Raw genomic sequence first — 72,089 nt, forward strand, 5'->3', positions numbered from 1 at the left:
AGTCTTTCAATCTTTGCCGCATTGCCTGAAAAAATGTAACTATTCACATTGTTTTTATGTAGCTTAACACAAATAATGCCCTCTCTCATACACACCCAGATGACACCCATACATGATTACAAGGATAGTAATGCACTTAATTTTTTTTAAAATTTCCTCCATTGCAAGCAAGTTCAAGCTTTCTTTTTCCACTCAAAAAGAGCCATCGATTCTTCTTCTTCCCACCCTAATAGCTATAGGGGTTATTGTAATCTATCCCCAGTTAGCCTCACCATTAGTTTTCCAAGGAGTCCAAGTAACCGTATGTTCTATCACCATCTCAAACTCCATCAATATAGATAGTCAATGGAAATAGCAGAAAAATATCCGAAGGTTCTTGGGTTCTTATGCAGCCAAGAAGGAAGAAAAGATCCTCTACAAAAAATTTATATCGTTCAGCATGGAAAGCATGAGCGCTGGATTTCATTGTGGAGGTCAACAAGGAAACTATTGAGGAAGGTTTGGTTCAGCATGTCTATAATCACTCTGACGTGATTGCAAACGGCAAAGATGTCTCATTGGTTTATCATCCATGATGCAATTGTAAGTGCTTTCCTAGCCTTCCTTCTGTATTCTTCCTTTCGGACCTTGTTTCTCTCATATTTTCTTTTCTTTTTGAAGAGGTAGAATTATATTAAACAAGAATTAGGAGAAATATGGACCTTGCATGGGCCTTGTAAGGAATCCTAATTTTTAGGGATTAAGGCTAATGTTGTGTGGGGTTAAGGGGGCAAGGGCATTGAAGAAGGTAGTTTTGGGTAGGCTTTTCTAGCCTTTGTAGGATGTGGACCTAAGGGGTTCCTTTCCCTCTCTAGCTTTTTTAAAGTGAAGGAAGCATAAGGGTGTGACCACATCAACAAAAACGTTGGTCTCTAAGAGTCAAAATTTGACTTTTAAAAAAAATCATTTTTATTTATTTTTTACTTAAAATTCCCTTCCAACATATATACATGTCCAAAACTCATTTTTTGACCCATTTTTTAACCCACAAGCTTAGAAAGTCCATTTTTTCCAAAAATCTTTTCCTTTAAAAAGTAAAAAACACTTTTTTCTCTCCTCCTCCTCCCTCCTCCCTCCTCTCTCCCTCTCCTCTCCCTCCTTGCCCCTACCTTCCTCCTCCTCCCCAATCTCTCCCTCCCCCCCCTCCCTCCTTCTCTCCTCCCATCTTCCTCAATCTCCCTACCCCTCCCCCTCTATCTTTTCATCCTTTGCTTCTTCACGCAACAGCTCCATGGTGCTCACGGACATCACAAATGGTTTTCTTCCACCCCCACATACTCCGCACACCAAAAGCATACATATTCACTTACCCACGGTGTTTGCACCGAAGATCGTTGTTGAGGGTGATCAAAGGTCATCACAGGAACGTCGCGCCGCTCGTGAGACCAATGTTGACATTTGGGTGGACAGCCATTTGTACCCTTAACACTAGAATGGTAACAGGACACTTTTATGTCCTTGGACACTTTTGTGTCCTGTTAAGTGACCATTTTGCTTGAATTATTTGAAGAGTATGAAAATGAATTTCTAGGTTCTATATATCCAAAAAGTTGCCTTATGAGCTGAAAAAAACTTAGCTTTTTTTTTTGAGTATCGATCTCACCATTAACCTTACTCTTGCACAACATTTTTGAACCTAAACTATTTGAAAAAACGGGTCATGTTTTTGGCTTTTTTTCAATTTTTAGCAACTATACCACTCTAAACTTTATGTTTGTGAGGTTTAGATGGCTAGAGGTTAGGCCTTCATAGTTATCAACATGTTTTGATGCTTGTAGGGAGAGGTAAGTGTTAAAATTGAAAGTTATGACCAATTTACAAGAATTGCATAATCCTGTTTTTGGCCAAAATTAGCACTTTTATGATTTTTTTGGTGGCTTTCTTGATATTCAAATTCAATTTTGATTGTGTAAGTGTAATTTATAACTTAAAGCTAATCTTCCTTGAGTTTTTGGGGACCTAATATGCTATATAGCATAGTATATGATGATGGTTGAGTTTTTTGATTGCTGAAGAATACGATACATTTTAGAGTAGCAAGTATAACTTTCTCAATATTGCTAGTTTATTAGGCCAATTGTGTGTATTTTGTAGGTAGTGACCATATATAATCATAGACTACAAACTTGGCTAGATATTGAGTAGTTTCTATGGGTTTCTAGAGGTCATAATGCTAAACCCAGTTTTTTCATGTTTGCTGTATTTAGCACTTTATCATTGCCCCCAAGGTTCCAATTGTAAGAGATCCATTATCCTTTTGACATGCTCCATGGCTGCTTTTGAATCCAAAGGCCCAAAGGGAGCTAAGAAAACATGTATATAGTATTTGTATTGAGCGTGACTATAGAAACTTTGATGATAGGTCCGCAGAATTGCAAAAATGCAACTTTTTGTACCTATTTTTTTTGCCCAAAAAAAAAAAGTGAGGTAAAAGCAACCATATGTTTTGGTCACCAACCCATTGAAGTTTACGGGGCATTTTATCTCATGTCCTACAAAAATCTCCACTCTTATTTATATGCAATCAACCATAAGAAATTGCTATTTTGAGCAAAATGCACTGGTCCATCAACTTTGGAGGCTTGTAGTGACCAAGGGATGATAGAAATTACAAGTTTCTCATTTTTTCCATATGTAGTAGTTATTGAACTATAAGCTCATGAAAGGATTTTTCAAAATGAGTGGATCTACTATGGTTTTGGATTTTTTTCCAAAACCCTGAAAGGACACTTTTATGTCCTATTAGGTTACCATTCTAGTGTTAAGATCCTATTAGCCGCTTCCATCCATCCTTTAATAGCCTTTGACATTTCTTCAATTTCTTGGGAGGGGAGAAGCAGACTTGTTAAGCTATTGCAAGCGGTTATGTATGGGTGCAGGTGCTTCTTTGCATATGTGGATGCACGAATGTCAAACTCTTCACCTCAACACGACGGCATTACAACAGAGTGTTGCCTCTTTGGAGAGGGTGGTTGAAACTCTTCAACAATAAATGCAAGAAAATGAATCCCACACATCACATACTTGAAAGAAACACCCCTTGGTGCAAGGGAATTCAAGCGCACACATTCATCCATTGAAAGTCTTGCACATTTGGGAGGAGCATGCAAACGACGAGTGACAACCACAATGTGATTTGGTCTTTACTTGCATGATGCATTCTTACTTCACACTATTTTCTAACTTTTTTTTTTATTGGTTGCTAGAAACTTCATCCAGGAGGCATGCGGTGGAACAAGCCAAGATGATCGAGTCAACCTTCTCACTAGTTGTCTCAAAACCCAGGATTTGATTTCTATCTTAAAATCACTTAAAAGTAAGCACATTAAGGATGCAGTCACCAAGGACCTTATGCGTAAATTGCGAAATGTGGTTAGTGATGATGACGTGCAACAAGCTTGTGATGAGGCTGGAATCAGCACCAAAGTCTATCAAGCTATTTTCCAACTCCTAAAGGATGCCCTTAAAGAGCATGGCATTGTGGAAAACCTATTCCCCATTCCTCACAAGGTCAACCTCGCAAAGAAGGCCACAAATGAAGATGTGTTCTCCCGCATTGGGACATACATACACATGGAGGATACAATGCCAACGTCTCTTTATGCTTCGTGCGCAACAAAAACAAGGGGAAAAGGTAAGAAACAATCCATAAGACCTTCGGAGAAGGGCTTCCCTTACAAAATGTGGAGCAATATTTTTGTGGACCTTAGAAGACTTCAACAAGCCATGCTTAGATTTTACGAGTTACCTAAAGAAGGTGACACACTATACTTTTTTCTTTTGGTTGTATTATTATCATAGACAGTGAAGTTTAAGGTCCTGGCACTATTTATTTTATAGTGCTTGGCACAAAGGTCGCTTTTGTGTTGAAACTCGATGAGTGACAAATAGTGAGGTTGAAGTTAGAGAGGCTAAGTGTCACTCTAATGAACAAGCCTCTTTTGAAAACCAAGCGAAGGGATTCAGTCGAGCCATCTCCCACCCCATCTTTTAGCGTGCAATCAAAGAAAGACATTTGGTGGTTGGGTGCTATTGAGGTGCCCAAAGAGACCAATCAAGTACTTTCATGTATTTTTGAGAGAACTCCATGGATCATAGAAGTAATTAACTCCCAAATTGTAGATCAAAAGTTGGAGGTTGATGTTTTGGTAGCTATGATGTGGAGTGGCACTTAGGTGGGGACTTGAAGACCATAAAGTGTTTGCTTGGCTGCAAACAAGGGGATTTTTCTCTCATGCCTTGTCCATTTTGCACTCGTGGGTACAAACCTAATGGAAAAAAATCACACAAGAGCACTGCAAAGGTCGGTTCCATGCTTCCATGGCAAGGGCATGGAGAACAAGGGTTGGATTCTCATGATGTCGGAGATGAAGTTAGAGAATGGGAAGCGTCTATTCTGAGATGTCCCATGCTCAATGCCCCAGACCATGATCAAAATAACCGCGCTTGGAATCCAATCTTTCCATTTCGTCTGTCGAATGTACATTTTTGTACATTACATGCATTCATGTGCATTTTTGATAGGCTATTGAAGCTCTACATTGACTATGCTTTCACAATGAAACCATTGGAAAAATCCCAGGAAGCAATCGAAAGAGTGGAGGTACTCTTGAATTCCATTGGATGTCACGGTGAAAATGTGTCTATCACTGCTGCAAAGAACATAGGGAAGGGCCATGCAATTGCTCAACAAGTGTCAATAAGTGGAAAAAAAGCCAGACACTTTTTGAAGAAATTTTCCCAAGGAAAGCCAAGTTGATATGCTACTCAAACCAGCTCCAACCAACAGACAGGTAACCTTTGGGAGCTTTGGAAGGAGTTATGAAAAGCTACTACTAACAATGATTCAAATGGAAAGCTTGCAAACAAACACAAGCAAGTTTGGGCACATTTTGATAAAATGGTCAAGCTTATGGACCTTAACATCACAACAAAAGAACAACGCCAATCATTTCAAGAAGCCTTGGCGGATTTTACCAAGGTCTTCTCCCTTTCTTGCGGTGAAAATAACATCACACATTACATGGTAAGCTATGTTACGTGGTGAATTTATTACAAGAGATTGTTTTCATTAAATAATGTGGATCGTTTACTCATGTGAACAACATATCTTGTTTGCACTCGTGCATTTTTTATGCACAAGTATGGATCGCTTGAAATTTTTAGCACTCAAGGCATGGATAAGTCCCATTATTGAGCAAGGGGATTGTACTTCAAAAATACTTGACATGGTGGTGGAATGGTGCAATCCAATTATTTGGAGGAGATGTTCAACTAGTCTTTTCGCACAACATTTGCTCGTAAGCTCACAATGGAGCGTGCGCGACAATCCAGGATTGCTATTGAAGTGCGGAAATGCGGTCGTCAAGAGCATAGCAACAAGTGGCAAATGTCACAAGGTCCCGCCAAGCATGATGCATGGTGGCAATGTAGAGTGCGGCAAGGGTCAAAGTAGATTCTGTGTGAGTCACTCCACGTGAACTAAGGGTCCAACTCTTAACGACATGTTCATTTAAAAAAATAATAGTTTTTTTTCCAAAATTAGTGTGAACAGGACCCTTTTTAAATGGGCCCTTATAAACATTGCATGCTCTCATAAACCACTCAATTCTTAAGAACAGGTAAGCTGTTACCATACCAAATGGCGCGCACCAAACGAACCATGAAAGAGCATCCACCTACCAACAAAAACATCCTCCAAGGATGTGAGAAGCCGGCATGGCTTAAAGGCACAAGAAAATGGCCACAAACACCTGGCCATTCAAGGAACTCCTCTGGCGCAGTGGGCGTGGTAGTAGGGCACCAGAGTCATCGAGGACTGTAGAATCTTCACGTCCCCAAGAAAAAACACCTAGAAAAAGAATGAAGCAACGTGCCCAACGCTGGAGAGAAGAAGAGGCCCAGCAAACACCAGAGTCCGATAGGCAGGAGCCACCGTGCCACCAATCACAAGTAGGACCATCCAGGACTCAGGTGGTCCATACAGACACTGAATCCGAGATAGAGCCACCATGGCAGTGAGCTGATATACCGCGCACGCACTGGGTACTTGTTGGGGGGAAGATCTAAGGGAAGAGGATGAATCAGAAGAGGCTGCAGATCGAGCCCCTAAGCATGTAAACAGGTGCAAGTGAAAGTTTTTCAAGAAGCCTAATGTATTCTCAAAACATGTACTTACAATGTGTTAGAAATTGAGGTGGTTGCTGCAATTGCATGCTTGACATTGAGAACACATGTTGCGCAATGGCTACGGTCCCCTTGTCTTTGCAGTTCTTGAAGCCAAGGAGCTTTGCTTTCCAATGATAATCCGAGTTTGCACGATTCCGGACACGATGAGTGCCAATAGCAAATGGTTGCGTGTATACCTAAGCATCTTTGGTGAACTCTTGTGGTACCCACTCATCATCTATACCTTTAGTGTTGTGGCATGCAAGTGCTGTGACCTCATCCTTTGGCCGCCTTTGCGAAGTAGAGCTGGCCATGGTTGAACAAAGAAAATTAGAAGGAGGAGCAAGACCTTGCTTATTGCTACAATGTAGGTGGGATAAAGTGATAGGACAAGGTGGTTAACCTTTTCTTGGTGTGGTACTGGGAGGAGAAGGTGGATAACCCTTGCTTGGTGTGGAAATGGAAGGTGGTAAGGGAGAAGAGAGGAGCTTCCTTGCTACAACAATGGAGATGGTATCAAGAGAGAGTGTTGGAGTAGAGGATGAGTGTGATGGTTGCAACCAAGGAGGGGTTGGAATTAAAGGGGTCCTAGAGAGAGAAAATCACTTTTTGCCTAAGGACTACTTTTGGGGGGTTCTGGATAGTAAAAAAAGATTTTTTAAAAAGTTTTTTAAAAAAATGAATTTTAGGGTTTTTGTGTGCACATTTTGACTTTTTGAGGTCAAAAAATGTTTTTTTGACCATAAAATAGATTTAGGGGGGTTTTAAGAAGATGAGATTTGAGTTTTGAAAATTTTGAAAAATTTCAAAATTTTGAGATTTTTTCAGAACCGGATCAAACAAAAGGGAAGTTGGAGGTTCCATATGCCCCCCCCGCCCCCCCCTAAGAGCCCATTAAGAAGTATAATTCTTTGTCCCCCTACATTTTTGAGGGCATAGAGTGTGTCCACCACCCTCTTCTCATTGGCTGGCCTCTAATTAACCTTAATCCCAAAGGGCCCCTAGAGGGTTCATATTTTTCCTAATGGGTAGATTTAGTTCTCTAAAGCACTCCTAGATTCTATTCAGTTGTCAGACTAAGTGGTCACTTACTTTTGGCTATTGAAATTGCAGATGTCTATCCTTTATCATACAAGGAATGGGAGCCAGGAGAGTGCATTGTAGGTCTCATATTTATAATTCACACTAACATTGGTGTTTTATAGTATGTTGGAAGAACTAGCAAGAGCCTTGCAAATGAGGGCATTTTCTTCTACGAGCACTTCTACCGACTCAACCAGAGAAATAAAAAAGGTACTTTGGTTAAACTCCCTCTCTCCACCAATTAAAGCTATATTGATTGGCCAGTCCTGGACACCACAATGTGTGAAGCTCTCCAAAGTAAGTTGATTAGGGATTTGCAAAGGTCTTGTAACCACCAAATTGGTGAAGACTACAAATTTCTTTCCTAAAACATTATTTGTGGAACTATTCAATGGTGGTCCGTGCGGTCTATCAGTGACTTCTCATCTCCTTTTAGCACAAGCACTCTCAAATTGTTGCAAGCTGATCTTAGTTTGTGCCTATTGATCAAGAGTCGCCAAGCCTGGAGAACAATGTTGTCATAGATGTGGAGGTATTGGACAAAGATCTCAACCTTGTGAGACAGTGGTTCTATAATTTTATTTGTGGAACAATTCGGTGGTGGTCCGTGCGGTCTATCCAGTGACTTCTCATCTCCTTCTGGCACAAGCGCTCTCAAATTGTTGTAGGATGCTCTTAGTTTGTGCCTATTGATCAAGAGTTGGCAGGCCTAGAGAACAATGTTATCATAGATGTGGAGGTATTGGACAAAGAGCTCAACCTTGTGATAGTGGTAACAATAAGGGACCAATGCAACTTTTTGCAACTCTAGCACAACATAGTGGATGAGACAGCAGACAACAAGCCCTCAAAGTTCTATTTCTTACTAGGTGGACACAAAGTAATGCAACAAAGGGAAAAAGAGATTGTTTGTAGACAGCTAACTGATCGAGTTCAAATTGTGCCAATCTAACTTGGGTGAATTCCATTGGGCGTAACTTCTTTTGCAATTGAAATCAATATTCATAACTTGCATTGTAACATTTCTTTCAGTTAAAATCTTTTATTTCAACAGTGAGATGATATTGACCATTTTGGTTGTAAGATGAAATTGTCTATCTATCTCTCTCCCTTTGTGAAAGTATGTGCCATTTCCTTACATTTTGTACAACATATGGAGAGTTTGATGTCTAATATCTCTCTCTCTCTCTCTCTCTCTCTCTCTCTCTCTCTCTCTCTCTCTCTCTCTCTCTCTCTCTCACACACACACACACACACATTTACATCCATGGAACCACATTGACAAGTACAAAGAATCATATGAATGAACATAGTTAGCATTACGGAGAGTATTTAGAAGTACAAATTTTGAAACAGTCAATGGGATGCAATACAAATTTGCATATAAGGGATCAAAATGTCCTATAGGTAGAAGTCATGCTCGTGCCCTTCAAATGAGAGTGGGAAGAGAGTTGTGCCTGGTGGATTAAGTAATCATGTATGTGGTGTGTCTTCTATCAACAGAGTCTTGCCAACATCAAATGGAACATGGATTTGAGAAAAAGGTTTGTAATAAAGCTGTACATTTGGTTCTATAGGGTGGTAGTGGCCATCGATGATAGCACATTGTGATTGGCAATACGCAAAATTAAATTTCCAATGCTATTTTTAGCTATGTTACAAACTATGGCTACGAGGGGGTTGAGGTTTCTCAACTACTTAGAAGACCATATCGTGACACAAAACCTAGAAAAAAGAAATTGCAAAAATTCCTTCGTGCTTGGCCATAAAATGATTGTGTGTCCGGCTACACAAAAGTTGCGCAGGTTGAGAGATCCTTCATTTGAATGATATGGCTCTTGAAACAACAACAATCCGTTGATGTCAATAATAATTAGTCTCTGCAAATGTTTTGAAAAACAAATAAATAGGTAGACAATAGGATGAATTTCATATTCTTTTACATTGGTTATTACAGGAACAATCATGTCAATGTCTAGCAAAGGTCCATACTCGGTTTGGTTGTTGTGGAGGTTGTCCACTCCAGTGTTGACATCCCGGGACTTTTTCTCACCACTCTCTTGTTCTTATACCGTCTAAGACTCTTGTGTCTCTAGCGTAGAGTGGTCCATAGGTGAAGAATTAGCTTCTAATATGCTATGCTCTATTTGTGGGCTGGGCCTTATTGACTGTTGATGATTTTTAGGCTCTACCGATGGAATTGTGGGAGTGGTATGCTCTGCGTGAGGGTTGGCACGTTCTTCCTCATCCCCTCCCTTTGCATTATCTTCTTCCTTTAAAACCCTGCAATTGTAGAGGTAGTTTCAATCTTAATTTCTTCCTCATCCCTCCATGTGCATGATCTGGATCATCTGCGCCTGCTCACAGTGCCCTTCCCCTCATCCTATATCTCCACCGTGTCAAACTCTCCCATGGCATGATTTCTCTTCTCATTAGTCCGTTCCCCCTCTTCCTCTTGTCCCTTCTGAACTGTTTGCTAGTGTCCCTGAACAGTCATTGTTATCTCTACAATATGGTCATCAAGTTACCAAGGATTTCATTAACGTGATCACAAATATGTAAACATGTTAATAGCGTTGAGTGATTACTTTGTAAAACATGTGATCACGTTAAATTTTTAAGTGACCTTTCTATTAGCTTGTAAAACCACCCAAATTGATAGTCCATCGGGCTTTTCCATATTCTGGGAGGCCCGTTGATGGGTTTTTTCCATATCCCAATGGGCCCGCCACAAAAAAATAATATCTCGAAGGGCTTTTGGTGGGTTATCAAATCACCATTCATAGGATTTTATGAAATTATGTAAATTGTAATTATGTGAATATGATAATAACACATGGTAAACATGAAAAAATTCATGTGATCACATAATTATTAAATCCTTGGTCATCCAAAAAGGTGTCTTTCGCAACCATGCTTACAGGATGTGAAATAGAAAGAAGATGCTTGATTAGAGGGGCATGGTATCAATGCAAATACTCAAATATATACTTCTCCCACTTTGCAAAAGAAAAATCAAAACAAAATGGAATAGAGATATATACTTATTGCAAAATCACCATCTCCCAAGTAATGGTTTGCAAAATTCCTACCTTTGACATGAATGGCTACAGTGCAAAAAAGCTTTGCAGTATGTACTCGACATGAAGGAGGCGCCTCCATCCACACGAGTTGGCATCCGTGTATTTAGGGGCTATGAGTTCTTTAATTTCTAACTTCTACAACTCGTAACTTCCGCATATCTTGCCATATACAAGCAACAATCTTTTTATGCAGTTACAAGCAGACAAGTCTGGTATGAAACCAACACAATCAATGTATGCATTACTTATTCCACATCAATCCAAATTCTAATTTTGAATACTCATAGTCTTAATTCTGAATGTGTTCCTTGAATTGAGTTTAGAATCTAGACAACTGTCTTGTCAAGCTTGATGCAGACCATGATACAAACCAAGCTCCAGTGGTGGTTGCTCTCATATGGAAAAATGATGGTTGTGACTTCCAGCATTGGACAATGGGCAAGCCACTTCTCAAATGTACCCTAAGGGGTGTTTTTCATTCTGAGAAAGATAGACATTTGAGGATCCATGATATATATTTCTGGCCGATTTTGTGCAGGTAGCAGGCTCTTGATCAAACTACACGATAATTAATCGAAGCTATTCTCTAATCTAAAGACTTAATAAAAGTATGTTGAAGCTAGTGAAAGAATCTTACTTTAGGCACATATAGACAATTGAATCTGTTATTTGAGCATTTGTATCCTTTGATATATTAATGTCAACAAAATCTACTGTAAGTCTCCTTGAGCTATCTGCTAGTGCTACATCTGCTATTTATCCTTCCTTCCTAGATGATAAAATTTAATTGTTGGTGACATCGACTTCATGAATAATAGTGTGATAGCTCTTAATCTCCTCTCCTAAAGCATTTGCCACTTTTTCTTTCTCTTGCAGTCTTGCTATCTACTATGCATGTTGGTTTTCCTATTGAGCTCTAATCCTAGTATTCACATCATGGGTGACCTCGAGAATCTTCACCTTTGTCTGTGGCCTTGATGGAGTAAATAAGAAAAATTTCCTTCATTTTATTGTCTATAAAGAATTGTTGGGCTGAAGCAGTTTAACATATCTCCACCTTACTCTTTTCAAGGTTTCATTGTCCCCTTGTCCATAATGGATACATTGTGTGCATGTGCTGCAACAATCATTATATCATTGAAGTATTCAAGCAAAAAATCCTCAGCTACCTCTTGAAGTGCCAAGAGTGCAGCGGGTTTCCACCTCATCATGCTAAAACATGCCTCCTCACATATTGACCTAACTAGCCTCCAAAATATGGAAGCTTTGGTACAAGAAGCTCAATGCATTTATGATCCTTCCTAATTTCCTTAAACAACTTAATGTGTCTTTGTAGCCTCTACATCCTTGAAGCTTTCAAAATTTCATTGGATTTCCAGGTCACCTCTTCTTACTTGCAAAATTTTCCCCTACTTTACCAGCCAAACCACGACCTTTGCCTGCCATCGTAGTAGTCGCCTCAGTTCTTGCCAGTTCCCTGTAAGACTATAGACTCTCTCCCTCTCTCTCTCTCTCTCTCTTTGTCTCTCTCTCTCTCTCTCCCTCCTACACACACACATACACACACTCCATGTGACTCTCTCTCTCTCTCTCTCTCTCTCTCTCTCTCTCTCTCTCTCTCTCTCTCTCTCTCTCTCTCTCTCTCTCTCTCTCTCTCTCTCTCTCTCTCTCTCTCTCTCTCTCTCTCTCTCTCAGGATGTGGTAGTATGGTGTGTGGATGGACTTTTGTGTCTCTTTAAGACTTCCTTGCATGCCATTCCGACAATTGTATATTATGCAACGATAGTCTCTCTCTCTCTCTCTCTCTTTCTCTCTCTCTCTCTCTCTCTCTCTCTCTCTCTCTCTCTCTCTCTCTCTCTCTCTCTCTCTCTCTCTCTCTCTCTCTCTCTCTCTCTCTCTCTCTCTCTCTCAGGATGTGGTAGTATGGTGCATGGGTGGATTTTTGAGTCTCTTTTAGACTTCCTTGCATGCCATTCGGACAATTGTATATGATGCAGCTATAGCTTCTGTGTGTGTGTGTGTGTGTGTGTGTGTGTGTGTGTGTGTGTGTGTGTGTCTCCCCCCCCTCCCACATACCGTCTAAGAATCTTGTGTCTCTAGCGTAGAGTGGTCCATAGGTGAAGAATTAGCTTCTCATATGATATGCTCTATTTGTGGGTTGGGCATTGTTGGTTGTTGATGATTTTCAGGCTCTACTGATGAAATTGTGGGAGTGGTATGCTCTGCTTGAGGGTTGGCGTGTTCTTTCTCAGCCCCTCCCTTTGCATTATCTTCTTCCTTTCAAAACCCTTCAATTGTAGAGGGAGTTTCAATCTTAATTTCTTCCTCATCCCCTTGTGTCTCTAGCGTAGAGTGGTCCATAGGTGAAGAATTAGATTCTAATATGCTATGCTCTATTTCTGGGTTGCGCATTGTTGGTTGTTGATGATTTTTAGGCTCTACTGATGATATTGTGGAAGTGGTATGCTCTGCTTGAGGGTTGGCGTGTTCTTCCTCAACCCCTCCCTTTGCATTATCTTCTTCCTTTTGAAACCCTCCAATTATAGAGGGAGTTTCAATCTTAATTTCCTCCTCATCCCCTCCATGTGCATGATATGGCTCCTCTGCGCCTGCTCGCACTGCCCTTCCCCTCATCCTATATCTCCACCCTATCAAACTCTCCCATTGTATGATTTCTCTTCTCATTAGTCCGTTCCCCCTCTTCCTCCTGTACCTTCTCAACTGTTTGCTGGTGTCCCTAAACAGTCATTGTTATCTCTACAATATGGTCATCAAGTTAGTATTCATCCAAAAGGGTGTCTTCTCCAACCATGCTTACAAGATGTGAAATAGAAAGAAGATGCTTGATTAGAGTGGCATGGTATCGGTGCAAATACTCAAGTTTATACTTCTCCCACTTTGCAAAAGAAAAATTAAAACAAAACGGAATAGAGATATATACTTATTGCAAAAATCACCATCTCCCAAGTAGTGGTTTGCAAAATGCCTATCTTTGACATGAATGGCTATAGTGCAAAGAAGCTTTGCAGTATGTACTCGACATGTAGGAGGCACCTCCATCCACACAAGTTTGCATCCGTGTATTTAGGAACTGTGAGTTCTTTAATTTTTGACTTCTACAACTCGTAACTTTCGCATATCTTGCCATATACAAGCAACAATCTTTTTATGCAGTTGCGAGCAGACAAGTTTGGTATGAAACAAACACAGTCACTGTATGCATTACTTATTCCACATCAATCCAAATTATAATTCTGAACACTCACAGTCTTAATTCTAAATGTGCTCCTTGAATTGCATTTAGAATCTAGACAACTGGATTGTCAAGCTTAATGCAAACTAGGCTCCAGTGGTGGTTGCTTTCATATGGAAAAATGATGGTTGTGACTTCCAGCATTGGACAATGGGCAAGCCACTTCTTGAATGTGCCCTAAAGGGTGTTTTTCATTGTGAGAAACATAGACAGTTGAGGATCCATGATGTATATTTTTGGCCGATTTTGTGCAGGTAGTAGGCTCTTGATCAAACTACAAGATAATTAATCGAAGCTATTCTCTAATCTAAAGACTTAATAAAAGTATGTTGAAGCTAGTGAAAGCATCTTACTTTAGGCACATATAGACAACTGAATCTGTTATTTGAGCATTTGTATCCTTTGATATATTAATGTCAACAAAATCTAGTGTAAGTCTCCTTGAATTATCTGCTAGTGCTACATCTGCTATTAATCCTTCCTTCCTAGATGATAAAATTGTTGGTGACGTCGATTTCAAGAGTAATAGTGTGATAGCTCTTAATCTCCTCTTCTAACAAATTTGCCGCTTTTTCTTGCTCTTTCAGTCTTGCTGTCTACTCTGCATGCTGGTTTTCCTATTGTTCTGACCCTGGTACTCACATCATGGGTGACCTCGAGAATCTTCACCTCTGTCTATGGCCTTGATGGAGTAATAAGAAAAATTTCCTTCATTTTATTGTCTATAAAGTTGTTGGGTTGAAGCAGTTTATCATATCTCCACCTTACTCTTTTCAAGGTTTCATTGTCCCCTTGTCCATAATGGATACCATGTGTGCATGTGCTGCAACAATAGTTCTATCATTGAAGTATTCAAGAAAAAAATCCTTAGCTCCCTCTTGAAGTGCCAACAGTGCAACAGGTTTCCACCTCGTCATGCTAAAACATGCCTCCTCACATATTGACCTAAGTAGCCTTCAAAATGGAATTTCTGGTATAAGAATCTCAATGCATTTCGGATCCTTCCTAATTTCCTTAAACTACTTAATGTGTCCTCTACATCCTTGGAGCTTTCAAATCTTCATGGGATTTCCAGGTCTCCTCTTCTTACCCGCAGAATTTTCCCCTACTTTAGTAGCAGCCAAGTCTGTGTGTGTGTGTGTGTGTGTGTGTTTTAGTCTCTATATCTCTCTCCATGTGAGTCTCTCTCTCTCTCTCTCTCTCTCTCTCTCTCTCTCTCTCTCTCTCTCTCTCTCTCTCTCTCTCTCTCTCTCTCTCTCTCTCTCTCTCTCTCTCTCCACATACTTTCTTTATGAGGAAGTAGCACTATGGCATGTGGGTGGCATTTTGCAATCGATTGAATTTTCCCCGCGGGCCATAGTTCTACTTCCTCATAGACAATTGAGACTTTTATCTCTTTTCACACCTCCCCCCTACCCCCCAAGTTTGCTTCTCCTCCCCTAGATTATCCACCTCTCTCTCTCTTTCTATCTCCTTCTCTCTCTCAATGTATGTGTGTTTGTGTCTACATGTGTGTATTTCTCTCTCTCTCTCTCTCTCTCTCTCTCTCTCTCTCTCTCTCTCTCTCTCTCTCTCTCTCTCTCTCTCTCTCTCTCTCTCTCTCTCTCTCTCTCTCTCTCTCTCTCTCTCTCTCTCTCTCTCTCTCTCTCTCTCACACACACACACACACACACACACACACACACACACACCTTTAGCAAAAAACGCAGCCGTTTTTTGACATAGTAGACAACAATTCACTCTTTTCATCATAACTTTTTCATATGAACTCCGATTTGGGTGATCTATAGCCTCAATTGAAGAGCATGACACCCTCGATGCATTGACACAAAGACATGAATTTTTAGAGTTATGGGCGTTGTGAGCGGGAGGAAAACACACACAGCGCCTCTATAACGACCCAACACACACTCTTGGGAAGATACACACACACACACTATGGGGCACCACTCGGCTTACACAACACACCTGGCCGAGATAGGGAACACACTTTTGGAGTGAGAGGAGAGAGACTATCCACTTGCCCACTCCACATAGACACACACACACACACCCCCAAAAAACTCAGCTCAAAAGAGGAGAATTTTTGATGTTTAGATACAATTGAGATTGGGCCAACACCAATGGGGCAAACAGCTCACACAATATGAGTAAAATATGCCAAATACAATCACAAATTGGAGCAAAAGCTTCGCTCTTAGAAGAAACTTACACAGCCAAAACAATAGAAAAATAGTGAGTAATTTGACAAAATGGAAAATTCCATCGCGTCCGGAACGGCCCAAAACCCCAGTCTACAATGTCAAAGTGCTCAAATCCGACCTGGGATGAACAGTTTATAGCCAAAACAGGCTCCAAAAACCCCAAAAACACACCTGCGGCTGTTCCTCCTCTCTTCTCCACATTTTTTCTGGTCTTCTCTCAGTTTTTTCAGTTCCCACACTTAGCTTTATTAGTTGGGCACCCATGGCCTTTTAGATGACCTCAAACGGACCCCGAACATGCCAAAAACTGACCTAGCAGTGTATAGTTGTCACCTTTTTGCATCATCCGCACACCTAGAACTCTGTTTTTTCCAAATAAAGCATCCTGCAACCACATGAAGTGGCCCCAAAAAGTGATCCTGATGATGACCTTTCTGCATAAGTATCACAAGAAAACACCCACGTTGTGTCCGTACTCATCCACATGCAAGTCTTCACCCCGTTCGGCCTCCTTACGCCACTAGATGCCATCTGACGCACCTGCTTACCTCATGTCGTCGGCCCGCGGATAGCTTCCTCGAGAAGTTTTACGCGCTACCAACTCCTCCTTATTGTAGAAAAAACACAGTGGTACTGGTAATAGTGAAAATCGATGCACTATGTACACCCTGTTCTACCTGTACACATGTGGTCCCCACGTAACCACCTGTCTCTGAAAAATGGGCAATTCTTTATTTGATGCACCATGCATGTATATGTACATATGCGCAATCCCTTGCTCCAAAAAACTCCTGACATAATTTGCCCATCCCCTAGCCTACTAGATCATTCATGATTAGCAACAGCAAAGAGAGATATGAGACTCGCCGCATCACAGGTCTCCTCATCCCTCACCAACACTGCTTGATCCACAGACATCTCATCTTGCTCCACCATCATCAATCTAGCATGATACAATTTAAGACGCAATCTATTTACCCTTGACTTATGTAGAACACCATCCAGGTTAGCCAGCTGATATGTGTCATTTGGAAAACACTCCACTACCTTGAAAGGGCCTTCCCAGTTAATTTGAAACTTCTTTTGGAAGGTGTTGTCCAGCTTATTGTTGTAACGCAAAACTAAGTCATGCTTCCTGATACCCTTACTTTTGACCTTTTCATTTATCTTTGCCAAATCCTTATCCTGCATCTGCCCATAATGCTCCAATGCGCTCATCCTATCCAACTGAACCTCCTGTAACTGTAAGAGCCTCTCTTTGAATGCATTACTAGACGGCCCAAGTAGCTTCTCTAGCATCTTTATTGCAGGCAACTCTACTTCCACAGGCAATAGTGCTTCCTTTCCATATACCAAATGAAATGGAGTAAACCCTGTACCTGTCTTCACCGAAGTACGGTAAGCCCATAATGCACTAGGATATTCCAAATCCCAATTCTTTCCTTGGTGCTCTGTCACTTTCGAAAGAGTCTGTACCAACTCACCATTGAATATTTCATTTAAGCCATGACACTGTGGGTAATAAGGAGTGGTATGTTGGTGCCTAATCTTCATCTTTGCACATAGAAAATCTAGCAGTTTAGCTCTAAAGCCAGGCCCCTTATCTGAAAGTAGCTCCGGTGGCACCCCAAACTTGCAACATATTTCATCATACACAAATTTTGCCACATCCTTTGCAGTGATCTGTTTTACTGCTATAGCCTCTGCCCATCTAGAGAGATAGTCCACTTCCGTCAAGATATAGCTTTTGCCCCTGCTTGTGATAGGTAACGGGCCTATTGCATCAATCCCCCACTTTTCAAACACATCAAACGCCATAATGGTTTTTCGTAGCTCTGGCTTCAACACTCTCTTCCCAAATGCTTGACACCTATTGCAAGACCTACACCAATGGTGAACATCCTTGTGCAAACTAGGCCATACATACCCCTCTTGCAAAATCTTATGCAAGGTGATCTTTAGAGCAAAATGGCCACCACATGCGCCTTCATGATTCTCTTCCAACACTCTGTAAAGCTCCTCCCGCCAAGGTACACGTCTCAACACGATATCAACCCCTTTCATGTATAAGACATCACCAATCAATTTGTACATGTATGCTCTACGCACAAAGCCATACTTCTTAGACTTCTGAATCTCCTTTGGAATGATTCCTGTTAGCAAAAACTCCTCTTCTTGAGCCAAACTTTCCCGGCCATGATAAAGAGGTAAAGTGGTCCTCAACACAAATAGCTCCCCAATCATGCCTGGAGCTGCTTCATGTGCCTCTCCATTTAGAGCACGTTCAATGTGTCTGATGATCCATGCTTCAAACTTTTTTAACAGGCCTTTAATTCTGAAGCACCTTTCCTTCAATGAGGTGTTCCTGAAGCTTCAAACAAATGTGTAATCCGGCTTCCAGAGTAGCATATTCAGCCTCATTGTTACTATGAGCATCCAATTTGAACCCTCTCTTGCATACTAGCTTCCCCTCTAGATCATAAAGTGCTATACCCCCCTGAAGCTACATCATGGCTCTTTCTGTATGAACCATCAAAGAACAACACATGTGCATTGCTGATCTGTGGAACTTCTTCAACTACCTTTCTCACCACCTCTTCCTTAACAATAAGGGGATTCTCCTTGTAGGTCAACAAATCAGCTAGGGTAGCCCTTGTACTATCTTCCACTAGAAAAGAGAACTCAAACTCTTGCAGCTCAATTACCCATTTCTTCACCACATTTGACATATTAGTACCATTAATTAACTGTGGCAAAAAGGCATAACTCGTCAAAAAAACAAAAGGTCATGGTAGCAAGTAATGACGAAATCGTCGACAAGCAAATATTACACTGGCCATCACTAGCTCTACTTCCGAGAACTTTCTCTCCGCTACCAACTTCACTCGGCTTGCACAATACACTGGCCTCATATAATGGCTTCCCTTCCCCTGTTGCAATAGCATGGCTCCAATGGCATCATCCCCTACTGATGGATTTACATAAAACACTTTCTCCCAATCAGGAGCCTGCATGGCTGACAACCCCCCTAACACCTCTTTCACCTCTTGAAACAGTCTTTCACACTTGTCATCCCATTGCAATGGATCATGCTTTGCCACTTGTTGTAATGGATAAAGAATCTGAGAAGACAATGCAATAAACCTTGCCATATACTTCACTTTGTGTATAAAGGTTGCCAATTGCTTCGTACTCGTAGGTGATGGAAGAAGAATAATAGACATAACCTTGTCTGGATCAGCCTCAATGCCATTTTCTGACACCATGTGGCCCAACAACTTCACCCTTGGCTGTGCTAGATGACATTTCTTTGGATTCAGTTGTCCTCCACATTCATCATATCGAGCCAACACCATCTGCAACTTCTCATGGTGTTCAGCCCTACTGCTATAAATACAGAAGTCATCCATAAAAGCTTTAACACAACTACCAATGAATGGTTCCAACACCCAATTTGCTCTCTCTTGATAGAAGGAAGGTCCATTTGACAACCCAAATGGCAATACTGTGTAGCAATAGCAGCCCCATGGCGTAATAAAAGTGGTTTTTGTGCGGTCTTTAAGAGCAATCTTCAATTGAAAATAGCCTGAAAAACCATCACACACACTGTACCTCTCATAACCGGCCACTAAATCCAAGATCTGATCGATGAATGGAAGAGGATATGGGTTCTTCTTAGTGGTTGCGTTTAAGGGTTTAAAATCTACACAAATTCTCCACTTCCCATCCTTCTTTGGACTGACTACAACTGGACTCACCCATTCTGTGGTCTCCACATGGACTATGAACCCTATCTTCAATAACTTGTCCACCTCTTCTCGCAAGGCTTCCATTTTCTCTTGACCCATCCTTCTTAGCCTTTGCCACACTGGCTTAGCACATTATTTCAGCTCTATATGCATCTCTTCTCCCTTGAATCCTCTGATCTCTTCATATGAAGTAATGAACAAATCAGGAAAACTAGCCAGCATGTGCAAATATATATCCTTCTCCATAGCTGAGAGATCTCCACTGATCATTTGTGTCAACAATTCCTGCTTCTTTGACAACTCAACCTTGGTTTGCATCAGCCCTTCAATCACTTCATAAGGCCCTTCACTTTCATCTTCAACCTCATTCGCAAATGCAACTAAACCAAACTCCTGGATTTCTTTGCCCATCAAAAGAAATGCAACATCAGCATCCTCATCACCGCTGGTAGTGCTATCACTGTCCTCATCTGTCACCGTGGAAGAGTCTTCATCACTAGACTCATCCTCATCTTCATAAAGCTTCTCTAATCGTTTCCTTGTGTCCATATTATAAAGCTTCTTGGTACCTATCTTTCCATAGAGGCTAATTGTACCATGTCGCCAATCTTGAACAGCTCCCACTGCACGTAACCATGGTCTGCCCAGTATAATAGGATATGCTCCCAACCCTGCTGGCATCACATGAAAATCAACCACTGCCTTTGCATCATATGCCTCCACTTCTAAGCTCTTTACAACACCCAAGCATTTTACTTTTTGATGGTTTGCCAATCTAATCCAGAAACCTGACACCCCAGCCACTGTGAGACCCATCTTCTCAACGCATGAGTGTGTTATGACGCATATTTGGGCTCCGCCATCCACATAATCTTGTCCCAAATTTTTACTTTTATGCCACACATCTACTATTGGACAAATGTCTGGTAGCTCATCCATTGCCAACCCCTTTACGGAACCTCTCTCTGGCTCTTTCTCCATTGGGTTAACCATCGTCTTCCACTGTCGCTTTAGCTTAGGCACCATCTGTATAAGCTGCCCAAAAGTAACATCTGCCTTCCTGCTCGTCAGATCCTCCTTCAAGTCATAGCTTAATTGCCCATCCCCTAGTGGAAAATCTGAAACATGAAACTTTCGACGAGATCTCCTTTTCCTCTTGGCCTTGACATCCTCGCCTTCATGGCTCTTTCCTTTCTTCTTACTAGGACCTGGGGCACTTCTTCCTTCCTTATCCTCTATGGTCCTCTTCCCAATAGGCATCACTAATGTATCCTCTAGCTTTGATGCCTTCTCCAAGGTGACTACACTTAGAACTTTTGTCTTTCCCTTTTCCTCCTGGGTTAGTCCACTGGTTCCTTCGTCTCCCTTAATTTCGATGCCATAATCATTTGACCTAGTTAGCACCTGTCTTGGCAATGGATACATGTCTCCCCCCATCCTTGGTGGTTTATCACATTGCGGGCTGATGTGACCCAACTCTCCACAATTATAACATGTGGGCGTCTGCCTCCAAAACCTACCATTGCTTTGTCCAACACCATTCCTAGGCCTTTCTTCACCTCTTGGCTGATTTGCAAACCTCCCTCAACCTCGATTATTTCCCACTTGACCTAGCATGTTTAGGCTGAGATTCTTCATCAAATCTACCACTTGCCTCATGTCTTGCCTTAGCCCATCATCTTGCACCGATGTAGTGACCACTGCTGGCATAACCTGAGTAGTAACAGGAACCACTGGTTCATGATGAACCCCTGACATGCGACCTTGTAAAGACTCTATAGGTTGAAATTCAAACCTCATGGGCAAAGACTCCACCCCTAACTGGATCATTTTCCTCAACTTCCACTCTTTGTTCCTTGCTACCTCTAGTGCATCTTCATATGTCCTAGGCTTCTTTAGCTCCACTCTCCAACGTATATTCTCCCAAAGACCAGCCAAGAACCTGTCCTTCTTCATCATGTCAGGCTGGGGTACCTGTGGTGCTAAGGCCTTGCACATCCGCTCCCATGCTAATGAGAACTTACGTATGTACGCATCTACTGGCTCACCTTCCTTTTGCACCAAACCTTGTACTTCTTGCCACACTTTGTCAGGATCTTCTATCTTCACAAACTCCACTTCCAACCCATGCCATAGATTGTCCCAACTCAATCTTACAAGTGGATCCGCTGCACGCAACTCCTCTTCAAATGTTTTGGACCAGACTCGTGCATCACTCTTCAAACAAATTTGGAGAAGACGTAACATCTGCGCAGGGTCATGAATCTGGTTGCTAATGCAGGCAACCTCCATCTTTTCCAAAAAATCTTCCACATCTTCATCACTTCTTCCATGAAACTCCGGATAAGAGAAAGCCATGGCTACCCAAGTTACAATGCTTTGAGAACCCCTTTGAACACACGTGCAAGAACCCAAAACTTTTGACTACCCAATCCCCAGAAACTTCAATGGAGCTCAACTTTAGATAAGGACAAACACATGCATATCAAATGAGTTTTCATAGTTGATCATCGGAATTGCAACAGGCAAAGGACATTCCAAGATCTCTCGTAATCTTCTTGGCCCGAACATAAAGACTATGCGCTGCTGGAAAAAAATCTTCCTAGACACATGAACATTTATCTGGATTCTTTGAGTTAAATGAAATGGAGTGAATTGAGGGCCATTTTGATCATCCATTAAAGCCAACCATGAAGCTCCCAAGAAGGCACACATGACTTAACCTCTGATTTTGCCAAAATTTCAGTAGCATAACAGCATAAATGGCTCAAAAAACCAAAAAACCAGCCATCACAACTCGAAAAAATTTTGGCAGAGTTTCTCCAGAAGTAGAGCAGTGTGAACCCAAAATATAGACCATATATGTATGCATAAACTGTCACAATAGAACCCGAGCATCAAATAGGAATCACTAGTACATAGCCTATGGCGAGGTCACAAAAAGGGTACTCCAGCTACCTGTATCACCGAAAGGATCTCCACATTTGAGAATCCCCTAGCTCAATAAAAACCTCACGCTATCGACCCTCACATGAAGGCTAATGCAAATCGCGTATAGTCAAGTCTCAGAAATGACTATCTTCCAGACCAAGTCTCAGAAATGGCTGGGACTACTAAATACAACCAAGTATGGCTCCACAAATGCGTACAATGGAAGTTTCCACAAGTAACGTACAATCCAGCAAACAATGCGCTCAAATAGGCGCCAAGTGATGCATACCCACAATAACTGCAAGTGACATCACTGCTAGTATATCACTGTACTCTAGCTACCTGTACCTGTGTGAATCCCCTGTCCCTGTAACCTGTAACCTGTAGCCCTGAATCTCGAAGCTTGAAGCTCGAAGCAGAAGGTACTCGAAGAAGATCCTCAGTGGGGGCACCAAAAGAATGTGAGCGGGGGGAAAACACACACAACGCCTCTATAACGACCCGACACACACTCTTGGGAAGATACACACACACACTATGGGGCACCACTCGGCTTACACAACACACCTGGCCGAGATAGGGAACACACTTCTGGAGTGAGAGGAGAGAGACTATCCACTTGCCCACTCCACACAGACACACACACACACACACCCAAAAAACTCAGCTCAAAAGAGGAGAATTTCTGATGTTTAGATACAATTGAGCTTGAGCCAACACCAATGGGGCAAACAGCTCACACAATATGAGTAAAATATGTCAGATCCAATCACAAATTGGAGCAGAAGCTTCGCTCGTAGGAGAAACTTACACAGGCAAAACAATAGAAAAACAGTGAGGAATTTGACAAAATGCAAAATTCCATCGCGTCCGGAACGGCCCAAAACCCCAATCTACAATGTCAAAGTGCTCAAATCCGACCTCGGATGAGCAGTTTACAGCCAAAACAGGCTCCAAAAACCCCAAAAACACAGCTGCGGCTGTTCCTGCTCTCTTCTCCACGTTTTTTCTGGTCTTCTCTCAGTTTTTTCAGTTCCCACACTTAGATTTATTAGTTGGGCACCCGTGGCCTTTTAGATGACCTCAAACAGACCCCGAACAAGCCAAAAATTGACCTCGCAGTGCATAGTTGTCACCTTTCTGCATCATCCGCACACCTGGAACTCAGTTTTTTCCAAATAATGCATCCCGCAACCACGTGAAGTGGCCCCAAAAAGTAGTCCTGATGATGACCTTTCTGCATAAGTATCACAAGAAAACACCCACGTTGTGTCCGTACTCATCCACGTGCAAGTCTTGACCCCGTTCGGCCTCCTTACGCCACTAGATGCCATCTGACGCACTTGCTTACCTCATGTCGTCGGCCCGTGGATAGCTTCCTCGAGAATTTTTACATGCTACCAACTCCTCCTTATTGTAGAAAAAACACAGTGGTACTGGTAATAGTGAAAATCGATGCACTATGTACACCCTGTCCTACTTGTACACATGTGGGCCCCACGTAACCACCTGGATCTGAAAAATGGGCAATTCTTTATTTGATGCACCATGCATGTATATGTACATATGCGCAATCCCTTGCTCCAAAAAACTCCTGACAGCGTTTTTGTAGCAGAATATTTGAAGTGACAAGTTCGAGAAAGTTGACTCTCATCTCTTATTTTACATACAATGTCTTCCGGCACTTGCAAGGGTTCTTCTTCTTCAACAAGGTCCACAACCATTGTGGAAAATGATTCAAAATCTTCTAAGTGTGGAGATAGAAACACAACCACCCAACCAACGACATCGAAAACCATGATCATGGCATACTTGGTATTGTTGCAAGAGACCGTAAACAAACAAGGCAAAGACTTACGAGCACTTGCAATGGAGAATGGCACACTAAGGGTACTTGTGGTTGAGAATGAGAATCTCAAGAGGACACTTGAGATACAAACAACACGTTTGATGCAACTTGAAGAGGAAGTCAATGTATGTAAACGCTCTCTTGTGGACTTGAATGCTTTGAAGGAGCCCATGAGCAAAGTAGAGCATGACCATGTATTGAAAGAGGAGAAATTTGACACCAGGAATTGGGATGTATGTGAGATGAAAAATGTATGTACAAACAAGTCTTGAACTAATATATGTGGTAACAATGTAATTCCTAATTTCTCAATCATGCAAGCTATGGTTCAAACAAAGAATGTTGAGAATGTGGATGTGGAGGAGTTAAAGGAGCGGGAGCGACGTTCCAAGAACATTGTTATTCGTGGAATTCCCAAAGAGAATCTAGAGATTTCTTGCCATTTTTATCAAATATTTCTTCAAAACCGACTTTGGCATGTCTGGAGTTATGGTCTATGGAGCATATAGAGCGGGGAAGCAAGGAGCTCCTCGCTCAATTGTAAGCACCATGCCGGATGAGACCAAACAAAAGATTATCCTTGATAATACTTGGATCTATTTGAGAGATACAAAATGTTTTGTATGTGAAGACCGCATTATTAAGCATCAAAATATGCATTGGAAGACATATGAGAAAAAGAATAAGAAAAACAAGGAGATGTCTCACGAAGAAAATGTGCCCAAGGAGGAGGTAAGTCCCTCGAGTAAATAGGGATGTGTGACATATGAGATTGAGTTGCAATTGAAAATATGATTTTGGAATTGTAATGGATACCCATGGGATACGGGGGTTGGCATTGATGAACTAACAAGCAAAGCCAATGTTGTACTTCTTTCAAAAAACTTGGGAGCATGATACACAAAAGGATTAATGGCTTGGAGGATAACAATGTACATTCATTGATGTGGTCATATAATCTCAAGCAGCTAAGAGGGCAAGGAGGGGTAGCATGTATGGTTAAGAAAGTATTGAAAGATTTTGTATCAATTATGAAAGATGACAAGTAGAAACATTATGTATGGATGAAAATTATGACACCAAAAAGCGCACCCATTTTTGTAGCCGGTTGCTACATTCCTCATTATGATTGCCCCTTTTATGCTTGCATGGATAGAGATCATCCATTTATTGATTTAGAAGATGACATTGCTTATTTCAAAGGCAAAGGTGATGTTATTGTATTTGGGGATATGAATACTCGCATAAAAACATTGCAACATGATACTCAACAATTTGATATGCCATACATTTGAAGGGATTTCGAGGAAGTTCAGTTGTATGATCATACTTCAATGGATGAGAAAGAGCCGGTGAGAAAGAGCCGGATCACTATGAAAAGTTACTTTTACACATGTGTAATAGCACAAGTATGCTCATTGCCAATGGTGTATCTTTGTGGACTGGAACCAATGGATTTACATGTAGGAAACATAATGAGGACAGTGTGATTGTCTCTATGCTCCTCTCCAAAGCCATCATGTATCGCATATAAAGGGTTATATGTTTGGCCAATGGATCCCAGAATCCAACCATTAGACCTTATGTATTGACTTTTCATGTGGAGAATGTTGGACGAGAGCGACTCACACACCCATGAATTGCATGCAAACACTACCTAGATCAACATAATGTCAATCGAGGACATAGATGACACGATAGGATCACGGAGGAAATCTCTTTAGCTTGTCAGGCTGAGACCATCCTACACATACAACACTCTGGAAGGCCAACTAAACCACAATCAAGAACCTCACTGCTCTCAACTACACCACCTAACCACATACACACACACACGGAAGGTAACTCACCTAATCATGCCAGATTCATACGAAACTTAAGGAACACCATCCCCTCACTAGGATACACCTATCCCTAAGCTTCTACACTCAAAACCCTCACTCTAAACCCGTCTATGGAAAACGCGTAGGATGACAAAGCAAAATTTTCAAAGTACCCGAAACTGAAATTTATGAGTACCTATGCGTAGCTTATGTCGCCACGATTCTATAGACTACTAGCACGCAAAAAACAGACATCGTTTGATACACTTACGGCCACAAATAGCTCGTAGATGCGTCGATGTGTGCACTTCGTCTCGCGTGGAATGCTTGGCGTTGTCGCATAGCTCTCCTCGAGCCTGCAGCAATGGTGCGGTCGGATCTCCAATGTGTTGAGCGAGCCACGCGTAGCGAGAGGATGAAGCTCCCGCTCACTCTCTTTCTCTCTCACACACAGTAGACGACAGCGCTAAGTTTTTTGATTATGATAAAAGTCCCTTTACAAAATGACCTAGGTACCTTATATACTAAGGCTACCTTAGGTTTAATAAAAAATGGGGTTGAAAGGGTCAAATGGCTTTGTATTTACAATCTGGAAGTGCCATTGCACCCCGGCTTTTGAAACTAGAATAACTACTCATTACAAATGATGTTTATAGCCATAATCCACAGCATTTCATAACTCGCGAAAGATAAGACTTTGGTACAAAACTTGAGTTATGTTGTGTTGTTTACCCAGAGGTCAACATTCCCCCCTTCCGCGTTCATATCGTCCCCGACATGACCTAATTGTCGATGGCGATGTGGTCTTTGCTGTTGTTTTGTTGTTGTAAATAAAGTATAGACTATAGCCTTTGGAGTAGCTTGTCTTGTTCGTCCAATCCGATGTACATAGTCTTCACATGATTCAGAAAAATCATAATTGATGACGAACTTTATGTATTTGAAATCCACGCTGCGAGCTGCAGCATCTGTTTCTATCATTATAGGTCTACTGCCAGATCTAAATTCAAAAAGAACCCAATGTCGTTTAACTTGACTCTTATCATCATGGATAGAGAAAGCTCCATCCATCATTTGCTCCAGCAAATCTGTGAATTCCGAGTATTTGTGATTCTTAGAAACAACTTCTACAATCTGTAGAATTGAGTGATTGGCTTTCTGATCTTGTGAGCCAATGACAACTTTGTAAGAATTTTGTAGATTTTGTATGGCTAAACCCTTAACTTCTTTAGGCCAAGTTGCATTCCAATGCAAAGTCTGTCTGCCAGGCCGAATCCAGGACTTAATTATTCGAATTTGAGGTTCAAAACCCTACCGAGCATTCGATGCGCATTATCAAGGACAAGCTTTTGAGATCCTCTGATTACCCTTATGTCTGCTCTTTGTCATTGAGGACTTCTTTGTTCTTGAGTTATGTTGTGTTGTTGTCCCAGTGTTGTCATTGTAGGCCATTCGTCGACTCACCATTGAGGAGAAGTATGCTATGATCTGAAATTGGTTCTCCAATTCATTTGTCAATTGATTTGAGTAGCATTTACTTATTGTTGATGTAGAAGGAATATGTACAAGAGGATGGTGATAGGTGTCTTTAGATTAGGGTCTAAAACTTGGATGACCAAAGGGAAAAAACCCGGTGGAAAAAAAATGCCTTTGGTATACGCTCTTATTGGAGTTGAGCAGTTGAACGTGAAGTACATGTTCATGAAAGGTGAGTGCTTGGGTGAAACACAGAAAGAGTTCCTGATGCAAGTGCCAATTATGGGACACTCTATATGCATATGAGAAATTTGTCAACAAAAGCATGCAATGTGAAAGAAGGAGATGATGGGTGTTTCGAGGAATAAATGTAGCACATGTGACATCAAAAGATGTCTCAATAGCTTCCACCTTTCCAAGAAGGGTTATCGATGTAGAAGTTTCTCCACTCGTATCTCACTGTGCTCAATACGTGAGTGTCTTTTGGACCTTCTCCTTCACTTCACCAGACTTAAGTACTTAGAATTCGACTCTTTTGCTCACCTATACCAGCATGAGCGACACAACATAAATATGCTCAACTCTTCCAGCTTGAGCAGTACCTAGAATAGCTAAGACGCTTAGCCCACAAAGAATATTACTTGAAGCTTTGGGACTAACACCTCACTCATTTTGTGGCTTAGCTACTCCACTTTGACTTGTATGACTTGTCGGTTGCATGTTGACACTGCTTTGTGACAAGTTCTTCGGCTATTGTAGTGCTGCTGAGACATAGTTCGTGAAGTTTCATCGTTCCCCCGTACCTTCTTCTCTTTGTAGTGCTCAGGCCTCTCATCACTCTTTTCTTCATGTGGATTATGGATTTTTTTATTTATTTTTAATAATAAACAAAGAAAATCTTAAAACGAACTCAACAAAAGAAAAATCATTCAAATAGAAATCTAAATGCTATGTACACTATACACATGTCCGTAGGGGCTCATATATGGATTTTGTCCCCATACTCCTCTGTAACACTACTATGAGGGCAAATACTCTAAATTTCGTCAAAAAATTATCACAATAAAACGCAAAAATTCAATGCATCTCACAAAACATTGCCCTCTAATAGTCATAATGTTAGGTCCGCATTCAGAAAGCCTCCCCCCTTCCTATTTGGAGTCATCCTTTACGACAGGGAATCGCAAAGGGTATGTGTTGTGCTTGGAAAATTAAAAGTCGTGCCTATGTAGGTCTTGTAATGTAGCCCTATTATGCATACACAGTCAATGCATGGAAAAGATTTATGCTGTGCAAGATGTGGGTATAGCGTGAAAGCATGTTAACCTGTCGCGCTTTTTGTGCTAGTTAGCAGTTTCAAATTAGCATATCTTCAAAAAGTTGGGCGTCCGCTAATTTTTTTACAAATAATATCAAAATTTGTCGGAGGTTGTACATTTGGATTCCTTGTTTCAAGTGCTTTCTATTGATATATCATATATCATAGATCTTGGAGATGTAGCTCAAGTTATTGTACTAGTTAACATATGTCAAAATTGTGCTAGTTAGCATTGTCCGGGACATGAAAAATCATGACAGATTAACATGCTTTCACCCTATAAGCAATTTTCTTATTGGCATTTGTTGGCGAGACTTCCTATTCTAAGCAATGTAATGGTCTTTGAAGCTCCTGTATTGTTGCTTGATTGAAGAGAGTTGCTCTCTTCTAACTGTACTGTAATCGTAGGAAGAATTGTAAGAATTCAAGCGACGATGTACTGACAGCAGTTTTTTTGTTCTTCTTTGGGACCCATTTCTTTGCAATTATTGGCTGTTTGTTGCTGACTCTCATTTGGGAACCCATACTTGCCCGTGCTTCGTTTGTGTTTGAAGAGACTTCTTTGGGATCCACCTTTTTGTTGTGTGAGTCGACAGTGGTCTTTGCTTCAGCCCTTGTACGCTTGGTTGGTGACGGGATGCAGGCTTTGAAAGTTGATACTGTGGTTGTTTTGGAGTCCAAATGAATTCCTGACTTTTTTGTGCTTGAATCAACTTCTTTGGAGCCCAAACCTGAGTTGTGAAAGCTTGCGACTTTGTGAGTTGTGAAAGTTCGTGCACGCTTTCCTTGTTTTTGCTTTGGTGTTGGATCTTGTGATTGGTCATTAGAGATCTTTGTCTTCTTGATCCATATCTGTTTTTGGCCGATCTAGCTTTTTGGTATCTAGATTTGTCGAGCTTTTTGGCCTTGACTTGTTGTCCTGTTCTTTTGACCTGTCATGGTTGTTGCTGAAGGGGTTGGTGATAGTGATGGCCTGAGTTGATGATAGGGGATGTCGTAAGATTCATCACTATCGCTACTATCCTCAACAAGGTTGACTTCTTGTACTTTCTCTTGATTTTTTGGCTGGTAGTAGAAAGTTATAACTGTCTGTTTGCTCGTGGGTGGTAGTTTCTTGGAGGACTTTTCTAGCCCATTGATTAGAGCATTGTTAGCTCGTTGCTCTGGTCGTATTCCTCCTAGCTGAGTCTTTACATCCTTATTAGGAGCCATGTATGAGGATGCTTGTGGTGGCCGTGTCTTCACCGAGGACTTTGGAATCCACTTTTGATGCACTTTATTCGTGTAGCGATGACATTGATTCCCGGGTCGTTGATCTTCTTGAAGCTTGAAGTGTTATACAGAGTCATAGAACTCGTCGTCTTCTTCATCTTTTGATTCTCTACATTTCTTTGTTTGCTCCTTATTTCGAGAGCTTGTTGATGTCTAGACCTCTTTATTTTCCTGGATTACACTCACTACAAAATAAGGAACGACATCATAGCTATTTTCATCACAAAACTTTGTTGTGGGAGCATCCTTTACGGTGCACACGTCCAGAGTAGCCAGGATGTGTTCCCATCCAAAAGGCTCTAACTCTTCTTCAAGAAATGGTTCTAGGATATAGTCCCTATTCTCTATAACCCGCTCTAGGATACATTCCTCACGTTTCAAGCTACCACATTGTGAAGCTCCACACATCCACAGTTCTTTAGGCTTACCTAACCAAGCTAGAAGTTCTGATCCTTCTACTGTGGCGGAATCAAACTCCTCAACCGGTGTTCTCGTCACGTCCCTATAGCTATGGTCTCTCAAGTTTATCTTTGTTATGGTTTCCATATGGCTCAGGTATATAGTCATAACCCCAATCTTGGACCATTTTCAATTGTCACATGAATGGTCTTCCCAGAATGATGTCATAGTTCTTCTTCTTGCCAAAGTCAACAACAACAAAAGTGTGTTTATATTCAATGCCACAAGAAGTAACAAGTACTTTTTCTAGCAGTCCTAGGGGCTTTTCCTTGTGTCTGTCTGCAAGCTGCAGGGTCATTCGTGTGGATATCAAGGCAGGTTTTCCCCATTTTTTCCAAACCTCTTTGGTTGCAATGGCCACACCAGCTCCAGTGTCAAGGATTGCCCGGGTTTTTACACCATTGAATTCCATAGGAAGGGTGGCACTGGCCTAGTATTTAGTTGAGGCATTTCAAGCTCTTTGATGCCTTCCTCAATTTGAGTCATTGGGGTTTTTACACCAAATTTCTCTAGACATTTACCCACATTAGCCCACATGTTTGGTCTTATTCTGAGCAACTCGGCTAACATTATTGTATAGGTGACTGGGGTAGATAGAATATCTACTAGCCCCTTTGAATCGATGGCCTTGTTGGGAGACAGTCTCTGTGATGGGACTGCAACCACATCTGACTTGGTCTCGTACTCTCTCATGTAGGACGGTAGTGTTCTTAGAGAATGGGGTTGACTATCCATAGATTGTACAGATCCTTTGTCGCCCCAATACGATCGCACCTTTAGATTCATTTGAGATCCAGTCTCAAATTCCTCTATTGGTGGTAGAAACACTCCTCGGTCATCACCAGTCTTGTCTACTTGTCTTCTAAGGTCGATGGGGTTCATTGGCCTCTTTGACTTGTTTCCACAATTCTTCAAGACCATCTATCTCTTTACAATCCTCATGTATAGCTTGGTGAAATCCCTCGGAAGAGTTATCCGTGGTATTGAGTACTGTCCTTGGTTCTAATGCTGGGTCTTTGAGGTTTGTTACGTGCTCATGACTAGAATCTCGCTCTTTTAGTTCCTAGTTCGGTGGGATTACTTGTGTAGGCATGACACGTATCACATCCTCAGGTTTTGCAAGTGGTGGTTCTAGTAAAGCTTGGGTTGTTTGAATCATTTTCTGGCACATTTCAAACCTTTGCTTTTCTAGTTCCACATAGGGATATGTCATCCACCTGTGTTCTTGGGTTTGGTTGTTTTTTAGCCTCACATCATAGGCTTTCAAGAGGGCATCTAATATCTTATTAACCTTCTCTGCCAACACAGATCCTCCTGAACTACCACTTCTCGGTTTCTCATCCATGGATGGTTCTTCTAGAAGTTTAACCATCTGTGTAAGAGAAGGTGCCTCCTTTTCCTCATGTTGTTTTATCTTCTTTTCAGCTTCGGTAAGATTCTCAGCTAGGGATTTTTTCTCTCGTTCCCTGCGTGCTTTCATCCTAGTCTTTCTAGCTTTCAAACTATTTCGTTTGCTCTTGGTCTTCTGACTAGATGCATCTGTCTTTGGTCCATCATTTGTCTTTGGACTCATGTCACTTTCAGTGTTCTTTGTCTCTGGATTCTCATCAGCTTTCTTTTGAGCTTGTGCTCTCGTAACCACTTGCACTGGTACAACATTTTCATTTTCTGAGATACTAGGGAGCTGAACAATCCCTGATACATTTGTCATGATTTTCCTGATTTGGTTTGGTTTTCTCGGGCAATCGGGGATCAAGTGAGTGATGCCACACTCAAGACAATAGGCATTTACTTCAGTGATATCCGTATGAGGACATTGTTTGACCAAGTGGTTGTCACGACTTTTGTGACAATCTGTCTCTGGTTGAGGAGATTCTTTTAGCATTTCCTCTTGGCTATAAGCAAGCTTTGGCCTAGATAAGCCGCTATTTGCAATGAATCGCAATGTCCTTTCGTCCATTTCATACCTTCTTTCTTTCGACTGAAACCCAGGAGGTGGAGGTTGTACCGGCCTCACCACTCCATGTGTTTCTCTCACATTTTGTTGCTCCGAAGGGTAGTACTCACTTTGGTTGCTATACCACATTGTAGCTGGTACTGGCGTTGGTTTATTTGATGCTTCCATCATTGTCATGTATCTCATGTCTACCGGCATTCTAGCACCTGACAGCGCAGGTTGTTGTCCTAAGACAAGCTGTGGGCTTAAAACTCCTACTGGTCCTGGCACATTCCTCGTAATGTATCTAGGTGGAGTAGGTGCTTCTGGAACAGGTTGTACATACCTCTCCCTAGCATTTTCCATGCTATAATAGCGCTCTTCCCCTGTATGGTTCGTCCATTTTCTCTCAATTTCACACCACTTCGGCTCTCCCGAATCAAACCTTACAAGAGGAATCAACCTCTTGACTAAGTCATCGATAAGCTTTTCTTGATCAATAGGTGCCGTTGGCTTGCAATGGACTCACTTATCTGTGAAACACTGTGCTGAGAGGATGTGTCATCTCCTTGAATTTTTATGTCGTTTTCTTTGTATGCCTCACAGTTATCCACCAGATAAAGAGCTTCTTTGATCAACTCGTTTAGCGTCATCCTCCTTATCATATGCAGATCCTTGTGAAGACCCTCATCTCTCATTCCCTGGATAAAGATCATCATCAGTTGTGCTTGCGTAGGTAATTCCACTCTCGGACAAAGCTTAACATATCTCTTGAGTCGTAATGATGCTTTGCGTACTGATTCATCCTCTTTCTGTTTGAATCTATGGATTTGCGAGACCGTGTTGTGAGCAATGCCTTTTGGCGAGAATTCTTCAGTAAACTCCCCAAACAGCTCATCTAGGGTCTCAAAATCCCATTTTTCCACCGAGTCGAACCATGTAGCTGCATCATCTTCTAGAGTCAATCCAAATCCCGCAAACTGTGTCGCAAAATCTGAAACTTCCTCTGTTCTAATCACTCTTCTAAAAGTCGTTATGTGATCTCTCGGATCTTTATCTCCAGAGTATTTTCTGTTTACCCATTTTTGGACTTGGGATGGTCTAACTCGTCGATTGTCTACAAGTCTAACCAGAGACTCTCCCAATCCTTCTCTCGTTATCTCTCTTGAAGGGAATCCTGGTGGCTCTCTTCTTGGAATTCCTATAGGAATTCTTGTGTTTGGTGGAGGCATTTGTGGTCTTTCATTGACCAAATATCCACCTCTTTCTAGTACAGTCTGTGGGTTTGTTCTTTCTACAACTCTGTATTCTCGTCCATACTTGTCGACAACTATAGATCTCCATTGACAGTCGACTTCGTATGTGTAGACATATAAGAGCTTGTAATCCGTTATCTCTTCTAGGTATGGATGTGAGCACCTATAAAGATTGACCTCATTGTCGTCAATGTATCTATATAGTCCTTCACTCTCATGACCAATCATCCAAACTCTCTCAACAAGATGGGTCTTTATCAATTGCAAGTTTGGAAGATCCATTGTGGGAGGATATTCCTCTATTGTCGGGATCTCCAAGCTTGTGTAAGCTGCATTTGAATCTAGGGTAGACATGATTTCTGGGCTTAAGAGCTTTTGCTTGGTTCAAGTAGACTTAGTCCACTGTGTTCAAGTGCTTTGGTTAGGGAAAAGTCGAAACTATGTCCAAAACCGCAACCGTTTCGTCACAATTCTTGCAAATTGTCTCTTTTAGACACCCCCGACTTCCGGATGAATTTTGAGGCCGCTCTCAGGCTACGTTTTGATATAAAAGCTTTTCCGATCCGATACCGTTTGTGAAAGTTATGGCCAAAACAGTGAAATGTAGTTTAGAATGGTCAAAATGAGTCCAAATTCAATTTTAAAAGAAGATTTGGGATCTCTGTAACACTGTGAACACTTCTGTATGGTCAAAATATTAGTTGTACCCTAAAACTGGCCTAGAGACATCCTACACGTAGGATGTCTATATGCTCAGAATTTAACAAAATTTGGTCCAGAGACTCCCCTTAAGTCCAGCAACACAATGGTATACTCAGAATTTTATTTGGACCTAAAAATGGCATTGAGACATCCTACACGTAGGATGTCTTTTTGCTCATAATGACTTGAAATTTCACCCCAGCTTGTCCTTGATGTGCTGATCACAGTGGTGTACTCATAGGTTGGTTTGGAGTCCTAAATCAAGCTGGAGACGTCCTACGCGTAGGATGTCTAACTGCTCAGATTTTGTCCAAACTTGATCCCAAGATTCTCCTAGTGCTCAGCAACCCAATGGTATGCTTAAAATTGAATTTGGATGCCAATAGGTCAAGATTTAGGCTGCAAGAGCTTTTAGTACACTCCAAGAGTAGGATGTCTGACAATTCTTGTCTTTGCTTGGTAACTAGGCCAAACAAGGTCCAAATTCACTTTCGAAAAAAAGTTCTGGAATCCTTAAGACACTTAGAACCTCCCTATATGGCCAAAGTAGAATTTTGACCACTTTATGACCCTGGAGACATCCTACGCGTAGGATGTCTTTTTGCTCTGTTTCTGCTCAAACTTGCACTATAGCTTCCCCTTGATGTGCTAAACTCACAGCTATTTTTACTTTTTGATTCTGACACCTATAGGTAGGTCAAATGATCAAGAATCTATTCCAAAAGCCTGATGTCTGTTCTAATGAATTCCCAAGTCAAATCAACTCCAAATTGGACTAAATTTGCGTAGGAGGCTTGCCTAAGGCTATATGACAGCATGGTATGGTCATAGTAGAATTTTGGTTTCAGAATTATGCAGTAGACATGCTACGCGTAGGATATCTTATTGCTCAGAATGAACCCAAATTTGAACCACACACTCTCCTTAACACTAGGTTGGTAACCTAACAAGACATAAAAGTGTCCTTTCAAGGTTTTGAAAAAAACCTCCAAAACCATAGTAGATCCATTCATTTTGTAAAATCCTTTCATGAGGTTATAGTTCAAGGCCTACTACACATGGAAAAAAGAAGAAACTTGTAAAATTTCTCATCTTTTGGTCACACCAAGCCTCCAAAGTTGATGGACCAGTACATTTTCATCAAAACAGTCATTTCTTACGTTTTGTTGCATAAAAATAAGATTAGGGATTTTTGTAGGACTTGAGATAAATTCCCTAGTTAACTTCAATGGGTTGGTTATCAGAACATATGATTGCTTATCACTCACTATTTTTTGTTTTGCCAAAAGAAATAGGTACAAAAAGTTGAATTTTTACCATTCTGCAAACCTATCATCAAAGTTTCTATAGCCACGCTCAATACAAATAATATATGCATGTTTTCTTAGTTCCCTATTGTCCTTTAGTTCATAAGGAGCCATGGAGCATGTCAAAAGAATAATACATCTCTTACCAAGGGGAATCTTGGGGACAAAGATGAAGTACTAAATACAGCAAACATGAAAAAACTGGGTTCAACATTATGAGTTGTAGAATCCCATAGAAACTATTCAATATCTAGCCAAATTTGATCCTTATGACTAAATATGGTTACTACCTACAAAATGCATGTAGTTGTCACAAGAAACTAACAATATTGAAAAAGCTATACTTGATATACTAGAATGTTTCGTTTTCTTCTATATTTGAAAAAATCAACCATCATTGTCTACTATGCAAAATAGGGTATTAGGTGCCCCAAAACTCAAAGAATATTAGCTTTATGTTACAATATTCGACATAGAAAATCAAAACTGCATTTGGATATCATGAAAGACACCAAAAAAATCATAGAACAGCTAAAATTGGCTAAAAAACAGGATTTGACAATTTTTGTAATTCGGTCATAATTTACAACTTTAGCATTTATTTCTCCCTAGAAGCATCAGGCATGTTGAGGACTACTAAAGATAGTTCTCTAGCATTATAGACCTCACAAACATGAATTCTAGAGTGGTATAGCTGCAAAAAGTTGAAAAAAGCCAAAATCAGGACCCGTTTTTTCACACAGTTTAGGTTGTGGAATGTTGTGCAAGGACAAGGTTAAAGATGGAATTGATATTCCAAAAAATGTCAAGTTTTTTTCAGGTCATGAGACAACTTTCTAGACAGATAGCACCTCAAAATCCATTTTGAAACTCTTTGACATAATTCAAGGAAAATGGTCACTTAACAGGACATAAAAGTGTCCCAGGACATAAAAGTGTCCCATTACCAACCTAGTGTTAAGGTGCTGATCACTGTGGTATGCTCAGAATTTTGTTTAGAGTCCAAAATCACATAGAAGACATCCTACACGTAGGATGTCTTTTTGGCTTGTTTGACCCCAAACTTGTCCCACGGCTTCCCCTTGATGTCAGTATCCCAGTGGTATGCTCAGATTTTGGTTTGGATTTCAAAAGACCCCAATTTTAGCTTTTCTAGTCTTTTTCAGTCAAAAGTGCTAAAGTCCGTTCAATCTTCCCTTTCACTGACCCAAATGAGATGAAATTTATCACATGCACTCAATACAACATTTAGAACATGCCTATGGAGTCATCCTATGGTTTGGTCTCAAAACTAGGTCTTGGACACAATTTGGGTAGGATGTCTGGCAATTCTCGTCTTTTGGCTTTGATCTGTCAAAATTTGGTCAAATTTCCACTTTCCAGGTGAAAATAGGGTAAAACCTACCTTCTGAACACACTGGTCAACTTAGAATTTCAAAATTTCCACGAGATCACCCTATAGACATCCTGCGCGTAGGATGTCTACTGCTGATTTTTTGAGACTGAAGTGTCCCTGATGCTTCCTTATGCTCTCAGCAAGTGCAAGTATGCTTCACAATTGCAAAAACATGCAAAAATCACTCAATTTAAGCCTTTTCTGAAATTTTACCTTTTTTGACTCCGCCTTTTGGCTTTTGGTCAACAAAAATAGGGAAAAACACCCAAGTCAATATGTTACTAGGGTAAAACCTACCCTCTAAACACACTGGTGCAGTCATAATTTTCAAATTTGGTCTCCAGAACCCCCTTGAGACATCCTACGCGTAGGATGTCTATGTTTACAGAATTGCACGTTTTCTTCATAGAACCCTTGCAAATGCTCTTTTATATGCACAACATCAGTCAGTCATACAAAAATATCCACAAAAGCTTGTTTAATGCATTTTTTCCCTCAAAAGCACACTTTTCTGTGATTTCAAATGCAATCATGCACTTTAGCAAATAAGTCAATGTTGAATAGCTCTAGATCAGAATCGGATCACTTACCTAAAGCTACTCCTACAAATCATATGGGGTTTTGCATCTATGAGTAGAAAAATGCTTCACTGCCACACACGGACTAGTAAACGCTTTTATCACCTCACAAATCACTCGAACACCAACAACTACTCTAATCCACAGATCCTAACTAGACCTATCTAGTCGCAGACCCTCGGCAAGACACACGCTTCCTGGCTATCCACTTGATCACGGAATATCCTCTTCCGGATCCACTTAAGAAAAACGCTTTCTTTAGCCGCCGAAACTAAATCAAGCAACCATCACATGAGTGTTAGTAGGAAACCTACTTAGGTCCTTGTGTCCCCGGTAGCGGCGCCAATGTTGGACAGGAGCGACTCACACACCCATGAAGTGCATGCAAACACTACCTAGATCTACATAATGTCAATCGAGGACACAGATGACACGATAGGCACACGGAGGAAATCTCTTTAGCTTGTTAGGTTGAGACCATCCTACACATACAACACTCTAGAAGGCCAACTAAACCACAATCAAGAACCTCACTGCTCTCAACTACACCACCTAACCACATACACACACACACGGAAGGTAACTCACCTAATCATGCCAGATTCATACGAAACTTAAGGAACACCATCCCCTCACTAGGATACACCTGTCCCTAAGCTTCTACACTCAAAACCCTCACACTAAACCCGTCTACGAAAAACACGTAGGATGACAAAGAAAAATTTTGAAAGTGCCCGAAACTGAAATTTATGAGTACCTATGCGTAGCTTATGTCGCCACGATTCTATAGACTACTAGCACGGCAGCGCTAAGTTTTTTGATTATGATAAAAGTCCCTTTACAAAATGACCTAGGTACCTTATATACTAAGGCTACGTTAGGTTTAACCAAAAATGGGTTTGAAAGGGTCAAATGGCTTCGTATTTACAATCTGGAAGTTCCATTGCACCCCGGCTTCTGAAACTAGAATAACTACTCATTACAAATGACGTTTATAGCCATAATCCGCAGCATTTCATAACTCGCAAAAGATAAGACTTTGGTACGAAACTTGAGTTATGTTGTGTTGTTGACCCAGCGGTCAACAGAGAATCAACTAAAATGGATAATCTCAGCCAAAGGAAAGAGAAAGTATCACTATGTATGGATTTCAAATGGGCACCAATGTACATTGAAATGGTTGAGAAAAAGTTATGGATGACAAAGCTTCAATATGACTCACCATTGGAAACTAAATAGGAAGTTTTCAAGAAATTTATTTGTTCTTGTGCCAAAGAATTCTTTGCATAAAGAATCTCCATGGTATCAACAAAGATAGATCATGCAAAAGGTGGTTTAATAAGGAATGTCAAGATGCTCAAAAGTCCTTGATAAAGATTGATGCAACTATGGACAAAGACAACTATCAAAGTGATTTTCATACATACATGGCATTGATTCAAAAGAAGAGAATAAGATGGAGAGTAAAGCAACAACTTTTTCAAGTCCAAGAAAAGGCACATGCATGTGGAAGATTTTGGAGAAACTTGAGGGGCAAGCGGGTTGAGAATTTTGGTAACTTGAGTTTTGTGGATATGTACACACATTGTAAGCAATTATATGAGCAAGCAAATGCTAAAACAATTCCATTTTATGGTTCACTCACATGTATGCTCTCTTTTTTTACTATTGAGGATGTACGCGGTGGGCTTGAAAAGTTGCCCACTTGCAAAGCGGGAGATCTTCAAGGTATCAAGCCAGAGATGATCAAATGGACTGGAGATTTTACCCATGAGTGGATATGTGATATGTTCAACCTTGCACTTCAACATGGTATGCCTTATGATTGGAGTACTAATCGGGTTAAGCCTTTGCACAAAGGAGGGGATGTAAAAAATGTAAACAACTATCGGACTATAATGATTGGGCCTCTTATGGAAAAGTTGTTTGGGTGCATGATGGAGATGAAATTGAGTAATTGGGCTGAAGATAATGACAAGTGTACAAAAGGGAAAGCGGGTTTTTGTCGATGCCATAGCACCATTGATCATCTTGTCACTCTTCATGTTCTCATGGAGGAAAGTCGGTTGAAAGGCAAGCAATTGTATTGTTGTTTTGTGGACTTTAAGAAAGCCTTTGGTATGATTCCACGTAACAATTTATGGAGAAGGATGGAATAACTATAAGTGCCAAGTGAGTTTATACTTGCAGTTTCTCGAACCTGTGAGAAAGTGATTTGTCAATTGTGCATAAATAGAGAAATTTCAAAAAAATTTGTAAGCACTATTGGGGTTAAACAAGGATGTCGATTGTCACCAACTCTCTTTGGTCTATGCATGGATCAATTGGAACAAATGGTACTTGACTTTATGCAAGACAAAGGAATTGAAAAGGTCACTATTTGCATTGTGGTAACCATGATTTTTTGGTATGCGCATGATGTAGTGCTTCTAGCACACACTTTAGAAGATGCACAAATGCTTATGGTTGTCCTTGAGAAATTTTCCTTGCATAGTGGGTTGGATGTGAATGAATCCAAAACAAAGGTTATGCTTGTGAAAAACAGCCATAAGGAGAAGCCATTCATTGTGTACAGCAATGAGACACTTGAAGTTGCTGAGAGCTTTAAGTACCTTGGCCTTGAGGTTCCATCCAATCACAAGTGGCATGAATGTGCTATACATCGTTTGGAAGCGGGAAAGAGAGAATATTATTCATTTGAGAACATGTGCAGTGTTGGGTTCTCAAGAAATATATTTTTGATGCATTGGTGACTGTGGTTCTTCTTTATGGAGTTGAAGTGTGACCATATGGCTCATCACAGTGATTTCCTAAAGTTTGGGAGGTCCAAAAGGGTAGGGTGAATCTTGCTAACATGGTGGTGGTGCACTGGAAAGATTGTGATTCCAAAAGGTGGTCATATAATATGTACCATCAACTACCTCTCTTTTATAGACCTTCATGGTGTTCCATGCACAAACGAGAGTTCAAGCTAGTCCAAGAATCCTTTGGCTTCCTTATATTCTTTAATTCTCTATTTTCTAGTCTCAACAAGAAGCCTTCAGAAGTCATGGAGGAAGAGGATCTACCACCCAATGAACAATAGGAGGAGGACAGGAGTTCAATGAGGTGGCCAAGATTGAGGAGACTATTAATCTTGAGGTAGAGACTAAAGAGGTGGAACGAAGCAAAATACTCTCAGTTAAAACATTTGAAATCAAGCTACCTTTAAGGTGTGTTTGGCTTCAATGGGAAGCAAGCCACATTGATGCTACCTAAACTACCAAAGTTCAAATTTGGTAAGAGATCATGCATTTTTCTCCATGACATTCAAAGTATATTTTCTTTAAGGAAGGACTTTGCACTTTCCACCATATCCACATTTCAAGAGGAGAGGAGTGGATTTGTATATGCTGGCAGTAGTGATGATGAGGCAATGGAAACCTCCAGTAATCCATTAGAATTCCTCAAACTCTACTTTGACAAGCTAAAATTTATACAAAGACACTCTCGGATGAGGCTATCTTCCAAGCTATCAGAAACAACCTCAGGCCATCAACCAGTAATCAAGAAGTAGAGGACTGATTCACGAGTCCAACACAAGAGTCGACAAGGTTAGTGGACCTATTGAAGAATGACTTATATATGCAAGATGAGAGCTTCATGAAAATCCCCCCCCCCCCCCCCCCCCCCCCCCCCCCCCCCCTCACTCTCACTCTCTAACTCATCCTTGTGTGTACAATCATTGATTACTATACAGGGTTGACTTTCTTTGTCGTCGGATGAGAGAGTATCGTTGAAGGGATGCAGCACTAGGACAATATCTTGCCAAAATCTGTGAAGCACTGATAGCCATTTTTCGGCTATTCAAAACTATCATAGTGAGCTACCTCACCCTACCAAATTCACCCAAACACTATGGCTATCCCTACCATTTCACTGTATATAGGCGTGTGTGAGTTAGGGGACTTTTCCCATATTTTCTTTAAAAACCCTCAATTAGCTAGTCACTGGGCTACTTGAGCCAAAAAAATAAAAAAATAATTATAAAAAGGTATATTATGGCCTCTTTGTGTGTAAATATTTCATTATATATATGGCCTAAATATAGGGATTTTTATACTTATTTTGATATTTTATTTAAATATTTATACCTAGGTGTGTGTTTTATTAAACTTATGTATGCCTTCTTTCATCCTCTTGCACCATAAGTGTATTTTTTTGCCAATGTGTACATACTCTAACCTCATATTTTTCTTTTATAAAAATCACCCCAACATTTTCACCCTCACCCTCGTGAAAACAAAGAAATTGATTTCTACTTTCTTAGTCATGTTTATTATATTATTTTGATTTACTTGCATACCTTTTCCTCTTTCACCCAAAATAATACAAAGAGGGACCATATCATATGATTCCAATATCTTTCCATATCCATAATTCCTCCATATTTTTATTATTATTTTTAATCATTATTCTAACACCATGTGCTCATTGAGCTAAATCCATGAATAGTCCATACACTAATCCCACCAATTATATATTGCATCCTCCTCCATGCATGTGTAAAGGGCAACTTGGATGCTTTGTATTATGATATGACAAAGGAGGGGCTCACTCTTGGATACATTGTACAAATTCAACAAAGGAGGGGGCCACTAAAAGACTTTTGCAGCATAAAAAACATGCTTTTTGGTGAGATTTTAGGCACCCATCTCCACTCCAAAGTTGGAGCGGTGGTCAAAAGAGAAAATGTGGACCAAAAGCTGAGTAATCACCTCAAAACGTTTGGTGATTTTTGGAGCAATCACCGGTGAGCTAGGATTTTTTGAGTGGACCCCAATCTGCCCACTTTTCTCAGAAGTAGCCCATAGTCTTCTCTCACCTCTTTCCACACTTCTACACACACACACACACACACTCATTCCTCTCAATCCCTCACTCAAACCTACATCTTCAATGGTTTCTCTCACCTTCTTCACCATTAACGTCCCCACCTACTCCCATGGCTCTCATATGAGCTCTCCATGTACATACACCATCTCTATGCCTCTTTCTATTATCTCCAAAGTACAATTCCATCTTACCCCTTCTATATATACATAAATTCATCATGTGTACCATGCGTAACCTCTGCAAATTAAGAGATCTCATCAACCTAATTTCCATTTTCATCGCGATAATCAACCTTGACGGCAGTGGCGTAAAGAAGAGAAGACAAAGAAGAAGATCGATAAGTCATTTTAAGAACCTACACAAGTAAGTCAAAAACTTCTTCAAGCTTCACCATCACAAGTATTTCCTCACTTCATTCAACCATCCACCTCATTCTACCCATTGTAAATGTAACATTAACTTTCTAGTGATTACTAACACTAACCACTAACGTACTAACACAAAATAGCCATTGACCTAACCATTAAAGACACCTCACCTCAAGACATGTGCATAGTAACTCTCTCTCTCTCTCTCTCTCTCTCTCTCTGCCCTACCTTAAAACTCTACTTTCAACTTATCTACCATCAATAATGCTTTCCTTTGAGCCCACATCCATGGCTCAAGCAGACAAAGAAGGCCCGCAATGTTTTGATATTCAGAAAAAATCATAATCCTGATTTGTTAGCTTGTAAATTAGGATTTCCAATAATCTTAATGAGGGGTCTCCAACCTATAAATAGGACCCTCTCCTTCTTGTAAAACAACCTCCAATATCTCACATAGCACCCCAACACTCTATGTGTGAGGAGAGACTTAGGTGTAGCAACCACTTTGTGAGCTTCACTCTTGGTGTGAGAGAAGCTTTCAAGCTACACATTGTAAGTGAGAGAGCGTGAGTTCAAAATCTCAAAACCACTATTGTATATGTTCCTCCATCATCGATAAATTGAGGTTTGGTGCATCAAAGGCATGCTTCAACGTTCAAATCTTCGTCCTTCTACTTGTGCGATGCGGTTTAGTGAATTCAAGGTGACTTGTGTATTTTGAGTTCTATCGTTTGATCTTGCTTCAAAAAGTGTTTTAGTGTGTTTTCATTTCCAATTTTGTGTCCATTGTAAGAGGGTATTGTGGTGAGAGGTCTCCCACACCCTAAGACAGTGTGTGTATGTTGGCAATGTTTAGCATTCACTAAGCATTGAGTGAGTTTTTGTACAAGCTCTACGATAGCAACATAACGAACCATCTCCATTTGTAAGTCACAAATAAGGTATTACGCAAGATCCATTCCTCTCTCTCTTCCCTTTGCTCTAGCTCTCTCTAGTCCATTTTGTGTGTGTCTTGGTGTGAGGTTTCTTGTGTGTGTTTTTTGTGGTGTATCTTCTTGGTTGTGACAAAATCTCTCTTGCATCCTAGTTCGCTCTCTAACTAGGTGGTGCCCCTATCTTGTTTGGGTTTGGCTGTGGGTTGGTTGTTGTGTTGTGCTTGTGGTTGCCCCCAGTCCCAATTGAGCAGCACGGGAGCTTTGAGGGGTGTTTAGAGGTCGCCTCTCTTGTTGCCCGCCCCGGACCGCCTCAATTTTGGTTCCCCCACTGAGGACGGCTTGTGTATTTTTGTGTAGGATCAACCTTTTAGCATAGTCAAGAAGTTTGTATGAATCACGAGAATTTGTATGATCCCTTCAGTCCCATTGTAAGGCAAAAGGTACACATAATTGTTAGTACTAAGTTACAATTTCAACGAGTAATTCGTAAAATTTTGGGCCCTCGTAGGTTGGCTGAGATAAACGCTTCAGTAAATCCTTTTATTTTGCCTCTTATTAGGTACAACCTTAGTTTGGACGTCTATATTTTTGTTTTGTTTTAAGAATTAGGTCATGCATAGACCATGGATAATGGCCCACGAATAGAGGTTTTCCCCTTCCATTTCACTCCACACATTAGAGTAAACATTGCAATTAGTAGAAAAATCCATTTTCAACAACGTATGGTGTTCATGTTTGGTGCCCAAAGAGTAGGAGAAATTCTCGCGTCACCAAACCCTGTCATCCTATCTCTAATTGATTATCATAGGTCATTTGATGTGAATATTTTTATTTTGTTGTAGAATAGATTGCAATTTAGAAAATAATATGGAAAAAACAAAAACGTGCGTCACTTTGGAATCAATTCAATGGAGAGCCAACGCCAAATGTCTGGATATCCTCTTTTCTTTGGAGAGCCTAGAGAGGATGCAGAATTATTTTTGGCGAATTTCAAGATGTCTTGCCGTATCAAGAGGATAGTAAACTGATCAAGAACGTGTAGAAATGTTTGAGGTGGTCCTTAGGAAAGATGCTAGCACTTGGTTTGACTCTTTGCCTGAGGAAGTTAATGGGAATTACATAGAAGTTTTGAATCATTTCAAGAAATACTTCTTTGATCCCCAAAACACTCCAAAACTATGGCAAGACATTGTTTCTCATAAGCAAAAAGACTTAGATGACTACTACTTGTACAAGTAAGAGTTTCTACATCTTTGGGCTGTATGGGTGAGAAATGTTGCTAACCCTGGTGATGGTGCAGAGTTCCTAAAGAAGGAGAGGTTCATAGCCGGACTCTTTCCTGACCTTATGGTAAAAGTTGAGGTGGGTGCACCTGCTACCTTTGATGCAGCTGAAACTAGGGCTACTGAGAAATATAGGAAACTCAAGTGCTTAAGGAGGGAGGTTCCAATAGAAGGTCTTAGACCCAAAGATAAGTCACAAGAATCAACATCTAGGGAGCTTCCTGAGGTAACGGCGGAAGTGATTGAGAAGTTAAATGAATCTTTAAGCAGCCTGTCAATTCACCTTGCACAAGTTGTAGGTCCAAAGGGACAAGCAAAGAAGTGTGAAGAGCGAGATTCACGACCTAGGAGAGTCTTGCAATGTTGGAATTGCGGTGAGTCTAGACATGGGATGTATAATTGTCCTTGGCCCCGTGGGGAGCCAGGGAGACCTAACTTGAATTACCCAGTGATGAATGTAGGTGAAGGAACTGGTCAACAACCAAGGATTCTACAAAGACCAAACGGACCAAGACCACCTCCACAAGGGGTAGAAGGAGTTCCACCTTTGCCAGACCCAAATGTGCATGTGGTAGAGGTGACAAATTCAAGAAAGGTTGACATGGAAGCAAATGGAATTAAGCGTGGCCAAGGGAAAGGTAAGGAGAAAGAAGGAGCTACATCACAAAGTGACCATGGACGAAAAAAGAAGGCAAAGGAGACGAAGGAAGCTAACACTACAAGAGGTTGTGTGCTCTTGTGACGCTGTTAGCGACGAAAATACACTGGGTTTTTATAACGCCCGACGTCGCTAAAACCGTCGCTAATAGCGTCGCTATATAGCGACGCTTATAGCGACGCATATAGCAATGCTTATAGCGACGCCTATAGCGACGCATATAGCGACGTTTAAACAGAAGTCTATAGCGACGATCATAGCGACGCTACAGAGCCATAAATAGCGACGGTTATAGCGACGCCCGAGAAAAAAAAAATTTGGTGACAGGGCATTGAATGCCCTGCCACCCATCAACCATATTGTACTTGATTCACGTTTTAAAAAAAGTGCAAGGGTAGATAATAGACCCAAAATAGTCACCCACAAGACGCTTTGTTTGCAAAATTGACAAGCGTAAAATTGACAATTGTACACATCATAGGCAAAATGAATTGATTGGAAAATGTAATAATGACAATTGTACAACATCATAGGCATAAAGAATTGATTGGCAAAATGAACTGCGGTGACAAATGTAATAATATACATGGTTCAAAAAGACTTATAAAATCTGTCTCATGATACATAAGCTATGAGAAACCCTAAACTAATGCTATCTAGCTACGGCTAAGCTGACGTCGTCTAGTCAGACGTCTCATCGCGTCCAAGCGGCGTATCTGTCGGATTCTGCAAAAAAAGACAATAAGACAGCTTTCAGTAAGTATAAACATATAATGACATTTATAAAACAATACAAAAAATAGAAAAGAGTAAACCCTAATACTAACCATGCCGCCGCGAGAACTGAGAATGTCCATCAGGGAGTTTAAGCCCTTCCTGCCTGCGTACTCGCGCTCGTACGGTGTGGGATCACGTCCTGTCATCGACCACTGTCAAAACATACAAAGATTTCATTATGTTAGAATTAAAAAACTCATAAACCCTAAACAATCGAACATAAAGAGCAATGCGAAAACACTTACAAAATCGACCTCAAATGATGCCCATCCACCGCTCCCCAAGTGGTGCGAGCTCCCTGCCTCTACTCGCGCTCTGGCTGCATCCTTTTGTTGCTTCCACTTGTTGGGATTCTCGCGCGCTTCTTTCTTCGCATTCTTCCAATCTTCTTTGGCCAGCCAATCTGGCCTGTTCCACCCATGCTTGATTGCTTTTTGCACTTCGGAACGCTTGTGTTTGCAGTATTTGTGCATTCGAATCTTCATCAGGTCTTCATTGAAGCGCTGATCCCGTGTTGGAACGGGAAACTCATCATGAAGTATGCTGATGACTCTGTTTTTTAAATCACTCGGTACTTCACTCCATTTGTTTAGTATGTAGTGTCTAAACAGCTGAGAGCAAAGACCACGCATGCGCGAGATCACCTTCTTGCCGTCATCATCCATGATGATGCCGCCGCTGAAGTCGACGGAGTAAGGCAAGCCCTCTGGCCGGTGACGCGTGAACCTGGGTGTCCCGGTAGGGGTCTCTAGCGGCGTGTCGATGGGGGTACGGACGTCAGGTGTCTCAACCGGCGTCTGGGCCCCGAAGCGAGGAGTGTCGAGTGGGTAGGGTCCTGGCGGAGTAGGTAGAGGTGTGTAGCTGCTAGAAACAGTCTGCCGCGCAAAACCTGGCGTAGATGGCGATGTTGTGGCTGGTGTGGGGGCGGGCAAAGAAGGGGAGGGTAAAGAGCCTCGTCGAACACGAGGCGGTGTGGAGGCATCGGCGGCAGAATCCCCACAACAACCTCCACCGCCACCACTAGAGCGCCGGTGTCTAGACGAGTGTGAAGCTCGTCTCGTCGACGCCGAAGCTTCGGAGCGCGCCGAATGCTCCGAAAGAGAGGGAGATGCGGATGGAGTAGGAACACGCGATGATGCGCCAGAGCGATGAACCTCCACGTACCACTGTCTCTTCTGCGGTGACAAAGAAGAAAGAAACTCCTCATCATCCATACTTGCATTAAACACACGAATATTTAAACTTAATATTGAATGAATAGAGTAGACAATGACGCAAAGACCATTAAATACAATGACGTAATGATGCATATAAATACAATGACGCAATGAATTGAGTGATAGAAGAGGCAAGTCGAAAACTCAGAATTTTCAATCAAAAGATGTGAGCGCGAGAAGAACGTTATACACCATGGAAGGTACTTAGAGAGCCAGAGCTTTTACAACACGGAGCAAAATTGTTCAAATACAATATTTGTGGCTTTAAGAGATCTCTCTCTCATCCTCGCATAACTCAGCATAGCTTCCTATATCTATATAGAGCTCTCCGTTTAAACTCATATCCTCTGTTTCATTTTGTAGCTCCTCTGCATGCACCCCATATAGAGTAGTAGCATCTTGATGCTCATCTGGTACCACCGCAGCGGCTTTTGATTGAGCATCTTCTCTGATCTCCTCCATTGATGCCGTCGTGATTGGCACATGTTAGCCTTCATACGTCCTTGCACTACGAGGGGCTACCTCTATGACGTACCACCAGTTTGATGTAGACTTTGTAGGATGAAATATTACCTGCCAGAGCCACATAACTTACATGAGAGCTTTCAAGCACATAACTTGTAAAAGGGGGATGTTAACTATTTACATACTTACTTGTTCACAATGCTCGGGTAGTACGAAAGTGTCTCTTAGGTCATTCCATTTCTTAGTAGAATCCACCTCAAGAAAACCAGACTCTCCTCTACACACAGTAGCGTTGCGATCCTCCATGATTATCTTGAACCATTGCACGTCGAACAAGTCGACAAAAAATCCTCTGTAATCGATCCTCAAAATCTCTTGTAGCGTGCCGAAGTAAGTGAGTTCCGCCACCACAGGATCTGCATCAGAGGAACGTCATCGACTAGACTGTTCAAATTTTGCCATGATTCCACAATCTTGAGTAAAACGCTTTTTGTCGATCCGTTCCACCCTAAAATGTCGACCTTTACACCATGCTGTTGTGTATGACTTATACTACAACCCCGAGAGTACTCCCACTCTTCCTCGGTCACTTCGTCACCGCATTGTTGTGCGCTTTTCAATTGGTTGTGCAACCATCTTAAGCTCATGAACTAGGATGCGAACCATCTACTTTGCTAGTAGGGTCATGAGTGCTTTGGAGAGAGGCTACACAGAGGCAGAACTCATGATGATTTCTCTCATGTTTACGGTGAGAAAGTTTAGATCCTACTTGCTACCAAAACCTTTTGTAATTCTCATTGCAGAAAATTTGTTTCCTGGGGTGTCATCTCAAATGAATCTTAGCACTAGGATCTGAAAGTGTATTATGGAATTGCAAGAGTTCCAATACTCTTTCAAGGTAGAAGATAGTGTGCATGCACAATTGGTAGGAATCCCTACTTATAGGGTACATGAGAAGGAGATTAAGGTGCCTGAAGTAATGACCCTACCATTGCCACCACCTAAAAGTATTCCTAATGCTTTTACCTTGTTCTTTAATGGAGCTTTTCGACGAGTCACATAAAAAGCACGGGGAGGGCTAGTAGTGCTCAACTCAAGTGGAGAGGTGGTCATGAAAAAGAAAGTCAATATACCAGGTTCAACTAGCTACAATGAAGCAGAATACGACACACTACTTCATGGTTTGAAGATGTGCATTGGCCAAGGGATAGTAAAGGGAGATGCACTTCTCATTGTGAAGCAAATCTTAGGCATTTGGGCATGCAAGAATGAAAGCCTTAGGACAAAGGTTCATGCCATTCGTAGGTTGTTTAATCAGTTTGAAGAAGTGCAACTATATCATATTCCTAGGAAACAAAATGAAGATGCCGATTTACTTGCACAACAAGCAGTTACATGTGTTGAGAAAGAAGTGCAGGTCATCATGGTGGCAACAGCTGTCAAGCAACCGAGATACCAGGGATTGGAGTCATTGGCTCCCATTATTGGCTACATTTTGGATGGCGAGTTTCCACAAGACTTCACTAAAGCTCAGAAAAGGAGACTCATGAAGAAGGCAAGTTTCTATCTCTTCGTAGAAGGCTCCCTCTATCAAAGAGGGAAGGACCAAGTGTGCAAAAGAGTACCAACTATCAAGGAAATTCCAGCCATTCTAAAAGGTTTGCATGAAGAGGCATGTGGTGGTCATTTTGCCCAAGAATTAACTGTGAAGAAGATTTTTCTTGCGGGGTATGTTTGGCCAAGTTTGCATGTGGATGTTCAACATTGGTGTAAAAGCTGTCACAATTGTCAGATAAATGGAAATAGAAGGTTGGTGCATGGCCTGAGGAAAATAGTTGTTGCAAATGGACCCTTTGAAAAATGGGGCATTGATGCTATGGGTCCTCTTCCTAGAACAAAGAATGATAAACTCTACATTCTAGTGGCTATGGACTACATGACTAGGTGGGTAGAGGCTCAAAGTGTGGCAAGGGTAAATGGGAAAACAGTGAGCAGGTTTGTCTACACTAATATTTTTTGTAGATTTGACACACCTCTAGAGATTGTTTTGGATAATGGTCCGAGGTTCAAGAAGGGTTTACTCATAGAAGTTTGTGAAGAGGTTCACATTCTACATCGTCATAGCACACCATACTACCCACAGTCAAATGGTTTGGTGGAGAAGGCTAATGGTGTCATTGGAGGAATCATTAGAAAGATGGTGCAAAACAAGACAAAATTATGGGATGACTTCTTGGATGGTGCCTTGTGGGCATATCGAACCACATACAGTGAAGCCACGGATTTCACACAATTTCACTTGGTCTATGGTCAAGAGGCTTTGCAGCTTATCGAGCTCAACATTCCAACAATGCGGCTTCATGGCAAAGGTGCACAAGATGATCAAGAGGTATGGATGGATCGACTTCTTATGTTAGTGGAGATTGAGTGGAAAAGAGAAGCAGCTTATGAGTGCTACAAGAGGAAAGCTACGCAGGTGAAAGAAAAGTTGGAGACAAGAAACTAAAGGACAAAGGCATCAAGGAAGGAGATCTGGTGCTAAGGTATGACAATCGACTCGATAATTGTTTTGATGCCAAATTTGAAACTAGATGGCAGGGACCATACATAGTCAAAAAGGCTTTCAACTCAAGGTACTATCAGCTTACGGACTTGAATGGGAAAGAGCACTCCAGGAAGGTAAACGGGTATCGCTTGAAGCCTTATTTGAGTCGCCTTCTACCAAAGGATCTACCAAAGATCTGCCAAAAGGCAGATATCTCATGTAAGTATTTCTCCATGAAGCATGAATGTAACTCCAGTCAAAATGCCGAGGGGCCAAACAATGAAGATCTTGTCAAGGCCTCTTAAGTACTCTCTTTGGAAAATATGCTTTATGATGGTACATGAATATACCATCATCCTGGGGGAGGGCTAATGATAGCCGTTTTTTGGTTATTCAAAACTGTCATAGTGAGCTACCTCACCCTACCAAATTCACCCAAACACTATGGCTATCCCTACCATTTCACTGTATATAGGCGTGTGTGAGTTAGGGGACTTTTCCCATATTCTCTAAAAAACCCTCAATTAGCTAGTCACTCGGCTACTTGAGCCAAAAAAAATAAAAATAATAAAAAATATTGAAAAAAAGATATATTATGGCCTCTTTGTGTGTAAATATTTCATTATATATATGGCCTAAATATAGGGATTTTTATACTTATTTTGATATTTTATTTAAATATTTATACCTAGGTGTGTGTTTTATTAAACTTATGTATGCCTTCTTTCATCCTCTTGCACCATAAGTGTATTTTTTTGCCAATGTGTACATACTCTAACCTCATATTTTTCTTTTATACAAATCACCCCCACATTTTCACCCTCACCCTCGTGAAAACAAAAAAATTGATTTCTACTTTCTTAGTCATGTTTATTATATTATTTTCATTTACTTGCATACCTTTTTCTCTTTCACCCAAACTAATACAAAGAGGGATAATATCATATGATTCCAATATCTTTCCATATCCATAATTCCTCCATATTTTTTTAATTATTTTTACTCATTATTCTAACACCATGTGCTCATTGAGCTAAAATCCATGAATAGTCCATACACTAGTCCCACCATGTATATATTGCTTTATTCACCAATAATCGTGCTCCATGCATGTGTAAAGGGCAACTTAGATGCTTTGTATTATGATATGACAAAGGAGGGGCTCACTCTTGGATACATTGTACAAATTCAACAAAGGAGGGGGCCACTAAAAGACTTTTGCAGGCATAAAAAACAGGCTTTTTGGTGAGATTTTTGGCACCCATCTCCACTCCGAATTTGGAGCGGTGGTCAAAAAAGAAAATGTGGACCAAAAGCTGAGTAATCACCTCAAAAAGTTTGGTTATTTTTGGGGCAATCACCGGTGAGCCAGGATTTTTTGACTGGACCCCAGTCTGCCCACTTTTCTCACAAGTAGCCCATAGTCTTCTCTCACCTCTTTCCACACTTCTACACACACACACACATACACACTCATTCCTCTCAATCCATCACTCAAACCTGCACCTTCAATGGTTTCTCTCACCTTCTTCACCATTAACCTCCCCACTTACTCCCATGGCTCTCATATGAGCTCTCCACGTATATACACCATCTCTATGTCTCTCTCTATTATCTCCAAAGTACAATTCCATCTTACCCCTGCTATATATAAATAAATTCAGCATGTGTACCATGCTTAACCTTTGAAAATGAATAGATCTCATCAACCAAATTGCCATTTTCATCGGGATAATCAACCTTGACGGCGGTGGCGTAAAGAAGAGAAGACAAAGAAGAAGATCGATAAGTCATTTTGAGAACCTACACAAGTAAGTCAAAAACTTCCTTAAGCTTCACCATCACAAGGATTTCCTCACTTCATTCAACCATCCACCTCATTCTACCCATTGTAAATGTAATATTAACTTTCTGGTGATTACTAACACTAACCACTAACGTACTAACACAAAATAGCCATTGACCTAACCATAAAAGACATGTGCATAGTAACTCTCTCTCTCTCTCTCTCTCTCTCTCTCTCTCTCTCTCTCTCTCTCTCTCTCTCTCTCTCTCTCTCTCTCTCTCTCTCTCTCTCTCTCTCTCTCCCCTCCCTTAAAACTCTACTTTCACCTTATCTACCATCAATAATGCTTTCCTTTGAGCCCACATCCATGACTCAAGCAGACAAAGAAGGCCCGCAATGTTTTGATATTCAGAAAAAATCATAATCCTGATTTGTTAGCTTGTAAATTAGGATTTCCAATAATCTTAATGAGGGGTCTCCAACCTATAAATAGGACCCTGTCCTTCTTGTAAAACAACATCCAATATCTCACATAGCACCCCAACACTCTATGCGTGAGGAGAGACTTAGGTGTAGCAACCACTTTGTGAGCTTCACTCTTGGTGCGAGAGAAGCTTTCAGGCTACACATTGCAAGTGAGAGAGCCTGAGCTCAAAATCTCAAAACCACTATTGTATATGTTCCTCCATCATCAATAAATTGAGGTTTGGTGCATCAAAGGCGTGCTTCAACGTTCAAATCTTTGTCCTTCCACTTGTGCGATATGGTTTAGTGAATCCAAGGTGACTTGTGTATTTTGAGTTCTACCATTTGATCTTGCTTTAGAAAGTTTTTTAGTGTGTTTTCATTGCCAATTTTGTGTCCATTTTAAGAGGGTATTGTGGTGAGAGGTCTCCCACACCATAAGACAGTGTGTGTGTGTGTGTGTGTGTGTGTGTGTTGGAAATTTTTAGCATTCACTAAGCATTGAGTGAGTTTTTGTACAAGCTCTACGATAGCAACATAACGAACCATCTCCATTTGCAAGTCACAAATAAGGTATTACGCAAGATCCATTTCTCTCTCTCTTCCCTTTGGTCTAGCTCTCTCTAGTCCATTTTGTGTATGTCTTGGTGTGAGGTTGCTTGTGTGTGTTTTTTGTGGTGTATCTTCTTGGTTGTGACAAAATCTCTCTTGCATCTTAGTTCGCTCTCTATCTAGGTGGTGCCCCTATCTTGTTTGGGTTTGGCTGTGGGTTGGTTGTTGTGTTGTGCTTGTGGTTGCCCCCAGTCCCAATTGAGCAGCATGGGAGCTTTGAGGGGTGTTTAGAGGTCACCTCTCTTGTTGCCCGCCCCGGACCGCCGTAGCACCCATACTTCACAATTGAATTTCAAAGAGGGGAATACTGAAATGTTCACCTACAAGTCACTCTCACACTTCCTAGGTGTACCAATGCTACCACAAAATGTACACAAAGTTATCCTTGTCTCGCAAGATAATATTTTGGATACTATTTGGGCTACATAGGTAGTCATGCACCTTATTATTACACATGCATAGCAATGGCACTCTCTTTAGGGAAAAAAATCCAATGAACGCTTGGATTATGGAAAACATTTACTGCTCCGATACAAGGGTGATGTGCCAAAAGATATCCCTGAACAATCATCAAGTTGAGAGACTTGTGACTTGTACAATTATTGTTATATTTTTAGCCATCTCCTGTACATGTTGTGACCTAAAATTAGATTCTCTTGGTCCACCTATGGTTAACATATTCCATTGTATCTCTCCACTTTCTTTACCATTGACGAGCACTTGAGTTGTTGAATGCCTCTGCTCGTTTTCTTTTCTTTTGTTGCAAATGTTTAATTGCTTGTGCTATTGTTGAACTGTTCAATAAATGTTTTTGTTGTAGACGGTGAATAATTTTGAAATAAAACCATTGAAAAAAATATTTCAAATTGTTTGCCTTATCTTCAGAGCCACCATGTTGTATGTGTCTCAAATATACATTCCTGGCCATGTAGTGAGACTTTTCCAAGCCTTGGGTGTTCCATATGCCTGGGTTTCCATACTTTTGAATGAAGTATGGCAAGTGATTTAAAATTATGTGCAACAAATAAAACAAGTTGTCAAGAATTAATTTTAAACATCCTCTTAGTCCTTTTTATATAAAAGGTTGCTTTAACAATACCATGTAATGAGTAATCTGAGTTTCAGTCCATGCTCTCTTAAATGCTTACTTCATGTGGATGGGTTTCTAATGTCACTCCTATCTTGTTGTAGACATAGCCTGGGAGCTGGTCTCTTCAGACAGTTATTCCAGTGTTAGAATTCAAAGCTACTGATTATCTAGGCAGTTCAGTTAGTGAGGATTGAAACATAATACTGGACTGAAATAGAGAACTGAACTGGAATGATGTACTGAAATGAAAGACACAACTGGAAGATGGGAAATGGTATTTGTAGATTCAAATCAATAGCTCAAGGATAATCAGTACAATGTACAACAGACTTAAGCTCATATGAAGTATGAGGACTGATTACAGGAGTAAATGATTACAGGGGTGAATCTAGAAGCTAAGAGCTTGTAAACCAAGAGTGTTAGAAAACCAAGAAGCCAAAAGCCAAAAGCTTGATTACAGTGCAACGAGTCCTATTTATAGCTCTTATAGCTACTATAATAATTGCAGTAATTACTACCAGTGTAGCTATTCCCACTTCTCACTGGTCAGCCTTCTAAGGAGCAGTTTCCTCCTATTGGGAATGTCCTCGCCTTCTACATCCTTCCTCCTTTCTTGAATTTTGGTATAGCTCCAAAATTTCATTCTAGAAAGAAATCCACCACTGTATTCTGATGTGTTGTTGATTTGGCCGATGTTCCTCATGATAGTACTCTTTTGGTATTGCCAACTTTATACCATACTTCATGCTTGTTGAGTGCTTGACACCCATATAGTTGTCATTCCAAGGGTGCCCAGCCAAGGAGATTCCAATGCCTAACTGGGAAAATCCACCGTCTGATTCTGAGATGGAACTACCTAGTATCCTTCCACTCAACATGATTTCTCTTGCTGTTCTTCGTTGGTGCCTCAGAAGTCCCAATGCCAGCATTGTCCTTCTAGATAATTCTGTAAATGGCCTTCTGCTCAAGTTGATCCTACCTTCGTGTGGTGATCTCAAATTCATAAGGTGTGAAGGCATTGTAAGTTTTGGTTTCAGGATCATAGAGACTGTGTTTGCCCTTAGTGAGACTGGTCCTAGCGAGTTTATGACAATGCGAGGCTGTGTGAATCCGTCCCTGCAAAAGTGGCTGATTTTCCTTTAGTTTGGCCTCCAAGAGAATCTCCGCCATTTCTATGTATTGTGGTCCAGCCCACGTTTGGCAACGATATCATTTTCAAGAATCTTGGAGGACTCCACAGTCAGTTGAAACAACTGATTTGTGATCTTCGTTAATCCGCGAAGCTGGACCTTTCACTGTCCCATCCTAAAGTTGAACCTTTGCATTTCCTTTTGTAGGTCCATGACAATGTCATTTTTGAGGGCATCATTGTGAGTGATTGCCAGAATTTCCATTCCATAGTGGCTTTCTCATACCAATCTTGAAGTTCATTAGTGATGCTGAAATAAGTGAGCCAATCTACTAGTTTTGGATGATGAGGATACAACGCTGGGAAGAATCCTGGTAGTTCACTATCTTTGGCAGATAATGCATATAGGAGTACAAGAGAATCACGCACGAACTCCAAAAAATTGAGAACAACTTGGTTCTCTTGCTGCATCATCTTCCTAGTAATTTAAACAAGCTGAAAAAGCTTTCGACGGAGAGTAGTTGCCTGTTCTCCTACTGTCATTTGTGTTCAGGGTCTTGTACTGCTGGAAGACTGATCGTCAATGATGGCATGCACCCTCTTATCCAGGACACCTCTAGCAATCTGCATCTGAAGAAAGACTTCTTTCACTTGAGTCCTAACCTCCTTCATACATCTATATGTAGGTCTGTTTCCTAGCCTTAGATCCAGTTCAAGAGCTATAGAGTGGTGATCTGTAGTGGAATGTCTCTACCAATGTGGATTTACTGTCATATCATCAGAAGTGAGCGTCTACTCAGGTTCCCTTTCTAGTAGCTGGATACTGCTGGGATGCCATATACACAAGACATCAGCTTAACAATACAACGGCATGTGATCATACATAACAAGGATATAGAGAAGCAAGCCAAGGATGGCATAATCCCTTGTCAAAAACAATCAACCCAGCAAGTAGGTATGATCCTACTAGCAACACATCAATACCTTAGAGAATTATGGCGAGGATGGTGGCCATGGAGCATGAGAGAAGACTCCTTATTTAGGTTTTAGGGCTAGTAATGTAGCATACTAGAGGGAGAGAGAGAGAGAGGGAGAGAGAGTAGAGCTCCATCCATAGCTCCTCATTGTGAGCAATGTCGTCATAGCTTCGTTGCTTGGTGAAGTGGGTGAAGTGTTGGTTTTGAGTGAGAGAAGGCCTCCTTATATAGGTTTCTGAGAGGGTTTAGGATTAGGGATAAACATGCTTAAATCCGTTGATTGGGGTTACTTTTTGCTTAGGGTGGTCAACAGATTGAGGTCACCTGATATGTCACCATCAAGATATTCTCTAGAGTGATGTGAGAGGGGAGAGTAAATGCTGATTTTTCTGATTGTGACACATGGGGATAAGGCCTTGACCAGCATTTAAGAGCAGGTAAGGTGGCTGTTGAAACTGGAGGTTCTGCACATGTCAGGGGGGGAGCTGCGGGGGGGAGGTGGCAGCTGTGTCCTCCTGAATGTCAAATTCTCAAAAAATCCTCAACCATGGCTTCTTTTGACATGTGTTCTTTGAAAAAATCAGCATGTCTCTTTTCAACTCAAAAGTATTTATCCCTGTTGACTCACCTTTACCATAAGATTTTCCCTTTTTCTCCTCCTGTAACTGCATTGTTGATGCCCAATCACTGCTTTTAGTAACAGTGAACTGTTACCTACCAAATACTTATGGTGCAGTAAAAAAATATTTACCATGGGTAAAAAAAGTTACTGTAGGTAAAAAGTGATTTGTATTTACCATGCAGGTGAAAAATATTTACTATCGGTAAAAAAGTGAAAACAGACTATGCTGTGCTGTGAGTCCACACGAACATCCTCGTGTAAATTTCACTAGAAATTCACACCTAGAATGGGCTACTCTGTAAGATATAGGTTGTAGGCATGCATAAGAGCTCGTTCCCACGTATCTTCTGTCCATGGCACTTTTTACTCTTTGGTGCTTGTGAAGTAGATTTTCCTTCTCTTTCGAGATCCCTTGGACTAGAGTATCCTCATCTCCCCAACAATTGACTGTGCCTTTATTGCATCTTCAGAAGGGGTCCTAAAAACCATGCATCACATAACACATGCTAGATTGGTCATCTAGAGAATGAATCTTGTGCATAGTCTTTGTTATTGACAAGATTCCTATGTTTTGTATTGCCATTATTTTCTATCTAAAAACCTTGCAGAGTGGTCAAGATGTAAGGATGCAGATTTTGAACTACGATCGGACCCTCTTTTGTGCATCCAAAGAGGGTCAAATCAAACCAAAAATGTGACCGTGTTTTGTGCATGCAAAGAGGGACGAGGAGCCAACAAGTCTCTCACCACTGATGACAAAACCTAATGCTAATGCTTTGTATGTACATCAATATCTCTTCCACAAATTCTTTCGGACATCCCATTTTTTGGATGAGGACTCTGACTTCAGCCTCAAATTTGTTAAACTTTCTTCCAGATAGCTCCTAATACTACTTGCCCTCCCCTACTACTGGTTCCACTTTTATCATATTCATTTCTTTACAAGATGCCTCCGATTCCCAGTATCTCCTTCCAAGGAGTACCTCACCATCTTTCCCACCATTTAAAAATGATAAACAAATTCGATCTTGAACCTGACCATGCTATATCTTGGCTCTCCTAGCCACTCTAGCCATCACATCAGGCTACAGAGAGCCACATTCCTTAACATTAAAAAAGGACCTCCCCGTTTTGCAGAACCCTGCTACTCTCCCCCCCGCTTTGCATGGCAGCTCAATGCGTCTCTGTGTGAGTCTGAGTGACCACTCTCGTCGGCAGCCCGCCCATGAGAGAGAGAGAGAGAGAGAGAGAGAGAGAGAGAGAGAGAGAGAGAGAGAGAGAGAGAGAGAGAGAGAGAGAGAGAGAGAGAGAGAGAGAGAGAGAGAGAGAGAGAGAGAGAGAGAGAAAATGGAAAGCCAAAGTCAGAGCCATAGCAGCCTCACTCGTGCAAGAGAGGGAGAGAAAAGGAAAGAGAGAGGAGTGGCCTCTACCTGCGTGCCTCTCTCACATCTGAAGGTTTAACCATCTTTTTAGATTCTTCAAAAAAAATTACTTAAAATGATTGGGTCCCTCCTACTAGCTCTCCTTCAGTGTTGTTGCAAAACCAAGAAGGATCAAGAATGATAGGTGCCATGACAGCTCTACAATTTATTTTTCGTGCCACACATGGATTAATCACACAACTTTGGCAAGCCTCTTGTGTTCTTTTCTTACCCGGTTTAATATATGCTAGAGCTTAGGGTTCTATTTCTCATTGTTGCTTTCTAAATTATGATGAAGTAATTGCTAATGTAAGTATCACAATGTTGTGCTAGTAAGGTTTTGTTGTTTCAAGCTACCATGGCTAAGCATTAACTTGGTGTCAGAAGTTCAAGCTTTAATACAAGTTAATGCTCATGAATCTACACTTTTGTGATAGTTTGTACATTGATGCTTGATTTATGGTTAACCGGATACACTTTATTTATGCTTTGGAATATATTGTAATTTAATTAGTTCATTGTTACACTTCTTTCCAAATAATATAATATTTTATTGTGATACCACATGTTTTAAAATACTAGTGTCGCTTTCTATTTTTCTCTCTCACAAAGAAGCCTCTTTTTATGGAATACCCATCAATAGCCTTACTAGACCATAGTTAATTCACGTTGCTTAAACTTTTTGATTGAAAGTGAAAAATCATGATGATAATCTCATTGGAATTTACTTTCATGTTTAAGATTGAGAGACGTGTTTGTGAACGATTCAAACTTTTGTTTTTCTACTATATAATATGTCTGTGTCAATGCTTATCTCACAAAAAATAATAATAAAACAAAATACAAAAGGTACTTTATGCATTTTACAACAATAAAACAAACTGTCAAGGTAATTCATTTAACGAAGGATCCATTCACTAACTAAACAAATGCACGATGGGGAGGATTTGTCTGGGAACATTTGAAAGTTTTTGGCTTTTCAATATGTACTAGTATGTGACCCGCGCATTGATGCAGCCAAAGAAACATTGCCTCTATTCTTGTAGGGCTATCTTCTTTTCCAAGTGGAACACTATCAATACTCTCTTCCTATTTTTGCATTTTTTTAAGTGATGCATGACACAACCTTTTGATATATTCTAGAAAACATAAACATATGTAAGATGCAACAAACATAAATATATGTAAGACAGTGCAAAGCATTCTTTGATACCAAACTTGGAGCTTTTGATAGACATTATTTTTCATGAGGTACTAGCCCTTGTTCAGCAAACTTAGGAGTACTCTACTTCTCTTGGGGTAGAGAGAGAGAGAGAGAGAGAGAGAGAGAGAGAGAGAGAGAGAGAGAGAGAGAAGAGAGAGAGAGAGAGAGAGAGAGAGAGAGAGAGAGAGAGTCTTGCTTTTGGTCTATCTTGGTCTAGCAATGCTACCAAACTTGATCATATAGATTAGATAAGTTAGCATGGTGTGAAGTGATGAAAGCTTAGAGAAGTCAATGTAATAATAAAGCTTTTTTAGCCTACAGAAATCCATAGGGGATGGTTGAGAAAATGTGCATCTTTTGAACCATTGATATAGAGGTTTTTGATGGTGTACTAAGTTCTCTTTGATTGAAAAGGAAGGTTATATAAATATTATCTTCCTTCTATAATGTAAATGTTCTTTTACAACTCTCATCTGCTTTTGCATTACATTTCCTTAGCAGACCATAGTGATTCTTCACCTTGTTAATTTAAGAACCTCATAGAAGTTCATTTCATTAAATTATTGGTTGGCCTAGGAGGCCATAGGAGGGTGGCCACGTAGAGAAAACTTGCAAAGCTATCACCATTTAACGGTCACAAAATCAAATTAAATTTGATTGTTGACTTATTAAAAAACAAGTGATAAAAGCACAAGGCCTTCCAATGAATAGAGCTCACAAAAACGTAAGGTTTCTTTCTTACAAAAACTATTTTCGATGTACAATCAAACCAAGGATTGATGAGATGACAAAGCAACACATTAGTTGATGTTGGGATGCATCAAGGCTGATCAGATTATCATCTCTGTTTAATGTTCTCTATTGGAGTTTACAAAGTTCCAAATCAAGTATCATGTTGCAAGCATGTATAATTCAATATGTTTCTAGGCTTCATTCAAAATCCAAGTCTTTTGCAAAAGAACAGCGATGAGTTTTGATCTCTATTTTACACGTCTCTACATATATTAACCACCTGATGGCTTGAAAACCAAATGAGATGCATACATTTGAGGCATGTAGACAGAATGGCTGGAGAGCTTTGTTGCGTGCAAATCTAGGATTCCATGATGGAGGAATTTCACTTGAAAACATAGGGGGAGAGTATTATACTTAATGAAAGCTTCACTTGCACAATCTTTTTTCTTACATATTTAGTACTTTCAATTCTATAATGGTTCTAGTGGAACTACAAAATTTAATTTAAAAACTTCAAAACTACTAATACCGTCTGAGAATACAAAGAATGGACACACTTTAATCATGTTTCAAAATGAGGTTAGGATCCCCGCATCAATATATTTTCCACATAGCTTTCGATGTCTATGAACTTTCATAGAACAAATATATGACCTCATAAACTTAAATGTTCATGCAATTATAGTGTTTTGAACCTAGTGTAAAGCCACATTTTCCTCATCACATTTAGCCCTCATCAACTAGACCTTAATGGCTACATGCTACTTGGGAGATGTCATCCGGTTGCTTCCATGCAAAACAGCCTAGAGCTTCCTTGGCCAGCTCTTGTTGGGCATATCCTTCTACAATCAGTGCATGTAAAGAGACTATATTTGGAGGGAAACTTAGCTCCGTATATTTGTTGAATAGAGCCCGAGCTTCTAGTGCCTGACCCTATTTGGAATATCCTACAACCAATGCATTGCAAAAGACGATAAATCTCGCAAAAATATTTTTTGCCTTTACAAGGACACCACATTTGGTAAACATGTGCCCAAAGCAAGTTCAAGAACGACCCACGTGATTTTTTGACACCCCCTCTGTCAGGTGGGATCAATGTTCCCTAGCGGGATTGGTTTTGCCAAGTGATCCACATGTGAATCCCAATCAAGATGTGATCACCTTGTGAACCACCTATTCCAACTGGGATTGGAGTCATTGACTCCCATTATTGGCTACATTTTGGAGGGTGAGTTTCCACAAGACTTCACGAAGGCTCAGAAGAGGAGATTCATGAAGAAGGCAAGTGCGTATCTCTTCCTAAAAGGATCCCTCTATCAAAGAGGGAAGGATCAAGTGTGCAGAAGAGTACCAACTATTGAGGAGATCCCAGCCATTCTAAAAGGTTTGCATGAAGAAACATGTGGTGGTCATTTTGCCCAAGAATTAACTGCTGTGAAGAAGATTTTGCTTGCGGGGTATGTTTGGCCAAGCTTGCATGTGGATGTCCAACATTGGTGTAAAAGTTGTCTCAATTGTCAGGTAAATGGGAATAGAAGATTGGTTTATGGTCCAAGGCAAATCGTGCTTGCAAATGGACCCTTTGAAAAGTGGGGCATTGATGCTATGGGTCCTCTGCCTAGGACAAAAAATGGTAAACTCTACATTCTAGTGGCTGTAGACTATATGACTAGGTGGGTGGAAGCACAAAGTGTGGCAAAGGCAAACGAGAGGACAGTGAGCAAATTCTTCTACACTCACATTTGTTGTAGATTTGGCACGCCTTTGGAGATTGTTTATGATAATGGTCCAGGGTTTAGGAAGGGCTTGCTCACAGAAGTCTGTGAAGAACTTCACATTCTACATCGTCACAGTACACCCTACTATCCCCAGTCAAATGGTCTGGTAGAAAAAGCTAATGGTGTCATTGCAGGCATCATTAGAAAGATGGTAAAAAACAAGACAAAGTTGCGGGATGACTTCTTGGATGGTGCCTTGTGGGCGTATCGAACCACATATAGGGAAGCCACGGAGTTCACACCATTTCCCTTGGTCTATGGCCAAGAGGCTCTCCAGCCTATCGAGCTCAACATCCCAACAATACGTCTTCATGGCATAGGTGCACAAAATGATCAAGAAGCATGGATGGATCAACTTCTTACCTTAGCTGAGCTTGAGTGGAAAAGAGAAGCAGCATACGAGTGCTACAAGAGGAAAGCTACGCAGGCGAAGGAGAAGCTTGACAAGAAACTAAAGGACAAAGGCATCAATGAAGGAGATCTTGTGCTAAGGTATGACAATCGACTCGATAATCGTTTTGATGCCAAATTTGAAACTAGATGGCAGGGGCCATACATAGTTAAGAAGGCTTTCAATTCAAGTTACTATCAACTTATGGACTTGAATGGGAAAGAGCACTTTAGGAAGGTAAATGGTTATCGATTGAAGCCCTATTTGAGTCGCCTTCTACCAAAGGATCTACCAAAGATCTGTCAAAGGGCAGCTATCTTATGTAAGTATTGCTCCATGAAGCATGAGTGTAACTCCAGCAAAAATGCTGAGGAGCGAAACAATGAAGATCTTGTCAAGGACTCTGAAGTACTCTCTTTGGAAAAGATGCTTTATGATAGTACATGAATATACCATCATCCTGGGGGAGGGCTCATGATAGCCATTTTTCAGCTAAAGTGAGCTACCTCACCCTACCAAAATCACCCAAACATTGTGGCTATCCCTACCATTTCACTGTACATAGGCGTGTGTCAGTTAGGGGACTTTCCCAATATTTTCTTAAAAACCCTCAATTAGCTAGTCACTGGGCTAGTTGAGCCAAAAATTTTAAAAAAGGTATATTATGGCCTCTTTGTGTGTAAATATTTCATTTTATATAGGGCCTAAATATAAGGATTTTTCATAATTATTTTGGTATTTATTTAAATATTTATACTTACGTGTGTGTTATTTATGCTATGTACATTGACTCACCATTACCACAATTTTTCTTACCATACTCTTTATTCCATAAAAAAATAATTTCATGCAAGCTTATCTTATTTTTGGTGTAACTCCATCCCAATAAAAATCCAAAAAAACTAGTTTTATTTATGTGTATGTTTTTTTGCTATTGTGATTTTTTTCCTTCCTACATCTATTCTCTATCACTCTCATAAATTAGAACACCAAAAATATTCATCTTTTTATGGTAGACTTATAATGAGAGAGATTTATTTTGACACCTTTATATTTTTTCCACCTATATTATTTATATTTGACATGTACATTTTTTTTAGACCCCTCAATATTTAATTTCCTTAGTTGTACTATTCATTTATATCATGATCTCAACAATATCTTCAATTATAGACCTACCAAATAAGGTCAAGGGTATGTGGCATGCATGCATGCACTATGGAGGGCTCACTCTTGGAGGCATTCAAAAGAATCATCCAAAGAAGGACCCCACAAGGACTTTGTGCAGTGGGAAAAGACAGTCGGTTTTGCTAAATTTGTAAAGGTTACTTGCTCTCCGAATTTGAAAAGGTGATACAAACAAAAGTTGTAGCTCGTGGGTTGAACTTTTGCCTCATATTTTTTCATATTTTTTTGAGCTACGAGCTGTGAGCTATGATTCTATTGGTGGACCCCAATTTGCCCATGCCATGCTGCCACACTCCCTCTTCCACTTTATCATTTTCCTCTTTCACACACACTTCTCCACTCATCATCCCCACCTCTCTCACCACTCCTCTCTGCACCCTACTCACCTTCTTCTCAACCTTGAAGAATAAGAGAAAACATGGTGAACTCATGTCTCCTACCCACAATTCCATTCCAAAATTGATCACCTAGTCTTATTTTTCCTCTTCCATATTACCCATATCTATCAAAAAAACCACAAAATTCAGCCTCTTCTCTTGAAAGACAGCACCATGTTGATTGATTACTCATATTCAATTACCTTGGCTCTCAAAGAAGGTCAAGAGTGGAGAAAAAACATACCGTCAAAGCTAGTGGACCATCAACAAGCATCAAAATTGACCCTACTCAAGACACTTGGAGCATCAACATTGTAAGAAATCCATATTTTCTTACCTATTAAGAGTTTTTTCTTCCTTATTTGTATCCTACATGGATACTCCCATTGTAAATATCCAATTCCATTTGTAAATCAATAAAAATACTAACTCTACTAATTTACTAACACTAACCTACTATGAAAAGTCCTATCACCTCCACTTCTCTCCTCTCTCTCTTCTTCATCTATCCCCACCAACTTCTTGATAATTCCAAGCAAAATAAATTAGATAAGTGCTGAAAATCTAACCCAACCATGGTTAAAGGAGTAACCCTAGCCCTGAAATTTGCTATAAAAGGAGGGTGTAGCTAGCACAAAAGGGGGGAGCCATAAGCAAAAGCACTATGCTATAGCTTGAGAAACCAAGCTCAACCTCTCTAGAAGGAGCTCTTGAGTGGAAGCTCATTGTCTTATTCATATGCATGTGTTGTATTAGGGGTGATTAGCAAGGGAACTCTATGCCATTGTAAGAGAGAGTGATCATTCAATTGAGAGTAGGAAATCTATCATTTCTCCTACTAGTGTAAGCCCAACATTTGCTGAATCAAGGAGGGTGGATTTGGAGTAAGCTTGGATACTTTGTCTCTCTTCCAACGTGAAGTAATGGACAACAATGATGTGTAAGTGTCTTGGTGTTTTTTTTAAGTTCTTGATAGCTTGTCTCTGGGTGTTGTCATCAATTTAGCCATAAATCCCACATACTATAAGAGGGCGACAGGGTGGAGAGGACTCCCCTGGCCTTAAGACAGTGATTGGGGTGGTTTTTCTTTGTGATGTGTTGTGGTGTAATTTACTCAAGCTATGTTGAACAAATACTAATCTCACTTTGATTGGTCATGACAGATTTGTAAGAAGGTATTAATGCAACAAGCACCCCCTCCCCCTTCTCTCTCTTTCTTACATATATAATTGTGTTTGCTTGATCACTACCGATACATTTCAAAGCAGCCCGAGCATTATCTATCTCTCTCTCTCTCTCTCTCTCTCTCTCTCTCTCTCTCTCTCTCTCTCTCTCTCTCTCTCTCTCTCTCTCTCTCTCTCTCTCTCTCTCTCTCTCTCTCTCTCTCTCTCTCTCTACGCGTCCTAGTTCGCATCCAAAACTAGGCGGTGTCCCAAATTTGTGTAGGATTAGGTTGCGGGTTTGTGTGTGTGTTTGTTGTTTTTTTCCAACCCCAACCCAATTGAGCAGCACGGGAGCCTAGAAGAGTGCTTAGAGGCCACTCATCTTGTTGCCCGCCCCGGACTGCCTTGGCGCCTGTATCCACCAAACATTCTCCCCTTTCTATTCATTGCACGTCCTCGTGCAAGCTGTCTCTGAGGGAGTTTACTTTATTGTCTTCTTTCGAGCGTTGCAGTGAGATTTCTGAACTTCTAAGCTCTTGCTTCAATCTCGACTTTGGTTGCCAGCTCTCTAAAGGGATTATTACTGATGGTACTTTGGTAGGCGATGTGGCGGGCTGGTAGATCTTTCATCATTGGATTGAATATGAAAGAGTCCACTTCGAAGAAATCTGTCATGAAAGCTTCTTCGAAGGTCTGCATTTAATGAGAGGGCAGAAACATGACTCTTGCATAGGATCACATGATAACATTTCTGCTGGGGATTTCTGTTTCCATATTCCAGCAAATACCCCGCGTACCCTTGACAAAAACTTGCCATGGATGCTCTGCTGCTTCAATGTCTCTGAAAGTTGTAATGCACAAGATGAGTATTTTGGCAATCTTTACTAGCATCTGACAAGCGAGATCTGGGATCTCTTTCATCATATTGATTACTCCTTTTAGAGTTTGCACCATGTAATGCTCTGATGAGGGGTTGTTACTAAGCGGTTTGTGATTACCGGGTAGTTCAGCACTGCCGCTCTTTTGCTTTGCCAACTATAAAAATTGTCCTAGGATCGTTGTCTATTGATGGGACAGTAAGTGGGGTGGATCCTGAGATGTTGGGGGGCGTTCCTATAATATGTTTCGTTAGTTGGGCGTTGATCGAACCATTTTTTTCTCTAGAGTGGTTGATTGTCGAGGATGGTTTCAATCTGAAGGGCCGTAATCGGAACCTCTCTGTAGTCCCCTCTGCTGTTTAGTTCAATTTCTGGGAGCATCTTTTACTACCATAATCGCACTTCTTGCCGCATCAATGGTAGTGAGATCATCTCGTGCCCATGATTTTTTGCTACCTCATCTAGAGTGATCATGAGGAGGGCAGCCGATTCCAGCACTTTTAGTTCATATTGCATATACGCCTTGTGTGAAGGGTCCTTTACTTCTGAGATCCAGTGCTCAATTTCATCTTTTGTCGACTTTGAGGTGGATGTCGTGGCTAGATTTGCAGATTCCCGCATGCCTTTTCCAGTGCTCGTAGTGGGCATCTCTGTTCGATGAGTTTCGAAAGCTGATTGTTCGAATCCTTCTCCCTGCTCAAATTCTCTTGGGTCCTGCTGATACTGCTACAAACGAAAAGCGTGGTGCCCCCGTAAAATACTAAAATACAATATATTGCAATCCATGAAACACACAAATATGCTTACCTAGCACATAATCAACGATGTACGCGAACAGAGAGAGACAACAAACGAGAGAGAGGAAGAGAACATGTGCAGGCACACCTCCTAGAGAGGAGTGCTACGCCTGGCACGGCAAGAGAGAAGAGAAGAGAGGAGAGAAGAATGAGACGGACACTGGGTGCAATCTCCCCCCGTCCAAGAGTGACCATTTTCCTCTTGCACGTATTTGTTTTATAGATTTCTTAAATGGTCAATTGTGAGTAAACTGGCCGTCCGGTCATAAATGGCCGAAGCTCATAAAGACCACTTGAATAATACATGAAATATATTTCCGTATGCATAGGCCTAGCTCGGTCAAGCCTTTTCCACCTATCAGCTGCAATAATTACTAGAAATATCAATTCCATTACATACCTCTCCGTTGGAAAGCAACTGTCCTCAGTTGTGAAGATAGAAATCTACAAACAATACTTGTCAAAAACAGTGATTAGTATGTTGTGTCAAAAACATCACATAATTAAAAAAAAATTATGAAACTAAACAACATTAGCTTATGCCTACCATCATCCACATACTACCTATTCTAGTGTCCCATACCACTAGAATAAGCAGTATATGTCATACACTGATGAATCGGGATATCATTGGTCACACTCATCATCATCATGATCAATTCTCATCAATCTCAAATCCAATTTCATAAATAGTGTCGTGACAACCCACAAAAAAATTCTGAGTTCAAATATCTGCCAACATATATCCATTTTAAATCCAAAATCCAAAATCCAAAATCCCCGGGTAATAAAATCATACCAATTGCAGTGGTGGCCAGCCACTACAGCATGATTTTGTGATTGGTGTTGCCTCAACCGGCGAATCTACACCAAGAAGACGTGCTGCCTAGATCGGCGAATCTGCACTAATGCTGCCTATATCGGCGGATCTGCATTTACCATTGTGAATAGATCTGCAATTTATTAATGTGCTGCCTAAATCGGCAGATCGGCACAGATAATTGGTGTTGCCTAAATCGGCGAATCTACACCAAGACGAGCATTTACACACTGCCTAAATCGACGGATCTGTGTGCATGTGACCAATGGACTAGGCAGGGCATAAAAACATCAAAAAAATGTACTACCTGTTTCACACCACATTGGAGTAAGATTGAGTAACAGAGTACTGACAAATTGGTATTTATTTGAAAGCACCGCGTCTCACGTGAGTAGCTGCATATCTCAATGTGAAATTATCGCAATAGCAATTTCGTTTAATACAAGTATAGAGAATGCAGGTAATTAAAAGAGCCATGCCTTCTTTCAAGAAATAAATGGTAATCAAGCTGATAAGTAAGCTAGATGTGTTGAATTTATGTAACGTTGTTGTTCTCTGTGGAATGGTATTAAGAAATATGTGTAGGACTATGAGTATTTGAGAGAGTGTTATTAGTGTATAATTACTTATGTTTCTGAGAAGATTTTTCAAAACCAAAATGAAAATGCGGATAGAACTTACCTAGTTGCTCTCTATAAATCATTAGACTTTAGATGATGTACTGCATCTGAAATATGTAGTAGTCTGTGCGTGGGGAGAGAGATACAAATAGGAGAGAACTGTAATTAGAAAAAGTCATTTACAATGATGAGCCTCGGATTAATCAAAAATTGAGATGGAATCAATATATTGTGGATTGTTGTTGTTTGAATAAATGGAGTAGTCCCCTTGATATCGCAAGTTGTTGTCTCTAAAGTGCTTAACATTGTAAATTTTATTATTTATAATTGTTAAAGGGCCTCTACTAGTGTTTAATTATGATATCACTAGCATACATCAGGTAAAGGCCATACTATAAATAGTAGATTGGTCCACGAATAAAAAAAACAATGCAAAATTGATTTGACCTTAGTTGCTCTTTCGGACATTGCCAATCAGACGTCAAAATATGTAAAAGAATATGCATCAAGAAAATGTCTGGCAAGACCAAAAACTTAAGCTTCTCTTCTAAACTTGTACTAGGTATGTAGTATGAGAGTCTGCAACTTATACAAATTACCTATAAGAGCAAACTAATACAATCCTTATGGATCTAATACAATGTCTGTATAGAAAAATAAACTAAAATCAGTGTCATCGTCGTCAAGTCCCGTGGATGCCCGACATTGGGCGTCGTCGCAAAAGGTATTGCATTAGTCATGGAAGAGCTTCATCAATGTCCACCGTTGTAAGTAGTCATGTTGGGAGGATAAAGAGAGAGAAAGAGCGACATGAAATGCTATATTTCACGTCTTGCAAAGGTCTATGGGACCAAACTGATACAATCTTTATGGTTCTAATACAATGTTTGGGTACAAGATAAAATGAAATGACGTGAAAGAAAGGATTACAACTAAAAACCTAAAGTCGTCAGGTCATCATCATCGTCAATGCCTGAGGATGCCTCATGTAATGGTAATAGGTGTGAGCGGACATCACCATCAAGCCAATGGTTTGCGGGTAGAGAAAAATAAATTTTTTAAAAAAATGGATACTGACAAGTTGTAATGGAAACTTGGTTGACATGGGCGATTGTCATGAACAGATATGGCAATTTATGAATGAAAAGATAATGATAGCAATGATAAATTTTCTTGGGACTCCTTGATTAGCATCATTGTGGGTGAGGATTTGTTTTATATTCTTGGACATTGTCACAGTCGCCTTGCCTTAGGTACCTTGTCTCATGTCGATGATGGTGACTTGGATCTTTATCGGGAGCCCATGGTGGATCTGAAGAATGGGATGCTTGCCAATATTCTTGGCCTACATGGGTTTTGAAACCTGAAGTCACGAGCTCAGCAACCAATGGGAAGGAGCACAAGAAGTCACGGGAGTAATTTGTATAGATGAAATCATTTTTTCCATTGATGTGGTCCATTGCAAAATGACGGTTCCCAGCATATACCGCCGATAGATTGTCATATACCAAGCCGTTATGCCCTCACATCAACAAACCGAGCCGCCCAACTATCTGCTGTCAACTTCAACGACGCCAAGAACGTGATGTGTGTATATGCAGGGCAAATAGAGCTCACAAAATTTGTCCTTCCACTAGCGAGTCGAGCCGTCCAAGGTGGCTGTAGTGAATAACCTGAAGAGGTCGGTCTATGCAACAGTTGGCAATCACAATCACTGCAAGGCACATGCTGCATACCAGAGAGGTTGGAGTGCCACTGGTCGCATGGCAGACGTAGCGGGTCAGGGAATGAATTAGCAGCCTGAGAAGGCGATAAGTGGGAAGAGCAATAGGTGGTTGAAGTGTGGGATCCTACTGCATGGCACCATGCAAGAGATATAGATCGGTTGGGTTGGTTGGTGCAGCTCCCAAAAGGGCCATGCAAGACCAGTTAATTATGCAGCTACGGTAGGCGCCATCGGGTGATAGTTGGTAGCTGGTATATTCGACAAGGGAGAGATAGTGAGAGAGGTAGGGTTGGTTGGCGGCCGACGTAAGAGAGAGGGGTTGGTGCCATTGAAAATTATTGCTTGGGTCAGTTGGGAAGGCCAGTTAGTTGGTGGCAATTTCGGCAACCGAGAGTGTGTGTGTACTTCTACTACAGCACGAGGGGCAGACAAAGAGAGCAAGAGAGTGACTAGAAGACAGACAGTTGTGGCGTGGCTGCATGGTTTACGAATGAGAGAGAGTTTGTGTACACATGTGTAGCAAACTCAGGATAAGAGAGAAAGAGGGAGTGAGACACCAGTGGCCATGCATTAGTTGGTGACTTGGGCGACTTCACTACTGATCTGCATGCAACCCATTATAGGGAGCTGATAACGTACGCAAGCAAATGTGTGTGGTTGGCAAGCACACCATGCAACCAAAAGGGTGTGCATGTGGTGGTTAGATGAGGAAAAGGAGAGAGAGGCGGGTTGAATGCTGCTCGTGAAGTGATCACCACTGCAAATGATGCATGGCGACGGCTAGTGGAGAGAGAGAGAGAGAGAGAGAGAGGTGGTTAGCAAATGAGTGTTGCGCAGCCTTGGGTGCGTAGGGGACTGGAGAGAACCTCGGACCTGCATCATCTGGAAACCTAGGTGTGCCAAGTGCAGAGCAAGTGCACGCACCGTTGTGTGTAGGACCCAACCAAAAAACGCCTGCACCTATCTTGCTTGGTTTAACAGCATCGAGCAGCATTTTTTTACATATATTTATTATTATTTTAGAAGATTCTCCATGGTCTTGTTTGGGGTAATTTCTCGTGGGTCGTAGTCTCTTTGCTGCGACTTAATAACCTTCAAACTTGTAACTTGCATCCATTCGTAGATCAAACATGTTCAAGGAATACCATAAACTCTTGCTGCTCGAGCAATGTAAATTTAGTATATGGCCATTTTCTCATTATCTGGAGTAGCCTTTACTTCACGATTATTCATAGCCATGGCATGTGGAGCCAATCCATGAAGCTCTTCAAGCTTTGCATATTGCAGGTATAAGGGTTTCACCTA

The sequence above is a fragment of the Adiantum capillus-veneris genome, chromosome 14 (assembly GCF_014529385.1).
Source record: "Adiantum capillus-veneris isolate H3 chromosome 14, ASM1452938v2, whole genome shotgun sequence".
In the NCBI taxonomy this organism is placed as follows: domain Eukaryota; kingdom Viridiplantae; phylum Streptophyta; class Polypodiopsida; order Polypodiales; family Pteridaceae; genus Adiantum; species Adiantum capillus-veneris.